Raw genomic sequence first — 72,089 nt, forward strand, 5'->3', positions numbered from 1 at the left:
CTGACGACTTGAACCATCCTGGGATCTGGTTCATGAGTTAGGGGAGGATTGAGCAAGATATTCATATTCTGTTGTGGTGTTAAAGATTCAATGTTAGATTACGAAACTACCGGGGAAGCTGATCGCTGTAACAGAAGATTGGCCATCTGACCGAGTCCCAACTCTAACCCAGAGCCACCGAGACAAGTGGCGGGAGCATCGTTTCCAAGTGTCTCTTGGATGCTTACTTGGTGAGGTGCTCTGCTGTCTTTGAATTGCTGGAAGTGGATTTCATTCTTAAGATTTCCACAACATTCTTGTGTCATGGAAATAATTTGAAACTGTTGCAAATCAGTGCAAAAGTATGTTCGACAAAGATGTAAGCTGTACTCAATAATGTAAAGTAACAGCAGTAACGTACAACAGTTACACAAGAAGGACCGAGGACACGTCTTTCAGTTGACTGGGGAACAGCTTGAAATACCCCCAGACTGCCTGCAGTAGGTTTCTGGAGAGATGGAAGAGTGGGTCTCTTTACAAAGGAGCTGCCATTCGATACAGAGAAGGAGATGGAATGATGGCTGGGCGGATCTGGACGTCAGAATAACAGGAAGCCTATAAAAACTTCTGGCAACTGGTGTTACCTTCCAAATGAAAGATGTCTCTGGGAGGAGGTGGACAACTGGTTGGATCCATGGATGTTTCAGCAGCATTTTCACTCACCAAGCCAGAGTTTTCCACCAGATGGGCCTGCATCCTTCACCATCACAACCAGGAGCCTCCACTGCGGCAAATGTTCTTATCATCGCCGACACTAACAGACACAGCGGGCCAGACAGAAGATTTATTTTCTTTACTCAGCGCAGAGAGAAATATTCCAGGGTGCGACATCCTTCTCGACTCGCTGCACTCCATCACTGGGCTCACGCGTCACGCCAGATACTATCCATGCCGCACCACTTCCCCGGGTCCATCAACTACTGCTGGCTTTTGCCTCAGATGTGAGACGGCACTGTGTCTCCTCCGACAGCTGTGAAATATTGGACCACAGTGGCTGTTTTCTTTGTTGGCTATTCTTTAAGGCTTGGGACAGATGTAGAACCCACATGTGGACCGTACAAAAGATGGTGTTGATAAAGCTTGTCCAGAACGTTTGGATCATGGGTGGACAGACGAACACACATTTCTCATCTAGTGCTTCGCAACCGCAAAGACGACCTCATATTTCATCACTTCCTCCTCCTTCTGTACTGCTGGCTGTCACCCAGGAATTTTAAATGGCCCCCTTCCTTTTTCTTTCTGTAGTAAAGATTGGAAGTCATGGGTGCTGGAATGAGCGCCCCCTTCTGCTCTCTCTTATGTTGCAAATTAAGTCAGACACCAGACTGCAGGTGTATCAGTTATTTTCACACCACAGAGAAGTGTAAGTCCAAGGCGCCTCATCCCCACCATCATGCCATCCAGGTCAAGTCCCTCTTTCCAGCGCATCAAGTGAATCCACACCTCCTCTTTGCTCCCTGGCTGTTTTGTATCGTGCACCATGACATGCACTGCAAACTTTCAGTAGGTCATTGTTGTGCTGATATTTTTGGTGGCTGAGATGCCGCTATGTTTACAATCTTTTCTCATGTCTTGCTGACACATCCCTACACACATGCCCCCGGCTAAAATATGCATAAATATAGGAATAATTGACTGATCTGAGAGCGGTTTTGAGGTGAAAATGAGAGGCCGTCACGCGCATAGCCTGCGTCTTTAACTTTATTTCAGAGGTTAAAGTGTCCCTGGTTTGTTCTTTTTATGAAACCATAAATTTCAAGATCTTGTATTGGACAAATTTGCCTTCATTCCCTCCGATTTTCACCATGCTGCTCTGTGTGAGTGTGTGTGAACTGTTGTGTGCTGTGGGTTTGTTGAAGCTCATCAAATACGCTGGAAATTTGAAAGGCAGAAATTTAAAACTTTAGTTCATATGTGATCAGAGTAAAAGGATTAACAATGTTTTTCAAAAACACTTTACCGAAAGGTCCCATCTGGAATGTGTTATTACTACAATGATAAGACATCATAGTGCATTTTATAAGGCATCATAGAAGATGGTATGAATGTTCAGAATCACAAATGCCAACTTACAAGATTTACTAAGTATTAAAAGGTTCACAATTTGAAAGAATACTATTATCTTATGTCCAATAATATCATTGGTTTAAGGGTTAAATAGAAAGTACACAACTAGCTAAAAAAGGAACGTGTTTCAGGGAAATGAGAGCAATAATTTTGTGAGACAATTTTATTGTTTTGCATGTGTTTTTTCGGAGATGACTATACTTTTCTTGTTCAAATGACCATATGAAACTAAATCCTACTTATGATCATCCTTAACTACATTCATACTTTACATTTAGCCTCTTTATTGAGTTTCCAACCAAGAATCTGGACCTAAAACTGCCCATGTGGCACTTTCACACCATATTGCACTGGAGTTTTAAACGTCTTACATAAGTCAGAGAAGTCGCAGGAGGGCGCCGCTTTAAGAAGACATCTTTATGATGTAAGCATTGATGAGGCCGGCCTCTTGTCCAGCGCTGCAGGCTGTTTCAGTGCGGTCACATCAATGTTAAAAGCATCAGTGGGACAGATGACGCTGATGTCATCACTTTGATAAATGGTACTTGTGGCACTGCATCAAGCTGATCGTGTATATATTTTGCCTCCAGCACTTGGAGAACTTCCCCCAAACTTTATCCCACAGTAATGCTGATGTCTATTTAAAATGGCCCACATTTCCTCTGGGCAAGCAGTACTTGACTTTTTTTTGCTGATAATTCAATATGGAAAAGTGTTAGCTGTTTCTAGTATAATCCCATGTTGCTATTAGCACGTTGTCCAGACAACAAATCTTGAAATATGAGAGTGGAAATTGAAAAGACGTGACTCACAATGATGCAGCAAAAACACCCTAAATATGGAAGTGTTTTCACCATCCATCATTTCTCTGCACCGCACAGCTGTCAGTCACTTCCCCTTCTCTGGCTTTTAGGTTTCTACACTCATTCCGAGTTGGTTGTAGCTGTCACTCACCTGGAATGGTCAGAAAGTCAAAATTTGGCCTTTAAAGAGGTTGCAGACAAAAGCCCTTGTCATTTCCAGGTTGCTGTTTTTTGGGCCATGTTCGGCAAAATTTATCACTCCCATGTCGTCATTCATTTTGTATTACGATGGCCGCTTTAAATGTCAAACTTGTTTCCAAATTATTGTTTGAAAAAGATGGATTTTACTGGAGCATGGTGAAAACAGTGCAAACCCAAGCCCACAGCAGCAGTGTTTAATCAATGACTCTTAAATTAAACATAAATCTTGACCACAACTTGTTAGTTTAAGTGCTTAACCAGCGACAGCCTCCTTGTCTAGCGCATAAATGCACAGCGCTACTTTTAAATGCACTGCTGGAAAAAAGAGATTTCTTAAAAAGCATCCTTAAATCTTCACTTCCTTTGGCACATTAATAGAGGCCAATATTCATTTAAAGGATCCCACAGGAAGCCGTTGAGCAACAACTTCAATAAATAAGTTGTGCTGCAGGCGAGCATAAATCTGGAGTGTGTTTTCTTGGGCGTGAGACAATTTAGACTGTGACAAGACTGAGCATTAATAAGTTGTCAGGGTGTTTTCGGGGAAATGAAAGGTTGATCTTCAGGTCAGTTTGATTCAAAATAAACTAGGAAGTGAGACAAAGTGCCGATTCATGAGACGTGACACAAAGAAACAGACTTGTTCATCTGTGCTGGTGGAATAATGATGCCAGCTTGACATGAAACTCTCCACTTCACAGTGACTGTTAGCCTTTTAATCTCTGTACTGGACCATGGTCCTCACCTTAAGGGAGTCCCAGGTCACACAGATCCTAGATAGAAGTGGTGGATTTTCCAACAATGAAACATTAGTTTCCCCTTTACACATCTGCCTCAAAACGGTGAGAAATAGTGCGACAAATAATTCATTTTTGCTGTGTAATGTCAGGCCATATATTACACACACTTGCTTCATTACTGTTAGACGGATAGATTAAGGACTCAGTCCGGATGGCCCCAGCTTTTAGGAATCAGCAACGACACTCTAATGGTAATAGGTCGAGAAGGGAACCATAAAATTCTCATCCCGGCCCACTGTGTTATAATTAGATTGACTCTAATGGTCCAACAAAGTGCCACCATAATTGGGATAATGGCTGTGGGACGAAGTGGCGAGAAAAACACCATCTATTATTTTGTTTGCGACAACTGCAAACAATGTGTGGATGGAAGTGGTTGTTCTGCAACGTATGCGTTTCTTTTGATGGTCAGACAGTCACGACGGGACGTGAGTGGTGGGTTTATGTTGCACAACTGTGTGGGTTTTCTGTTACTGACCTCTCCATCACCAGACACTCACTCTGTCTCTACGCTGCCTCCTCAGATTCAATCTATTGAGGCAAAGTGGGAGGGGATTCGTAGCACTACAAAATGCCCCGAGCGTGGCGATGCTTCCTACTCAGAGCCACTCACAGCACCCTCCTAGCAAACGTGCAATGCTGGTTCTGCTCTTGAGGAACGCTACAGTTTGTCTGGAGGACCCTGTTTGAATCTCAGTATATCAAGTATGGCTCCGACAGTGCCACGGCTTAGGGCTGATGCAGGTGGCCTGACTGGAGGGAGGGTAGTCCATGGCATCCAAATGAACGGTGGGACACGTTGTTCTCTGTGGGATCTTTCCTGAGAGACCAAAAAAAAAGCTATGAGAGACCTCCTCGAAGATTGTGGGTGTGGCTCCAGAGCAACACCATGAGGGTAGTGTAACTATGACACCCCTTTTTTTGCCCCATCATGATTCAGAGCTTAAAAGGGTTGGTGCCCATCTGGGGACCCAGCACCCACAAACTGGCGTGATGGGAATTACCTCCGACCTGTCCCTGAGCCAACCAGTGGTTTTGTGCCTTCTCAGTGGAGCCTTGCTCAAAGTAAAATTTGGCACTTGCACAACTCCTTTTTTGGATCCGATGTTGAGAGTTTTGAGTTTCCATTCATTAGCCTTAGCTTTGTGCTTTAACCTCCTCACCAGGATGAGTAGATCAACCCTGTCATTTTGTGTAGTATGAGTCGGAGGTCCTGGTTATTGGTCATGGATATTTATTGGCATGAGTTTTGCCCACTGTGTCGTGACAGTTGGTCGCACTAGGTTTCTCTGATATTTTGTCAAGAGTTTGTTTTAGCTAGCTCAAGCCTAGTCTAGTTAGAGTTTCAGATATGTCCTATTCTGGGTGGTTTCAAAGTGCCGACAGTTAAGTCATTCCATTTTCAAAATTCTGGGGAGAGCACTGTCTTTACAGTGTGGGTGAGGCATTAGTGGGGTCTCATGAGACTGGAGCTAGTCCCTATTTGGAGCAGGTAGCGAGGGACACTCTGGTCAGGCAGTCGCCAGTCCATCACCGGACACATATAGACAGACAACCACTCAAGCCTACATTCACCAATTCACCCCTCGTATGCTTTCACACTGTTGGGGGGAAACTGGAGTGCACAATAAACATCTTTGTTTATGTAAGCAGCCTCGACACTTTGTTTCCACCGTCAAGTAAAGGCGGTGAATTTATTGAAGCTAAACATTCATCTCGAGGAAACTTGCTGACGCTCTTGACCTTTGAACCAATCACCATGCGTCTGACAGCTCGGGAACATAAATCTCTACTGGTGCCGTTGACAAAACGCCCACAGTGGAAAACGCTTGACAAGCTCCACGGCTGTCGCAGGTGAAGTTCATCTCAATCCACCCACATCTGAAACCGCCCCGGTTAAACCCAGATGCTGATTGCGGTGAACGCCTTGAAGTTATTTTCAAAGAGAGAACAAGGTCTCTGGAAGTTTTTTTTTTCTTTTCCACGACGTGCAAAGTGAAGAAAGGGAAGCCTCATTGTCTGTGTGGAGCCTGACGGGGAGGAACGCACGAGTGTGCTGACTGGTTCGTGGGGTCCGTGAGGAGTGATGATTGCAACAACTTTTCTGTTGCTCTAATGAAAAACTGTAGCGTTCCGAAAGATCAAAAGTGTCCTCAAAATAACAGAAGGGAAACTTTTATCCCGACGCAATGGCCTTTGAAGTGGGTGAAAGCAGTAGATTGCAATTCATGAAAGAAGCCAGTCTTCTTAGTTAACTGGATCACAGCGGCACAGATGAAATCCTGCCGTTCTCCAACAGAACAAAAGCCAACGCACCTGTGAACAACAAGATCAATGTTGTTCTGGAAACATGTTGCTCTTTTGATTCTATTGATGTGCACCAGTCAGGGCTAATTGGACTGCTTTGTGTCTGATATTTCATCGCCTTCTGGTATGTTTGTCCCGTTTAAGCTCCACAATGCATTAACAGGCATCTTACTTCAAGTTCAAGTGCTGCTGAAGCTGCTCTCTAGACTGCGGGAATCACTTGTGCTTGACTGCTGTCAAGTTGTCGCTTCTGATTACGGGTGCTTTCCACTTGTTCCCGGAACTCGGACGTCCCCAGTTGTGCCCCCTGGTTATGTCATTGGATGTTGGATTTTTAGTTGGAAATTTTAGCATGGGTTCGCCGTGATTTGATGGCGACATGTTTGTTTAAACTTTATAAAGGCCATTATTGCCACCCTGACCAAGGGGTATTGGGGTAGAGTATAATGCTGCCACTGTCAGTGAAACACCTGGCTGAGCAGTGGAGATGTCCAACTGAATGTGGAGACAAAGAGGCGACAACTTTTATGCGACGCTGTAAGATTTATTCTGCCAGTGAGCCTGTGGTGGACTCTTCGATTAGTATCACCTGACATGTTAAAAAAATCCCAGAGAGAAACTTCATTTGTTGACCATACATGACCAAGCAGTCCATAACAGAAAATAGTGGAACTTCAAATGCACAGCTGACCACAAAATATAACTTTGAATAGACTCATCGAATAGAACATTGATAGATAGCACACCATTTCTGCGTCTTACACTTTACACTACTCTCTGACAGCATAGTTGGCACTGTCAGCTAGCCGCGCATAAATCACGTCTATAGCTAAAATATTCTACGAAACTACCATATTATGAACGTTACATTTTATCAAACATATTCATCACTCTAATCCCTTGTTTTGGGACACATGCAGACTTAATGGTGGAGACAAAGAGGCGACAACTTTTAGCCGATGCTGCCAGATTTATTCTCTATGGGCTGTTGGCTATCTCACTAGCGCCATGCACCGGCTGCTGACCGTTTCAAACATCAGCACACCATGCAACAATGAACAATGAGCAAAATAAAAAATGTGTCTGTTCTTATCTACTTTTTCTTTAAACTTTAGTTATTTTTAACACGCTGTGTTTTAACTTTACACATAAGTTCATCATTAAATCAGAAACATGATAGATAATTCTGGAAAACTTTTATTTTCTCAAGTCAGAATCCATGTTGAATTTTTCGGAATTACTTGGTTATAATTGTCATAAACACACTATGATCACTTTGTGTTATTGCGGGACTCAAAATGAAGAGACCTGAACTGCATCGTTCTCAGTGGTTTCATGGGGACACTGATTTTCCCTGATAGGACTCGTGTTAATGGGAAACAACGTGAAAAGATGCATTTTAGAACCACAACAGCGATGGTCATATTAGAACAGAAACCTTGCAGAAAAACAGTGAGACACCACGAGCCGAGTGGAAGCGCCCGTCTTGTTAATACTCTTAAAAACATGAACCAAAACTGTGTTAACAAGCCTCTCTGGGCAGTTGGCTGCTGTTGTGTGGATTGACATTTGGGCGTGAGCTGTGTGCAAACACTTCTGTAATAAAACATTGAAAATGTTTTATAACAGCAATGATGCGGCTGGAATAACCTTTGCTTGAGGAATCACTGAGCTCATGAGGAGCCTGGAGATTTGCCATTTTGGACCCCAATCTCAGCCTTATTCCGATAGCTCAACTTTAATGGAATGTCATCATGGGTACATCAGGAACCACAACACATTAGTGTCAGAGAGAGTCATCAGGACGTCAGCCATCTTCTCAGCCACTTATGGTGCTCTTACTGAGCCTCCGTGATTGGACCTTGTCATCCAAGGGATGTAAAGTTATGGCTGAATTTGACAGTAGATAAAAGCTTTTTCAAATCCTATCAGCTCTGTTTGACCTGATCCAGTGAGTGCCACAAAGAGGAGCCGCTACACTACATGAAGATGTGCTGTAGGAGGTTGAGAATTTTGACTCACTTTATCTTTTGAATGTCTGAGTAACCTTCACCTGTGTCATGAGCTTTTTGACAGAGAGTGAAAGATACATTTGTTTTCTCCTTTAGAGATAAGGTGAAGTGCCCTGGCATATCCAGGACGCCACTCTGCTGACGTGTTACTGCTCTGTTACTGTTACTATCCTGGGAATATGGATGGATGTGAGTCAGCTTGCTTCAACTTCAGCGTTGCATGGTGACGCACTAGACTTTCATACCCGCGTCATGTAATAGAAAGACAGAGGTTTGGCTTGGGTTAGCCATGGGACGGTGCTCCTTTCACTCCAAATGTAACGTGTCGGTTGCTATTTAAAGCGCCTCAAACTGCCATGAAAATGTGTTGAAGATACGGCAATCTAAGACACAAAACTCACAGTGTATTGACTCAAAATGAGTCCTTAAAATGCCAATTTCAATTTTACAGTCATTTTTGACAATGAAAAATGGAGTCATAAAAAAATAAAACTCACTGAAACAAATTTCCAGATTGTTTGTGACTTCACGCTGGGAGCACCGCATGGAAGAATCCTCTGCTGAGTTGATAGTTAGATTTCGAAAACCAAGTATAGAGGTGGCAAATAATCATTAGCTATTGTTGCTGATGGAGTGCAAGAATAACCACCCACCAGCAACTTAGAACAAGCACAGCGTTGGAATAAATATAGATGTTGGCATCGCTCCAATTGCACGACTGGTGTGAACAGGTTTGGAGTGGGAGCACCATTTGCCTCTTGCCCACTTATGGAGTGATTTGCTTCCTGAATTCATGAATCACATTCTGTAAAAGCTGGAGAGGAAATCCAGTTCTGGCTCGCTGTCTGCTGGTCTAATCGAGCAGCAAGCACTGACCGCAGGATGAACCCTCGGTTTACAACCTTTGCCCCAGAGATGAAGGCTTCAGGAGGTTTCTCTTCCACTGTGGTCCGTGGTAATAGACAAATGTCCAGTGGAGCGAAGTGTGATGAAGTCATGTTTCATTTCCTCTTAAATGGAGCTGTGGAGGAGTTGCGTGGAGTTGTACGATGCCCAGACGGAAGCCTGCTGTTCAATGAAGAGATTCTTTCAGAAAGCTTGTGGATGCGCCATCGTGCTTGAGCCTTCTAATAACAGTAGCACATTGTGTTCTGTACTGTAGTTCTATGAAGTTAAAGAGGAGATTAAACCTGCTCAAAAGGGTTGGGGCCACAATACATGGAGACTATCATGAATGTCCATCAAGCACGAGACAGAAGAAAAATAACTCAGTGTTCTAAAACAGGTAAATTTTTCTTTTTTTGTTGCCAGAACTGGTCCAAAAACGTATTTTTTTTGTCTGTGGGCTAAATAATTTGTTCTCTCTTTGTAGAATAAATCTAACATGAAACTAGATAAATACATTATTGAGATGTTTTTTTGCTCAATACATTTCCAATAAATCGGATTGTTTCAACACAGAACCACACAAAACTAAAACACTAAGAAGGAATTTGAATATACTGGTCATGTCATTTCCCCTAGGTGGCAGTAGATGTAAGACAAAGGGCGTGTTGGCAGAGCAGCACTGCAACAATGCAGACTCAGATGAAGGAATAAGACAGAATGAATTAGGAGGGAGGTGCGCAGTGGACAGAGCTGTGAACAAAGATTTGGCCTCTGTTCCTGATGAAATGTGTTCTGACTTCAGAGATTTACTCCCTCGCACGCACGCACGCACACACACACTCAGGGTCTCGGTGTTGACATTGAGAAAGCACATGCTCGCAGAATGTCGCAGACTGCGTTTGAAAAACTGCTGTCTTACTCTACTGTTGCAGAGTAATCCCTGCAGTCTGGTGGGAGCTCCATCAAGTCGAGCCTGCAGGGACACGTGGACTTAGTAGACGACGATCGCACATTCGCTGCTCTGGTTGAGGAAGGTTGAGAAACTTAAAATAATCATCTTTATTGTATCATCCATCCATCGTCTTCTGCTTGACCTGACTAGCGAGTCAGGTCGCTGAGGCAGCAGCAGTAGTTAAGAAGTCCAAACTTTGGTACGGGGGCTGACACAGGGCTCCTCCAGGTTCTACACGCCCCAAAACATCTTACCTCTATTTTGTGACCCACTTGTGACCACAGGTAAACAGAGAGCTTCGCCTTTTGGCTCAGCTCTTTCACACCACGACAGTCCAAAACAGAATCCCTGCACCATCCCATGGGGATTATACTTCATCCAGGGAAGGAGCTGTAGCAGCCCGGATCTTTTTCCTAGGAGGAGCTGGTCCTCATCCAAGAAATGATACTTATAGAATTGTGAAAATAGCCTGCTGAATCAGTAATGGCATTAACAGAGGTGAAAGAATGGCTGCTCAAACACAATAACGCTTTATGTGACAAACTTTCAAATGGTAAACATGAAGCGTTTTGCCCTAAAACATTACTCCTGATCTTTTAAATCTGAGAGAAAGTCACTCCTCTGGAGTTGAGGGCTAGTGGCGTTGTTGATTCAAACATTAAAGGGCAAAACTGATGTAGCAAAAATTGTTTCGGCCATGTACATGAAAGCTGCTCTCGTCCATCTTTGTAGTGGCTCCAGCTGCGGGAAGGGCTGCAGGCTCAAACTGGGTAACTGTCGGCATGAGTCAGTTTCCTGCAGGAGACGTCATTTTGAGGTTACACCCTAGAATTACCGAAGCGTTCTCACTGGGTTTGATCTCTGCCAATGCTTGGAATGAGCTGACCCCCTGCCAGCACTGAGATAGATGCATAGCTTCTTTGTATCTGTGGGTTTCTGGCTGTGAAATAGGAGGACGGATGTGAACCACCCTAAGGAACAACTCAGCCAGACCCCTATAGAGAGTAGTTGCAAACTTAGCAGTGGAAAACAAGCATGCATGCTGTGATCAAGTGTTGGGGGCCAAGGGAGACACTGTTCTGAGTCAGAGCAGAAATCCTCTCGTGAGTTTAGTTTCTCTCATATTCTCAAAGTTCGGCTGATGTGTTTTGGTTTGATTGCTCCAGTTCTAGCGGTTCTTTGGGGGAACGTTAGCATCTATACAAGCTCTTAGTGTGTGGAGTTTGTATGTTGTGTCTGAAATTTTACGACTGCGGTTGCCATAGGGACGGACAGTTTAGAGGAGCAGTTTACGACTACACCTCTAAACTGCAAGCTTGACCAGTGAGGCCGTGGGTCTGGGCAGAGTGAGAGGGTTGGAGTGCGATTCTGCACAACAGGGTGGCCGGTTTTTCATACGCTTTCCAGTGCGCCAGGAACCTAGTGTTTTGTTTTGTTCACACGTGGTCGCAGTTTAGGAGCTTATTTTTGCCTGACAAAGTATGCACAACACATAGAAACCTTTCACCAAAAAATGTTTACATCCTCAATCGAAATTTTCTATTTTTGTGCTGATAATATTTTCTTCAATTGTGTATTAAATAATTTATCCTTTCATAAATACATCTAAACATGGGAGTAATTTGTTTGAATGTTGAATTTGTATATGCTGTTTTTTTTTTGTCGCATGCTTATTTTGTCGATCAAGGGTCGACACGAGACTAAGGTCACAGCAATAAATTTGTTTATATCATATTGTACTACATTATCTGATTTTTTCCCCTTAAAATGGTGGACTGCTTAACTTGCTGTATCGCAGTGTATCTTATTACTGTTCCCGTATCGGGATATGGATCATATTGCAAGATACCTGGCAATACACAGCCCTAGTTAGAGGGAGAAGCCCCTGGCTGCAGCCTGGAGAATGGGGCGGAGCTCAACGTTGAGGTACGCCCACGTCGAGCTCCGCCCACATTGAGCTCCGCCCACGTTGAGCTCGAGGATCCTGCCCACTTAAGTGACTCAACGTTGAGTTCAGGCCGTCTTCAACGTTAACACATGCCCATCGACCATTGTGCTTGCGTCTGTAACAGGCCACAAAACTTCAGCCAAGTGTTCCATAACACTGGAAATATGAGAGACTTCTTTAAAGCGGACCTTTGAATATGCTTGTAACATATTACCTTATCGTATTATATTATATTGTTGTGACGCAACAGGTCTAACAGTTCATTACCCTATGTTAAATCTGTAATTTCATTCATCTCTTTATCAATATTTCGAGTGTAATGTTAACTGAGCATAATATCAATGAGTTAGCCTGGCAAACATGTTTATACGTTACATTTTATATTGCATATGGTTTTGTCATTTTAGATTTCTAGTTTAATAACATTCAGATGAAATACGTCATGATGATGTAGAAACAAGAAATTTATTTGTCAGAATAAATGATGTTTTTTAAAAGTCTGATATGTATTGCACACTGTAACAAAAGTAAAAATGTTTTCAATGTGATGATTCTGTCTGCTTATGTTGTTGTCCATATAGAGATACATAACAATTTGGAGATTGGGTGTGATCCCAAAGAAACAAGAAACAAGCAGCTCAGGACTTTTTCTGGGCCGATTCTGCACCTATAAAGAGGCTCATTATACAGTTGACAATCATATTAAGGGCCAGTCTACCGTGAACTGCAAAGGTACTGCACATATTTGTGGATTTGCCCATTTTTGCACATTAGAATTTAAGTCTAACTAACTTGTTAACTTTACTGTTCTCTCTTTGAAAGTCTTTGCTTCATTTGAAATGAATGAATGAGAGGCTCACAATAAAAACAAATTGCATTTGTGTGTTGTCTTGATTGTTATCTTCTCCGGTATTTTGTGCGAACTGCGTACACAATTTAAATGTGTCTATTAGTATTAATACACATCTGCACAGCGAAACCACATGCTCCGTCATTTGAGTGACACAAAAGTCTTATTTCAGATCAGACTGAAGTGTCTGTTTTGTCCACTTGTCATTTTCATGTAAATTGAGAAGATTCGAGATGCTGATAAAATAACGTGCAGTTGTTAAAATGTACCACGGGATGGTGCCATAGAGACAGTCTACGTTACGTTCCTACCTTAGTTGCTTAATTTTTAATTATCATTTTACAGATGAAAATGGCTCTCCTCAAGTATACAATTAGTGATGATGAGTGAAGATAATTTTTTTTAAATTCTTTTTTTCGTTTTTTTTATGCAGTTGGCAGAATGCTTGAACGCAACGTGGGAGGAGCTCAACGTGGGCGTACCTCAACATTGAGCTTCGCCCCGTTCTCCTGGTATCTTGGTTGGAGGTGGGCTGAAGTTGCTTGGTGGTGGTGTTCACTCTCTGAGTGCCTTTATGAATGTACTGTGTTTGTGGTAATACCTTCTCATAGTAAGGTAGTGTGGCCGAGTGGTCTAAGGCGCTGGATTTAGGCTCCAGTCTCTGTTGAGGCGTGGGTTCAAATCCCACCACTGCCATGTCATTTAGAAGCTCTCTGGGTATCTATAATAAGATACTACTGAGAGCGTTGCTTTGTATTAACGTTAAAATAACGTCAAACTTCACAATTTAGCTAATGTGCAAGCTACGGGCCCGAGTTATAAGATTGTGACGAGACTCTGTGTTGGCTGATGTGGACAGCCGCGTCGCAATAAAGAGAAATGCTACCTATAAAACCATTATGAATAAACATATGGAGTGAGTGTATTGGTCCTGTCAGGGGGCAGCGTCGGAGTTTGATGGACATGATAAACTGGTGGGATGTGAGCTGGCCAGTGGAGGCGACAGAGAATAATGCTGCCTTTGATTTCTGGCCTTTCGGAGCAGTTTAGAAACCATTGAGTAACTTTTTATAAAATTGCTTGTGAGGCTGTGGCTTTGTGAATCATCTGTGCTCTTGGCAACGACAACTAAATGACTTTTGTAGTTTCTGTGTGAATAATCCAGTGGCATTTGTCATAAAAAGTACAACAATGATTCAGAAAATATACCTCTTGGAAGATTCACTTCCGCCTTTGCTTATTGAGGTGATGCTGAAATCGCCTGTGAATTGTGGTGTCAGACAATAAACTAAAACACACTGTTGCTCCGGCACACAAACTCTGACATTAGTCCAAGCATCAGAACAGTAATTGGACTGATGGACGACCGCTTCTCTGATTCCACGATGTTGCTCCTAGGAAGAACTCAATATTTTGATTGAGCAGCTACTGACTAATACATTTTACATTACACAGACAGATCAATACTTCGATTTGATCCACCTCCCCTCCACTCCGCTCCGCACATTCTTAGAATCCCTGGACTGAATGCGCTCCTGGTAAATCGAACATGACGACTTGACAGTTTACCTATGAGCCCCCTCAGTGCGCTGAGGACCATGCGCATCAGTCCGGGGGGAAATAAAAAAAAAAGAGTGTGTACACAAACGTGTCGTTTTTAAATGTAACCGTCAAACCTGTTTGTCAATGACTGACAGCAAAGAAGCTGCAAATTGATACCAAATTGAGTGCCTCCGCCGGAACATTCTCTGAGGCTTCCAACTGTTGATGACAGCTTTAAACATTTTTCACACCTTGACATTTGCCAAGAAAAGTCTTTTATCATCGCCGACTAACAGATTCTTTCGCCCGGTTATTTCAGTGCGCCCACAGTTCAGAGTCACACTTAGTGATGGGAGGATGCGGCATCATGAAACAGTATTGCAGGGTCTTCATTGACTTAGTTGTTCAAGTCCCAACATTTTATGGCAGACAGTGCGTCCCGGTTGCCCTCTGAAAGTCAGGACACTGTTTGGGTAGATGAAACCTCAGCTACGCATCACTAGTCACTCTGTATTCTCTGATCTGTTCTAATTCATCCAAACACATGTTTTTCATGTGCTCATCTATCGACGACTGCGAGTGACATAGGTGTAGAGTTACAAACATTCTATTCCAAGTCATTTCCTTAGTCGTTGTAAAGCACTATGACACAGCTATGGCGGCTCCTTTGCAGTACATTTAAACTACGGCCAGATCTGCTGTTCAAACCTACGATTTTCAACATATTTGATTTTGATGTACCTGTGCTGGGTCACTCACATTACCTGTTCAATTTTGACATCAGGATTTGCCCATGTGCACGCTGAGAAAAGGGACTGCATGAAATCTGTTGGGTGTCCGTAACCCCCCCAGAGGAGGAAGTTTGCTGAATGATCACACAGTGTTGAGAGCACCCATGCTTGAACTGAATGTCAGAGGGCCGAATCTGCCCCCTTAAGTCTTTTTATGAGGCCCTTAAGAGCTTGACTCAACATTACAACTACTAAGGAAAAACAAAACCAACGTGTAACCTCCACAGGTTGTTTTCAATGACATTGTTTGTCTGTCTGTGTTCAATATAAATTGAAAAGTTATGGACCTATTTGATGAAATATTCTCAATTTATGTGAAATGAGACAAGGAACAAATGATTTGAGTCCGGATCCAGGACTTAAAAAAAGGATTCTCTTACATTGGGAGAACATTTTAGGTATTTGTGCCAAATTGGCATTTGGATCCAGGATTCATTTTTCTTCTTGACAGATGTTTAGTCATTGGGAGCTGCTTGGTGGAGGTTTGTGCTCTTTGCTTTTCCTATTTGAAGAGTGGCTCTTGATGTCAAGACCCGCAGAGACCCCCAAAAACTGATGCCTGTCTTCTTTTCCTCAAAACATTCTCTCTCCTAAGGCTGAACATATCAGCGATTGCCAAGTGGACTTTTCATCCCAGGGTGGTGCAGTAGCGTCTCACATCTCACGTTGATGTACTGGGATTTTCACTTGAATCAAATGTTTCCCCTCCCTCTCATTGTTGGACATTCTGGGGGGATCCTGTCAGCGACTTCAAGGAATGCTGCTGGATCTCAATTGAAAGCCTAATGTAGACCAACGTAGAACACTGACTTCTACGTCACCCTGGGACGCCATAGTCCACTGGACAACCATCCATATGTGACGCCTTACGAAGAAGAACCTGTGGCTTTCTCCTGGACGTGTGCTGTTTTTACATAGCCAGCACTCGCAGTTAAGAATGGGGCGTTGAGTTTCACTCTCCTGTTTTTTTACATCTCAAAATGGAACCGTGAAACAGACAAGAACATGCACATAATCCTAAGCACCCATCAAAGTTTGCGGCGAAATGAGTGGGGTAGCTCGTAGGTAGGACCAACCGCTGGAGCATTGAGGGCAGGGCCGTACCCGCCAAGATGGTAATATATGGTTATACAGGCCATTGGATGTAGGAACTATGGTTGGATTACTGAGAGACAAGGATGACTATAAAAGAATGAAAAGTCGAATTTGACAAATCTTGCAAGTGTTACACGCGGTGTTGCATGCTAGCCTTTTTTTTCGGATGTTCATTTTCAGTGTGGCGCCTGTGATTGACTGTTCCCCCTGGGATGGTTGGAGATGAGATGAAAAAGTCAAATGGGTAAATAACATTGATTTGCCGTAGCAATTTCTCTCAATACAGTACTGTGGGGTGTTGGTCTCTGTGGTAGAGGAGTCGATAGTTGCATTAGAGCTGTGCGGGAGTGACATTACGGTGAAACTAGTGGTGAGCGAGAGAGAAGGTCAAGAAGCGAGAGATGTTCCTGAGATGCCAGCAGACACGACAGTTAAGATAAACAGCAGGGGACAACTAGGATGAGTCCGGCCCTCGCACCAATCAATCATGTGTCCAGCCAAACAAGTCCAATCACAATGACTCTCCATCAACATCATGGGTGTTCGGATCTAAACAGGAGTGATTACGCTTGTTATATACAGGGTTTTACTGTCACATTAAAACCAAATTATGGTCTCCACCTTTGAGAATTTTAGAAAAATGATTGCATTTTAGTGAATAAAAGAATTCAAACGTTGTCCACTGTGCACCTGGAATGAAAGTCTGTACGGGATAACAACAAATATTTCTGCTCTCAGCACAAGGGAAGATAAAGAATTGGAATTTTCTCACGATTAAATCTCACTGTACGTCTTGATTAAAAGGGAAGATCTCATGGGTCATTCTTTCCCAGCATCCAACACGAGTGAAACTTATTGTTCCTAACTCTAAATTATTCAGAGTAGCTTTCCAAGCAGCCAGGGAAGTTTTCTTGAAACACATTAGTCTGTTCTGCAGTTATGATGTTCGCAAACGGACGTTCAGAGTGGCAAAGGACGAGACCCAGATAAATAGAGGAAGGCCGACACGAAACTTAGCACTAAAACAGTGTCTTGCATAAAAGTGTTGACGGTGGATACGGGATGGCAAGTTATTGTACATGCCGCTAGAGAGTTTAGTGAAAAATACTGGACAGTTTGAGGCTGTCTGAGCGTTGAACCGCTTGTAATTTCATCTGTCCGATGTGGCGTTTCTAGTTATACATGATGCATGTTCTGCGGCCAGTCTTGACGCTGGACCCCATTTTCTAAACTTGTCAGAAGTGATGTCATGTATCCACGCATGTTTTTAAGATTTTTTCTGCAATGAACTGCACTACTGCATGTTGGCGAGTGAAAAAAATCCCAACATATTTATACATTTATTATACATCAATTGTTTAGGTTAAATAATATTCCCTTTGTCTAAGATTTTCAGTATTTTTCAGCTGATGATGCTTTGCATATTGTCCCTTTGCTGCCAAGTTGTAGCCTCTCTTTCTGAACCTGCTGCAGGCAGACAGATTTGCGGCCAATGACAATATTCAATAATGATTATATTGATGAAAAAAGTTAGTTTTCCTTTCGAGTGAAATGTACTTGCTCTGGTTGATGACAGGCCTGTAGAAGTTTCATCACACCAGAGTTTTGGGACCATGTCTTTCTATTAATCTTTAACAGACTGTCTAGGTCACGGGGCGTGTTCCTCTATCAGTGTGTTTCCTTGAGCTCGAGCAGAAGGAGCTGAGCTCAGTTGGGAGCTTCAATCTACCTACAAACATGGACACCAGCCGTCAGAGCAGAGGAGAGCTGCTGACAGGTCAGTGACTTTCTAACTATTCTCACATAAAGAGTGTGAATGGATGAATCTGGAGTCTGATCACAAGGTGTGGTCAGAACGTGAATGGATGAAGGTTAAGATTCTACTTCATTGTTAGACAAAGTGCTGACAATGTGTTATTTAATTGAATAGAAGATGAAAACATGAAAACAGCACAAAATAAAGTCGAGTGATGGTGTAAAATAGTGATGTGCATTCAGGGTTATGATGCTCATAACTGTGATCAGCAGTCAGAACAGGAGTGTGGACTCTGGATCTCTGACCCTGACTGTGTTGTATCGTACATATCTATCTTTTGATTGATACAATAAAAAGTGTAATAAAGACCTGTCAAGTAGATCAGATGTCATGTGAGGAACAGCAGCAGATAGCTATCTTATCTGTAGGAGACTGTACTGTCTGTTGAACTAAGGTGGCATCAAACACTTCGCACAGGTAGATGGAGAATGAAGAAAAAGCAGTCCGTATTCAAGTTCACTCTTTATATGGAAGGGAATATTCCTGTCAATGAGTGTGTGTGTTTTTGTTTTTAGACGCACACACTTTCAGATTCAGTCCGTTGTCTCCAAACGCATTCGCGATTCATTTAAGGACCATGCCAGTGTGGGAATTTACAAGTGCAACAATTCTTAAAGGAACAGTAGAACCTTTTGCACATTATCTCTAGCCAGTCAGGATCAGTGATAAACACATGAACGTCCTTCTGAAAATAGATGTAAACTGTGTAAACAGTTTCTGAAGCCAGACTGATACACACCCATGGCTTTGAGTGGATTTGATTGTCCTAAATGTGATGACCAAAGTTGAGTTGTTGACAAGAAGCACCAGTGATGATGCTGTTGTGTTTGTGTGAAGCTGTAGATGGAGAGAAGGACGCTCCTCCCACTCAGGCCCATCTGACGGAGGACCATGACCGCCTGACCGGAGCTCAGAGGTGAGAAGATCAGTTCTCCTGCGTGATATCCAACTTGTTGAAGTCTTTTTCACACTGCAACTTGTGTGTTCAGATCAAAGCAACTCACACTAGCTGCTGCTGGACGAGAACATGGTCCTGGACCTGCTCTCAGCTGTGAGTCTCTGAAGAGTGACGAGTCATTGGGAAGAACAATTGACTTTAGAGGTCAACAGGAGTTTGAAGATGAGCGGTAAGAATGTACATGTTTTTTCAAAATAAATATCTACTCACAGGACCATCGCCTCAGCATCATCCGTGCTGTGCAAAAGGCTTTTTTTTTTTTTTAAACTGATCACCGAACAGAAATTGTCTTGATCCCAACACACTGCAAAAGCTGACTTTTCTTCCCCTCACTTGAATGTACACAAGCGCACCACTGCTCATGTTTTTACTGTATTTCCCAAGCATAGGCTATGCTTTTATCCCCCCTGCTTTACATTGATGCCCGTTGACTCAGCTGGCACTGTGTTGACACAGTCTCAATACAGTCAGGATTATGTACCACACAATCCATGAGGTGTCATCTACCTATCACCAAGCCAGACAACAGAGTGTTGATCAGAGCTGTGTCTCTTCCAGGACCTATCAGGTGAAACAAGGAGACTCTGAGCTCAGCTGTGTGTCTCTGAAGAGTTACAGGTCCAAGGATCTTCCTCCTGATATCCGAGGTGGACATGAGTCTTCAGAAGAGAGGTGAGGTTTTCAGTGCCTCTGTGATTCCCCTGATGTGACTGTTGGGTCTGTGCAAAACTCTCTCAGGCTCTTTCTGTTTAGACTGAAGCCCTCAGAAATATGTCATTATATAGCATTATAAAATATTAAAAATAATAATATAATAATAGCAACGGATAACTGCAGCTGTCAGACAAACAGGTGGTGTTGGACTCATGAGGAAATTAAATCATGACTGTCGTGTGTGACATATCACATCTGTTTCATTTGGTTTTCCTCTGGTAGTAGATTATTCTACTTCAGGTGGGCTGCACATGGAAGAGTCAAAGTCTGAGTCTTCACCATTGTCATATCACTCATGTCCTTGTAAACACAGAAGCAGAGCTTATTTACTACCTGGTGTTCTTCACAGGGAGGATCAGCAGCATCAGGCAGATCTGGACTCCACTCTTCAGGTACGTTCAAGTGTTAGCTCCTGCTGCTAACTCCTCCAGCTGCTCACTGAGTCTCATGAGACTGAGACCTCTACAGTGAACAGACAACATCACAGTTTCAACAGGTCCAGGTCAGACTAGGACTAAGATCTGTCTCCCCTCAGGATGTCAGGACCTCTGGAGGTCAGCAGGTTTCCTCTGTGTCACATGATCAGCTCACATGTTTGTGTTTCAGCTGCTTGAGAAGACTGTCATGACCATAGTGAAGAAGGAAGTGAAGAGAGTCCAAAGGTTCCTCAGTCCAAATGACCCGAAATACCTGGATGATGTGGAAGAGTTGAAGGTGAAGTGTGAAGAAGAGCAGATGAGGAGCAGCAGAGAAGCTTTCATGCAGTTCATCATGAACCTTCTGACGAGCATGAAGGAGGAGGAGCTTGCTGATATTCTGTGGTGCAGTAAGAGGATTTGAACCTTCAACCTGCTGATTCTGAAGCCTTCAATCTAAAATCATTTCTTGAGCTGATGAGAAGAATGACCTGAAGATCGATCTGCTTCTCCTTCCAGAATTTTGTGACCATGTGACTCATCTCTTCTCTTCATTCAGGAAATCTTGCCGCTGAGTGTTCAGGACGACTGAGGAAGAAGCTGCAGACGAAGTTCCACAGCGTGTCTGAGGGGGTCGCTAAAGCGGGAAACTGTGTCCCTCTGAATCAGATCTACACAGAGCTCTACATCACTGAGGGGGAAACAGACCAGGTCAACCAGGAGCACGAGGTCCGACAGATCGAAACAGCAACCAGGAAGCAGACCAGACCAGAAACCACCATCAGACAAGAAGACCTCTTTAAAACCTCTCCTGAGAGAGAGCGACCAATCAGGAGCCTGCTGACGAAGGGCGTGGCTGGCATTGGGAAGACCCTCCTGACACAAAAGCTGACTCTGGACTGGGCTGAAGACCAAGCCCACAAGACCTTCCAGCTTGTGTTTCCTTTCACCGTCAGGGAGCTGAACCTGCTGAAAGAGAAGAAGTTGAGTTTGCTGGAACTTGTTCATCTTTTCTTTCCTGAAGCCAAAGAATCAGGATTCAGCAGCTTTGAAGGAGTCCAGGTTCTGTTCATCTTGGACGGTCTGGACGAGTGTCGACTCCCTCTGGACTTCAACAGTCGGATCTTGACAGAAGCTACGGAGTCCACCTCAGTAGACGTCCTGCTGACCAACCTCATCAAGGGGAATCTGCTTCCCTCAGCTCACCTCTGGATCACCACACGACCTGCAGCAGCCAATCAGATCCCTCCTGAGTGTGTGGACATGGTAACAGAGGTCAGAGGGTTCACTGACCTCCAGAAGGAGGAGTACTTCAGGAAGAGGTTCAGAGATGAGGAGATGACCACCATCATCTCTCACATCAGGAGCTCACGAAGCCTCTACATCATGTGCCACATCCCCATCTTCTGCTGGATCACTGCCACAGTTCTGGAGGACATGTTGAAGAGCAGAGAGACCGCAGAGCTGCCCAAGACCCTGACTGAGATGTACATCCACTTCCTGGTGGTCCAGGCCAAAGTCAAGAAGCTCAAGTACCATGGAGGAGCTGGGACAGACACAGTTTGGGATCCTGAGAGCAGGAACGTGATTGAGTCTCTGGGAAAACTGGCTTTTGAGCAGCTGCAGAGAGGAAACTTGATCTTCTATGAATCAGACCTCACAGAGTGTGGCATCGACGTCACAGCTGCTGCAGTTTACTCAGGAGTCTTCACACAGATCTTCAGAGAGGAGAGAGGACTGTACCAGGACAAGGTCTTCTGCTTCATCCACCTGAGTCTTCAGGAGTTTCTGGCTGCGCTTCATGTCCACCTGGAGTTCTTTAACTCAGGAGTCAATCAGCTTGAGTCACGACGTACATCTTCACGGTTTAGAAACAAACATAAACAGTTCTACCATCGAGCAATGAATGAGGCTGTAGAAAGTCCAAATGGACATCTGGACTTGTTCCTGCGCTTCCTCCTGGGTCTTTCTCTGCAGACCAGCCAGAGTCTCTTTAAGGGTTTGTTACCACAGACAGGAAGTAGCTCCTGGAGCCATCAGGACACAGCAGAGCTCATCAAGAAGAAGATAAGTGAGAATGTGTCTCCAGGGAGAATCATCAACCTGTTCCACTGTCTGAGTGAAGTGAAGGACACTTCTCTCGTGGCAGAAGTGCAGCAGCAGCTGAGATCAGGACGGCTCTCGACAAATCAGTTCTCTCCTGCTCAGTGGTCCACCCTGGCCTTCATCTTACTGTCCTCAGAGGAAGACCTGGACGTGTTCGACCTGAAGAAATACTCTGCTTCAGAGAAGGATCTCGGCAGGCTGCTGCCTGTGGTCCAAGCATCAAGACGAGTTCTGTCTCTGTCAGAGAGGAGTGGTTCCCTTCTGTCCTCAGTCCTCAGCTCTCCGTCCTCTAGTCTGACACAACTGGAACTGAGTATCAATAACCTGAAGGATGTAGGAGTGGAGCTGCTGTCTGCTGGACTGAAGAGTCCACACTGTCGCCTGGAGACTCTCAGGTCAGAACATCTCCTCTCTTGTGTTTGGCTACACAGGTGGACGGTCCTTCTGCTCTGATGGTTTTCTAAAACATCGTTCCTCCATTCCAGTCTATCTCGTTGTGACATCTCTGAGCGAGGCTGTGCTTCTCTGGCCTCAGCTCTGACCTCAAACCCCTCCCATCTGAGACAGCTGGACCTGAGCTTCAATCATGCAGGAGGACCAGGACTTGAGCTGCTGTCTGCAGAACTGAAGAGTCTCAGGTATGGACAGATCAGTACAACACACTGACTGAGCTCCAAAGATATTCAGGCTTGTGATCCAGAAGCAGACATACAGTAGAGGATGTGTGTGTGTGACGCTGCTCAGACTCTTCATCTGAACTGAGCACATGAATCCAAACACATGACGTGTTCTCCTGCTGGACACCCGTGGAAGCACCAAGGAGACAGTAGAGGCTGCAGCTGTTCAGAGATGCATCTGTGTTGTCCACTTAGCAGCAGGAAATAATAGTCCTAAAACATCTCAACTCACATGGATCTGCTCTCATCCCTCCGTTTCTTCCTACAGGCTGGATCACTGTGGACCTCAGTGGTTAAAGTAGCATCTTGACCAAGAGGTGTGAGTCTATCTTGTTGTTTCATGAGAACTCCTCGACTCTGTCAGCTTCAGGTGGAGCAGTAGTGATTTTAGTGACATCATGTGACCCTTCTATATGCTGCCGGAACTTCTCTCCAACAAGTCCAGCAGTGGCCAGCAGAAGCTGGTTGTCCATTCACACTCCTCAGTCTTTGACTCCAGAGTCGCATGAGATTTCAAGATCATCATCTTCTCACTGGAGTCTGAAGGTCTCAATGCAGCATCTCACCTGGATGATGGTGAGTTGGAGACGACCATGGCAGCATGACGCTTGACCTCAACAGCATGAAAAGTGCTGACACAGCAGCTCTGCAGGTCTTTCTGCTTGGAGCTCTCAATGTGGACCTAATGATAGGAACTAGATCAATGCTGGGGAGTGACAGTTGCAGAATCAAGTGAAAGCTCCGATTCCATGTCGAGTCTTTCAGTTCAAGTGTCATGACCTTTCTCACAATCATCATCACCTTCCTTAAACTGGACTGATGTTAACTACAGTCAACTCCTCAAGATTATTTTGGGATGCTACAGACCTTCTGGTTCTTCTTTTGACAACTGATGACCCCGACTCAGAACGCTGACCTGTCACAGTTTGGACCTGGGCGCTCATGCTCTCCACTATAGTTCATGTTCAGAAACAGAGCAGCCTTCCCTGGCTTGCTGGGACAATACCTGTCTCTTAAAGAGAAGATCTGTTCTTCCACCATGATCACGACTTCTGGACCCAGATGCTGCACGTCCACGGCTCCTACTCCAACAAGACTGAGGATCAGAATTACCTCAACCATCCCGGCGGATTTGTGTCCTCAAGCGACGCTCAGAGCACCTGGGATTAGGACTCAGAAATTGTCCTGGTTCCGGTTCCTCTTCATAAGTTTCATCACACATTCTCAAACCAGTCTGCCCTTCTACTTGACTGTGGACAAACTGCATTTGTTTTTACAGTGATTTTGTTGAGATCTTTGCTTGCTTGTGTTTGAGAGAGTCACAAGAGGGCGCTATAATGTGCTTTGCATGGCAACAATAGTGTAGAGTTTCTGTGACTTCGATTCAAAGAGTGATATACAGAGCTTGGTTTGTGTTGATGATGACGGTTAAACAACTGATGATCTGTGATGTTTTTATTTAATGTTTTTTTCATTTACAGTAAAAATGAACAACAAAAAAAACGTCTGTTGCAGCACACTGTTGATATTTGGAATGCAATATATCCACACAACTGAAGCTTCTCTCTCACTCACTTCCTCTATCAAACTGATCAGAGAAAGTGTCATGATCTGTGTAATGTTTGTCAATGTGAACTTCTCAAACTGCGCAGACAGTCTGTTGCACTACTTCTCAATTGCGGTGGGGAGAGTGAGAGACAACTCGTGTTGCAGTTTCAGTTCATCGCTCCTCCTCCAACTTCCTTCTCTGCCCACGCACCCGTCCGTCCAGGCTTCTCGTAAGTTGTTCATGAAAGTTACTCATAAAAGCGTTATACGTACAGACATGTTATTATAAAATGTTCGGTTTCTGCCGCTTGTTTACATTATCTCCAATGTTTCTTCCTGCTGACTTTTTTTTTAGATGAGCCGTTTATTTTTTTTGTCTTTTCTTCAGTATTTGAACATTTAAAGTGTCCGGTTATTGTTTATGCGATATACCTGATATCATTCAAGAATTCTGGCTGTTTGCGCGTCGTCTGGTGTCAATGTTTTATGTCCAATTTTTGTATGTCCGACTTTCACTTTCACTTTCAGCAATGGAGAAAGCGGTGTCACTGCCCTATTTGCTTCTTCATCCCGTTTTGCTTCCAGGGCTCAGTTTTATGACGTCATTTCCTGTCCGCATGCGCACATTGGAATTTCAAGACGTAAATTCCTGTCCACATGCGCACGTGGGTGTAGCTGCTTGACACATAAATTAGAATAAAATTAGCAACGTCATTGCGCCACGCCTCACTACACACTCGTATTTCATCAAGAGAAGCAGAATTTGAATTACTAAAGTACTATGCCGACACATTAACTGTATTTTAACCTTATTTTATATATATCACATTTGACCTGTATTCAACAATTCGGATATTTTAACAAGATTTCAGATAAAATAATTGGATCTTTCTGTGCAATTTGCACACAGTTTTCTATCTTGCCTACGATGTTTTGTATATAAAATAAGTTTAGTCATTTATAAATAATGTTGGTGTGTTTTCATGTTTTGTTAATAAAATGTAATCCTCAGAAAAGTTGTGATTCAATGAAAAAGACGTTTGTCCTGTTGTTTATTTGGTTGCAATAAACCAAATTAACCACTGAGACCTCGTAGGCAAGATAGAAAACTGCATGCAAATTGCACAGAAAGATCCAATTATTTTATCTGAAATCTGTGACAATCAGTGATGTTTGTAAAATGACCACTAGGTGTCGATAGAGAAAAAGAAATAAACAAGAAGAAGGACTAACAGGCTATAAGATGAACAAATAAACAAGGTGACCATCACAAAAGTTTCCTTTGGACGATTCATCAAACAAAACAAAATCTTGTTAAAATATCCGAATTGTTGAATACAAGTCAAATGTAGTGATATATATAAAATAAGGTTAAAATACAGGCGTAGTACTTTAGTAATTCAAATTCTGCTTCTCTTGATGAAATACGAGTGTGTAGTGAGGCGTGGCGTAATGACGTTGCTAATTTTATTCTAATTTATGTGTCAAGCAGCTACACCCATGTGCGCATGTGGACAGGAAATAACGTCTTGAAATACCAATGTGCGCATGCGGACAGGAAATGACGTCATAAAACTGAGCCCTGGAAGCAAAACGGGATGAAGAAGCAAATAGCGCACAGCGCGGTGCAACACGGGAGGAAACCGCAGTGCGATACCTCGGACCGACCTCGGCCGTTCATGATAAATCCAATGCGTGCACAGAACGTTTATGATGGGGATGCCTTCTCGCATTGAAGTTCAAGTTCAAGGAGCATTGCTTTTATTCTCGCCAGAGGGTGCAGTCAGTGAAACTGATATGCAGTCTCAAAATGGACCTCTCCATGAACACACCCAGGAAGTGGTCTACTTTCAGTCTACATGAATCTCATTGATGCCAACATCGGGGTTCACTCAAAAACAGCACAATGGAGTCATTTACATTGCGCTCATATCCGCAAGTTCAAAGGGTGTTCATGGAGAAGTCTACTTTCAGTTTATAACGGTTTCATCGATGCACAAAACCATGTTCGTCATAAACAATTTATACACGTACTGGAGAATGTGTGTCACACTGTTAATGCGTACGACTTGAGAACCCGGTTTGTGGTCACATTTTCATTCAGTGACAGTTACTCAACATTACTGTAAGTATTTGACCGTTTAATGACAGTTTGAATAAAAAATAGACCACGCCGAACTGGATTTTTCAACTTTGTAAGTACCATTGTAAGAAGACAAATAACTGTGATGCTGAATCCAAACTACTGTACTACACATTTACAATAATAATCTTTCAGTCCTTCACCTTCACCTTCTTCTACCGCTTATCCGGGGTTGGATCGCGGAGGCAGTGTTTGAAGCAGGGAAGCCCAAACTTCCCGGTCCGCACAAACCTCCTCCAGCTCTTCCCGGGGGATCCCGAGGCGTTCCCAGGCCAGACCTGAGACATAATCTCTCCAGCGAGTCCTGGGTCTTCCCCGGGGTCTCCTCCCGGTACGACATGCCCGGAACACCTCCCCAGGGAGGCGTCCAAGGGGCATCCGGATCAGATGCCTGAGCCACCTCAGCTGGCTCCACCCCGAGCTCCTCCCAGATGACCGAACTCCTCACCCTATCTCTAAGGGTGCGCCCAGCCACCCTGCGGAGGAAACTCATCTCATCCGCTTGTATCCGCGATCTCATCCTTTCGGTCATGACCCAAAGCTCGTGACCATAGGTGAGGGTGGGGGCGTAGATCGATCGGTAAATCGAGAGCTTCGTCTTGTGACTCAGCTCCCTCTTCACCACAACTGTCCGAAACAGCGACCGCATCACTGCTGCCACTGCACCAACCCGTCTATCAATCTCATGCTCCCCTTTTCCCTCACTCGAGACCAAGACCCCGAGATACTTAAACGCCACCACTTGGGGCAAGAACTCTCCACCGACCCGGAGACAGCAAACCACCTTATTCCGGAACCCAACTCCTGGAACCCAACTCCTCGAGAAAGGCTGGATCTTTCACTCCTGGAGTTTTAATATTCAGTTTTTCCTAACAGTTTCTAAGAGCAATATCCAAGCATATTTAGATAGGCTGGGTTGGACTGAGCAGCCTGGTGGTCTCTCTTTCACTGAAAGTTACATCATTGATGTGACCCTTGCTCACATTGAAAAACAGGAACAGAAACATTGAGTCTTGAGAATGCATGTGTCGCTTCGTCTTTTACAGGTTGCACTGTCTCGCTCACTTCGTGTGTTCCTCTATCAGTGTGTTTCCTTGAGTTTGAGCAGAAGGAGCTGAGCTCAGCTGGGAGCTTCACATACAAACATGGACACAAGTCGTCAGAGCGGAGCAGAGCTGCTGACAGGTCAGTGACCTTCTGCCTAGTCACACATCAAGAGTGTGAATGGATGAATCTGGAGTCTGATCACAAGGTGAATGGATGAATGGCAGGAGTCGACTTCTTCCTTGTCGATGGAACATCCAATTGATTGTGTTAATTGATTGAAATGAAAGAAGAGAGTTAAAAAAAAAGTCAAGTGAAGTGGATATGGAATCAGAAAATAATTGAAGCTCCTCTGGTATCAATTCAATCGAAATTCGTGACCCTCGTGACGGTAACAAACAGTGGAGTAGCCTAAACAGGGCTGTGGACAGGTATGTAAAACACAAGAATTTAGTTCCTAGATGTGTTGTTTGTAGTGGAACAGTGATCCAAACCCTTGAATCCTTTATATAACAATAATAACAATTCTTCCAATCCGCCCACACATACACTCTTTTGAAGTGCAGCAGTCTTGTTCGATGTGCTTCCTTTTACACTCCAGCTTCTGTGAAAGTTTCTCTGCTGTGATGAATCCAGGCTATCACACACTCATGGTTTCAGATGGGTCGTCCTCAAAGCCACGTGTGTTCAGAGGTTCAGCATGAAGTTGTGTTTAGACTGAGGTCACTGAGAAAGACCAGCAGAGTCTTTTGTCCACAGTCCACATGATACTGACATCCATGTAGACCACCACAAGTGAGGCGCTCTTCTGGACACACCCCCTCTCATTTCTGCTGCGGCTGATTTGAATGTGATGACCAAAGTTGAGTTGTTGACAAGAAGCACCAGTGATGATGCTGTTGTGTTTGTGTGAAGGTGTGGATGGAGAGGAGGAAGCGCCTACCTCTCAGGCCCATCTGACTGAGGACCATGACAGCCTGACCGGAGCTCAGAGGTGAGAAGATCAGTTCTCCTGTGAGATCTCCAGATACGTGAAGTCATTTTCACACTGCAATTTGTGTGTTCAGAAAGCAACTCACATCAGCGGCTGCTGGACAAGAACTTGGTCCTGGACCTGCTCCCAGCCGTCAGTCTCTGAAGAGTGACGTGTCAATGGGAAGAGGAATTAACTTCAGAGGTCAACAGGAGGGTGTTGATGACAGGTAAGGCTGTACAACAGAGGACAACTGGTAGTCGGATAGAAAACAGAGTGAAGTGTTGATCAGAGCTGTGTCTCTTCCAGGAACTATCAGGTGAAACCAGGAGACTCTGAGCTCAGCTGTGTGTCTCTGGAGAGTTACATGTCCAAGGATCTTCCTCCTGATATCCAAGGTGGACATGAGTCTTCAGAAGAGAGGTGAGGTTTTCAGTGCCTCTGTGATTCCCCTGATATGACTGTTGGGTCTGTGCAAAGCTGAGATATTCACCAGCCTCATCAAAGTTGACATGTCAGCACGAGCAACAATAATGGAACTGCTCCTGTTGGACTTGTGAAAAAATGAAGCAGTGACTGAATTGTATGTTCACATCTGTTTAATCCTGAATCAAGAATTTATCCAGAGGTAGATTATTCTATTCTGGAGATCAGCCAGTTCAGTTCAGATCAATAATGTTGTTGAACGTATAGTGAGTCTGGTGTTCTTCACAGGGAGGATCAGCAGCATCAGACAGATCTGGACTCCACTCTTCAGGTACGTTCAAGTGTTAGCTCCTGCTGCTAACTCCTCCAGCTGCTCACTGAGTCTCATGAGACTGAGACCTCTACTGTGACCAGACAACATCACAGTTTCAACAGGTCCAGGTCAGACTAGGACTAAGATCTGTCTCCCCTCAGGTGTCAGGACCTCTGGAGGTCAGCAGGTTTCCTCTGTGTCACATGATCAGCTCACATCTTTGTGTTTCAGCTGCTTGAGAAGACTGTCATAACCATAGTGAAGAAGGAAGTGAAGAGAGTCCAAAGGTTCCTCAGTCCAAATGACCCGAGATACCTGGATGATGTGGAAGAGTTGAAGGTGAAGTGTGAAGAAGAGCAGATGAGGAGCAGCAGAGAAGCTTTCATGCAGTTCATCATGAACCTTCTGACGAGCATGAAGGAGGAGGAGCTTGCTGATGTTCTGTGGCACAGTAAGAGGATTTGAACCTTCAACCTGCTGATTCTGAAACCTTCAATCTAAAATCATTTCTAGAGCTGATGAGAAGAATGACCTGAAGATTGATCTGCTTCTCTTTGTAGAATTGTTTGATTATATGACGTCTCTCTTCATTCAGGAAGTTGTGCTGCAAAGTGTGCAGGACGACTGAAGAGGAGGCTGCAGACGAAGTTCCACAGCGTGTCTGAGGGGGTCGCTAAAGCAGGAAACTCTGTCCCTCTGAATCAGATCTACACAGAGCTCTACATCACTGAGGGGGAAACAGACCAGGTCAACCAGGAGCACGAGGTCCGACAGATCGAAACAGCAACCAGGAAGCAGACCAGACCAGAAACCACCATCAAACAAGAAGACCTCTTTAAAACCTCTCCTGAGAGAGAGCGACCAATCAGGAGCCTGCTGACGAAGGGCGTGGCTGGCATTGGGAAGACCCTCCTGACACAGAAGCTGACTCTGGACTGGGCTGAAGACCAAGCCCACAAGAACTTCCAGCTTGTGTTTCCTTTCACCTTCAGGGAGCTGAACCTGCTGAAAGAGAAGAAGTTGAGTTTGCTGGAACTTGTTCATCTTTTCTTTCCTGAAGCCAAAGAATCAGGATTCAGCAGCTTTGAAGGAGTCCAGGTTCTGTTCATCTTGGACGGTCTGGACGAGTGTCGACTCCCTCTGGACTTCAACAGTCGGATCTTGACAGAAGCTACGGAGTCCACCTCAGTAGACGTCCTGCTGACCAACCTCATCAAGGGGAAGCTGCTTCCATCGGCTCACCTCTGGATCACCACACGACCTGCAGCAGCCAATCAGATCCCTCCTGAGTGTGTGGACATGGTAACAGAGGTCAGAGGGTTCACTGACCTCCAGAAGGAGGAGTACTTCAGGAAGAGGTTCAGAGATGAGGAGATGACCACCATCATCTCTCACATCAGGAGCTCACGAAGCCTCTACATCATGTGCCACATCCCCATCTTCTGCTGGATCACTGCCACAGTTCTGGAGGACATGTTGAAGAGCAGAGAGACCGCAGAGCTGCCCAAGACCCTGACTGAGATGTACATCCACTTCCTGGTGGTCCAGGCCAAAGTCAAGAAGCTCAAGTACCATGGAGGAGCTGGGACAGACACAGTTTGGGATCCTGAGAGCAGGAACGTGATTGAGTCTCTGGGAAAACTGGCTTTTGAGCAGCTGCAGAGAGGAAACTTGATCTTCTATGAATCAGACCTCACAGAGTGTGGCATCGACGTCACAGCTGCTGCAGTTTACTCAGGAGTCTTCACACAGATCTTCAGAGAGGAGAGAGGACTGTACCAGGACAAGGTCTTCTGCTTCATCCACCTGAGTCTTCAGGAGTTCCTAGCTGCGCTTCATGTCCACCTGGAGTTCTTTAACTCTGGAGTCAATCTGCTCGAGTCACAACAAACATATTCGCTGTTGAGAAGATTCAGAAACAGACAGTTCTATCAGAGTGCGATGACTGAAGCTATCAAAAGTCCAAATGGACATCTGGACTTGTTCCTGCGCTTCCTCCTGGGTCTTTCTCTGCAGACCAGCCAGAGTCTCCTTCCAGGTTTGTTGCGACAGACAGGAAGTAGCTCCTGGAGCCATCAGGACACAGCAGAGCTCATCAAGAAGAAGATAAGTGAGAACGAGTCTCCAGAGAGAATCATCAACCTGTTCCACTGTCTGAGTGAAGTGAAGGACACTTCCCTAGTGGCGGAGGTGCAGCAGCAGCTGAGATCAGGACGGCTCTCAAATCAGTTCTCTCCTGCTCAGTGGTCCACCCTGGCCTTCATCTTACTGTCCTCAGAGGAAGACCTGGATGTGTTTGACCTTAAGAAATACTCTGCTTCAGAGAAGGCTCTTGTGAGGCTGCTGCTGGTGGTCCAAGCTTCAAAACAAGTTCTGTAAGTGAATCTAACACTGAAACCCATTTCGGGTCTACAAGGTTACACTACTCCGTGTTTTCAAATTTTTCTTGACCTCAGTACTATAGTGTGTCTGTAGAACAAATGAGCACTGGGCTCATTGTCTGATCTCACAGGTGAGTGCTGGACCACAGTGATACAGATCATCTATTCTCTTGTGGGCTGGACCCAACATTATACACAAAACATGTGTTGTTAGTTGTTATGTGTATGTTGAACACAGGGTGCTTTGTTTGGTGAGGGTAAGCCAGTAGCTGGAGAACATGGGTGATGCCCTGCAGCTGATAGCAGCACCTTGTAACGTTGAGGTCATCATGACCTGTGCGGAAGACTGAAGACTGTAGATGATTCAAATATATTTGTGTCACTTGTTGATGACAATCGTATCTTTCACAGGTTGAGCTCATGTCATCTGTCAGAGAGGAGTGGTTCCCTTCTGTCCTCAGTCCTCAGCTCTCCGTCCTCTAGTTTGACAGAACTGGACCTGAGCTTCAACGACCTGCAGGATCCAGGAGTGGAGCTGCTGTCTGCTGGACTGAAGAGTCCACACTGTCGCCTGGAGACTCTCAGGTCAGAACATCTCCCTTCAGTTCTGTTCTCCTGGATTTCTAGAACAATAGTCCAGAGCAGGAATTAAGAACAGGGCTGACATGAACACATTCACTTATTCATGTCTCAAACATCAGCCTGACTCAGTAGTTTGTATGGAGGTTCTTTATCTTCTAATGAACCTTTTACTGCACTCCATTAGAGAGGGAGCTGAATATCGAGTCTGCTCTTGAACAGCAGACCACACCTCCAACGTTTGTCTTACTATTTCATCATGTTTGTGTGGTCTTCATGTGGTTGATGACGCTCGTCTCTTTCATAGGCTGTGCTCATGTCATCTGTCAGAGAGGAGTGGTTCCCTTCTGTCCTCAGTCCTCAACTTTCTGTCCTCTAGTCTGACACAACTGGACCTGAGCTCCAACGACCTGCAGGATGCAGGAGTGGAGATGCTGTCTGTTGGACTGGAAAGTCCATACTGTCACCTGGAGACTCTCAGGTCAGAACACATCAGCTCTGCAGCTTCAGCCTTAAAGTTTTGTCATCACTTCACCACATCCAACGTCACATGTTCATGCTCATCACAGACAAGAAGAACAAACACAAGAACCTGGAGATACTATGGAGATAGCTAGATCCTACACTTCATCCGCAGTGGTCTTCTGAATGTCAAGAGTTCAGTGTGTCCTCACATTAAGTGTTTCGTCAAGATTGAAGATTGTAGATGATTGAAAAAGACAAGTCTCTCTGGTTGAGGACACTCGTCTCTTTCACAGGCTCATCTCATGTCATCTGTCAGAGAGAAGTGGTTCCCTTCTGTCCTCAGTCCTCAACTCTCCGTCCTCTCGTCTGACACAACTGGACCTGAGCTACAACAACCTGAAGGATCCAGGAGTGGAGCTGCTGTCTGCTGGACTGAAGAGTCCACACTGTCATCTGGAGACTCTCAGGTCAGAACATCTCCCTTCAGTTCTGCTCTCCTGGTTTTCTAGAAAAGCAGTTTACAGCAGGAATTAAGATCAGAGCTGCCAACTGTCACGCAAAGGAGACGTGTCTCACGCTCTCACAGATTTGTAGCCAAGTTGAATTTTAAATTCACTCTCTCTTTGTCTCTTGACTAACTGAGGAAACTCGAGAGTACTTGCTTCAGCAAACTGTTCCTTCGTATGGACTCTGTAATCTGGCTTCTTCTGTAGCAGGGCAAGTAGCTTTTCATCCAGCCTTTAGTGGCCTCTCTGGTCCCACATCCATCCAGTTTTGAGACGAATATATCACGTGTCAAATGCTTTTTTGAAAAAAATGTAGAACTATTCACATCGCACACTTTTTTTTTTGGTCAACTGCTGCTGTTATGCCATTGATTAGACACATCAATGCCATGCTGGTTGATCTCCCACTCCTGAACCCAAACCGTTCAGTGTTCATGAGATTATTTTTTGCCACTTTGGAGAATTGATGTAAAAGTGCTTCAAATATTCCAACAATGATGCGATGATGATCTTCTGCATGCGTTCACTGTGTCCTCACATATAGTCTTCTCAAAAATGCTAAACCTCACTAGTTGACAGCAATTGTCTGGTTCACAGACTGAGAGAGTGTCACCTGTCAGAGAGAAGTGGACAACCTCTGTCCTCAGTCCTCAGATCCCCATCCTCTAGTCTGACTCACCTGGATCTGAGCCTCAACAACCTGTTTGATCCAGGAGTGGAGCTGCTGTCTGCTGGACTGAAGAGTCCACACTGTCAGCTGGAGACTCTCAGGTCAGAACATCTCCTCTCTTCAGTTCTGCTCCACCACTGGATGGTCCTTCTGATGGTTTTCTAAAACACAGTTCCTCCTTCATTACAGTCTGATGCAGTGTAACATCTCTGAGAGAGGCTGTTCTGCTCTGGCCTCGGCTCTGACCTCAAACCCCTCCCGTCTGAGGGAGCTGGACCTGAGGTACAACCATCCAGGAGGACCAGGACTGGACCTGCTGTCTGCAGAACTGGAGAGTCAAGACTGGAAGCTGGAGCTTCTCAGGTATGGACTGAGCTCCAAAGATATTCAGGCTTGTGATCCAGAAGCAGACATACAGTAGAGGATGTGTGTGTGTGACGCTGCTCAGACTCTTCATCTGAACTGAGCACATGAATCCAAACACATCACGTGTTCTCCTGCTGGACACCTGTGGAAGCACCAAGGAGACAGTAGAGACTGAGCAGCTGTTCAGAGATGCATCTGTGTTGTCCACTTTGCAGCAGGAAATAATAGTCCTAAAACATCTCAACTCACTTGGATCTGCTCTCATCCCTCTTTCTGTTCCTCCAGGCTGGAGTACTGTGGACCTCAGTGGCTGAAGAAGTGTAAGTCTGCATCTTATTGCTTCATGAGAACTCCTCGACTGTCAGCTTCAGGTGGAGCAGTCGTGATCTTAGTGGAATCATGTGACCCTTCAATCTGCTGCTGGAACTTCTCTCCAACAAGTCCAGGTCACTGCCCAGAACACTGGTCACCAACATGGTGTCTCAGTGCAGCATCCCACCTGGATGATGGTGAGGTGGAGATGACCAAGGCAATGTGATGCTTGACCTCAACAGCATGAAAAGTGCTGACGCAGCAGTTCTTTCAGTCTTGCAGTTGAAAATAAGTGTCATGTGACTCTTGTGACTCATGGCACTTATCTTTCTCTTGTGACTCCATCAGTCATCATCATCTCGTTCCCTAAACTAGACTGATGTTAGCTACAGTCAGATCTTCAAGATTATTCTGGGATGCTGCCGACCTCCTGCTTCTTCTCTTGACGACTGTTGACCACGACACAAAACGCTGACCCATCACTAGTTGGACCTGGGAGCTCATGCTCTCCACTATACTTCATGTCAACTTACAGAGCAGCCTTCCCTGGCTTGCTGGGACAATACCAGTCTCTTGAAGAGAAGCTCTGTTCTTCCACGTTCACCACATGTGTCTTCTTCTCTCAGACTTCCCTCCGCTCCTAGTGGACCCAGTCGCATCACATCGGCGCCTCCTACTCCAACATCACGGGGCATCAGGATAATCTGGACCACCCGGGCAGATTTTGGTCCTCAGGTGACGGGCAGTTCCTGGAATTAGGACTTGGTCCCTGGTTCTTCGGAGTGCGCGTGTATCACTCTCTGTTCTTCTATGAAATGCTTGATGCCCCCTTCCTTTGGTTGAGTAGCATGCATTCAACCCACATTCTCAGACCAGTCCTTGTTCTTCACCGTGGACAAGTGACATGACAGTCTTGAACCATAAGCTGATCTGTTTATTTCAGTAAACCTTAAATATGTGACTGAATGACGTCCACTGCATCTGTGTGATGACACTGATGTTTTGCTTGTGTGCTTGAGAGAGAGAGACTAGAGGGCGCTACAATTTTATTGGCAACGATATTGTGACGTCATAAGACGTGTTGAATGACACACAGTTTCAAATGAATAAGACAACAGGCGCCGTGCCTGAGCAGTCACCAGGCAGAAGAACTGCGACGCATTCCTGAGTGAGGAGGGAAACAAAAGAAACATCAATATAGAGTGGAAGCCTTTTCTCACAGCAGATTAGACGCGTTATCGCAACGCGGTGCCGCTGCTTTAACTTTTTGTGCAGAGACGACAAAAGGCTCATGTCAGAGAGAAGTTCACACCAGGTATTTTCGTAACTCGGGAAACAAAACGTTATCCATATAGTTTCACAGACTTAATGAGATGTCTGTCACAAGCTGAAAACTTTTCTTGTTTGTATCCGTTCATCGGACGTTATCTACTGCTACCACAAGTGATATTTGAGTGGGAAACTTGTCTGAGTGGCCGGTATCTCCACAGTCCCCGTGTCATGCTAAAGAACGGTTCCGTAAGATGGGCCGTGGTCTTGTTCCCTGTCACCCTCGATTAGTTTCTCAGTGAATCTCAGCATCTGCTGGCACTGAGTAGATCATCATGTTCTTGCCTTCCAAGCTTGCGCCTCTCTGCTCAGCCTTAGCCAATGCTTTCTTCATTTCTTCAACTTGTTTCACGTGGTTCCATTGCTTTCACTCCGAACCTTTAATTCCAGGATTTCAATCTCATTTGTCTTTCTTTTGTGACTCTTCCAGATCGGCAGTTTCCTTGTTATTGACTCTTAACTTGATCTTTCCTTGTCGCCATATTTGATTCTATTCTTTGCAAAAGGTCTTGTGATGAGCACATTTTTATTTTTAGCGATGTACTTTGTACTTATCTTACGGGTAGTGTGGCCGAGCGGTCTAAGGCGCTGGATTTAGGCTCCAGTCTCTGTTGAGGCGTGGGTTCAAATCCCACCACTGCCATGTGTTTTTCACAGCCCCTTTGATCATTGTCAAGAATGATACTTGAAAATGTTGTATTTCTAAATGGCCTTTGGAAGTATGACTGAGAGAATTACTATTTGAGTCATGGGTTCATTTCCTTTTCCGACAATAGGTACAATAAACACCTCTCTCGCTGTGTTTGTCTGTCCGATCTCTGACTTTGACGATTGCATGCTAGCATGCCACTCTTGACACGTGCAAGTTTAAGCTGCTGATGATATGCATGTAATTCTCTTGCATGTGATTAATATTTGGCTCAAACATGACCCTGCACCTTCCTCTCCACAAACAGCAATTAAAGAACATGTCAAAAAAACATCCCATAATGATGAGGGTAGTGTGATGCTTGAGGGCGTCTTCGCCTCCTAAATTGATATGATTCATTAAAAAATGTTTTTGCATTGAAAGAACAATTATGTTTACACACACACACACACACAAATATATAAATATAAATATACAGTGGTACCTCGGTTCTCGACCACAATCCGTTCCAGACGGCCGTTCGAGAAGCGAATTCTGAATGGATTTTTCCCATTACAATGAATGGAAAAAGAAACAATGCGTTCCAAGCCTTAAAAAAAGGCTTTTGAAGGAGTGAATGTAGAGTGTCTGCTGCAGGTGCGCTGTTCCTCTATGTGTGTGGCCGCTGCATGTGGGAGGGGTTGCTGAGTGAGTGACGTCTCTCCAGAAGTGAAGAGGTGCCCGGTGCGTGTCCAGCTCTGAATGTGCGCTTCTGTGCAGTTTGGCTGTGACAAAGTCATAAACCAAGTAACGCTCTGTCCCAGACTCGCCTCATCCCTGTCCCAGCTCCAGCCCACAACAGGACATCAAACCCTGGAGTGAGCTCTCCAGCCTTGGAGGTGTGGAGAGCGAGCACCTCCCCTGTGACACTCTACCACAGTCCAGTGCGGAGACAGGAAAGGTTTTACACCTCAATATGAAGAAAAAACAGTCAGTAAATGTAGCTAACGGGACACGTCTGCATACAGAGGCTGCGTTATACACAATAACAAAGTGCGTTGTGGGTCAGCTGATCGGCCCGTGTACTTTATGGTTTTTCAGGCTTTTTTCGGGGGTATTTGAGTTCTGGATTTTCGTTCGAAATCAGAAGCTAAAAAATCTCGATATTTACGTTTGAACTCCGATTTGTTCGAATTCTGGGACGTCCGAGGTACCACTGTATAAATCTAAATAAATATAGATAAATAAATAGCTTTGTAATAGCTTTATATATATATATATATATATATATATATATATATATATATATATATATATATATATACACACACACACATATATATATATATATATATATATATACAAAGTCCCATGTCTTATTTACATACAGTATGAGAACGAAAACACACCTGATCAATGGTAGCTTGGCTGGGTTGTCCGAAGCACACTCTCTTGAGCTTTAGGTTCAAATCCCTTCACTGCCAGTATCTGAATTTGGTCTCAAACTACATAACATTAAAATAGTGGTTAAACTGCAGCTCTATGTATATCTTAGTTCCAGACTCGTTTCTTTGCAGTCTTCCATCATTTGTCCCGACGCCCTGCAACTTGAACTTCCAGTTAACCATCGGCAACAGGTGAATCACATCTGCTTCTGTCAAGTTTCACAAGCCTTCAAGTCGGACCAACTCACTCTTGAGCGAGACAGCTTTCAAACGAAATCCCAGATAGCCACAGAGCAGATTGAGCTGAATGGCCTACAGTGTGCAAAGTATGGTAGTGTGGCCAAGTGGTCTAAGCTGCTGGATTTAGTCTCTCTTCAGGCGTGGGTTCGAATCCTGCCACTGTCTTGTTGCATGGCATAAATGACGTAAAGCTGGCTCGTGGCAACAGTGTCTACTCAACACTGTTTCCTCAGTTTAGTCCTGTGAGATCTACTCTCTCAACTGTCGTTGAATGCTTTGGGATATAAAAAAAAAAAACAATTATCAACTTTAATCCGAAAATTTTAATGGACTGTCCTTTGATCTCTGATATGCTCAGTCTTCTGGTAGTGTGGCCAAGTGGTTGAGCTGTGGGTTCAAATCCCACTGCTGCCATTGTCTTGCTTTAAATATCTGAAAAGCGGAGTGTGAGGCTTTTCAGATGAAATGTAAAAATATGGAAATGGTGATCATTAAATTCAGAAAACAGTGTCTCCAAATTCCAAATGAACTTAACCTTTCTTGCGGTCAGTTTGATTCCTTCACACTGACCTCACCAGGGTCAGATGAACTCAGGCCTCACTTGGAACATGCCGGGACTAATGTCCAAAATGCTGTTTATTAGATTCCAACAGGTCCTCTCAAGATATCCGCCAAGATTCTCCTGCTCACTGTTTATCCACAGCTTTACATTATTCTGCGTTGCTCATGTTTATGGTTTAAAACTCGTAATTAAATGAATTAAAACCATTCATCTGATTGTTCCGCAGATGTGCTGGTAAACAATGCTCCTGCAAAATGAAAGCCAGTCAGACAAGTCTCTCTTCTCTCCGGTGGAGCTGGAATCAGTCGTGTTTTGGTTGCACACACACTCACATACACACATAATTGCTGTTGTTTCACACCTGCTGAACGTGCAGATAAAAGCATCAAGGGTGTTCAACACTCCACATCCTCAGATAAAAGAGCGCAGCCTGGATAGAAGGCAGCGCGGAGGATCACAGGCGGTTCAGTGTGGGGGTGTGGTGTTTTAAAACCCCACAAAAGAGTAGAATCACTGCTTCTTGCTCTCTATTGGAAACGTTACATGGTGGCGATATGATTAAAGGGAATGTCAGAGGTGTCAGTTCTGTTCTCCTGTTGCCTTGGAGTGTCTTCCCCAGTGCAGGGAAGGAAGTGTGTGGAGCCACAGCTTTGATCACGCAGATGATACACGACTGCAGGTAGAAGAATCACAGGAGGAATATGGGGATGAGCTCAGGAACTGCAGCGCAGGCAGACCTTCTTAGAGCTGCGGAGCTGAGAAGTCAAAGCTCCTGCAATTGTGACACCACCGCTGTGTTGCTGTTGCTCATATCATCGGTGTCAGAATTTGACTCAAAAACAGATGTTTTTTCCGTGAAAATACATGTTTGCTCTTCCCAAAATTGACAGATGAATTAATAATATACGGTAGTGATGGTGGATCATTGAATTAGTCGCTTTTTGGCTGATGATATGTTAGTGTGTTTTTATTGACCCTCTGTTCTTCCTCCTATCTGGAACTAGAAAAGCACTCAGAGATCGTAAACCTCCGTCAAAACAGGAATCAATATGCTAAAAATGGTCAAATATTCCTGGATCCAGATGGTGATCGGATCACTTCCAATCTCGAATCATTTGTTACTTTTTTGACTTCTCATATTTTCATGAATATTTCACAAAATTTAATCCCAATCCATCCATGGCTTTTCAAGTTAATTTGAGCACAGACAGACAGACAGACAGGACAACACACTCAAAAACATAAACCCCAATAAACAGAACGTCAGACACAGAAAAAAGCGGAAGGTTTCAAATGCATGTTTGCTCAAGAGTAAAGTAAAACCTTCCACATACCATATATATATATATATATATATATATATATATATATATATATATTTTTTTTTTTTTCTTTTTTCTCACCCGACCGGCTCATCTGCTGCATGAATGAGCCGTGTGACATTTTTCCGTCTCGTGGCTCGTGAACAATCTGGTAGGTTTCACACTCGATTGCCCCCCAGAGCATTCTCAGAGCCGGCCTGCTACGTAATTAAACCCTTGAGTGACAGAAAAACATTTTCTCGTCTAACAGCAAAAAAAAAAAAAAAAAAAAAGACACCGCAATCCAGTGCACGAAGAAAACTGACAGATGCCTCCTGATTTGCGACTAAATCCAGCTCCCAGCTGTTGGACTGGTTTTTGCCACGATCGTCACCACAGACCTCGGACGCTCTCAGCAGCAGAGTCTTTCTCTGTCGCTGTGCGAGTTCATGTTGAGGTTCATCTTTCAGTATCAATACTTCACCACTAGAATGGGTCCGAGGATATTGGAGTTTGTCAACGAAATGTCGAATTGAAGGACACAAGTTTTCTTCATGGACTCTGGAATGACTCTTCATATCTGCTGCGCTAAGCTGTGATGCTCTGCTTGAGCTTTTACTCCTTTCTCACAGTGCTAAACTGGTTTTGGAATGATTGACTCGGAGAAAGTCTTTCGCTCGACCACTGAAATTTAATTTCACTTCACATGTGTTGACCAGTAACAAGCAGACATTCTAACTTTAAGTTTTGTAGGAGACATTCGTTTTTTTGGGGAGTGTTTTTTTGTGTTTGTTTGTGGTTGCACTCTGATTTCTTCCCACAGTCCAAAAACATGCAGAGGTTGTCCATCTGTGTGTCATGTGATTGACTGGTGGCTTTTGCCCTGTGTAGCTGGGATTGACTCCAAGCCCTTCTGTAGTGATTTTTGGGGGAGGCTTCATGGAACAGTGTATATGAAGAGCTCAGTAGGTGGCGCTATTGGTTTTAAAATGATCTGAAGTTTCTCTAAAACCATTGTTCAAAGCCAAATATTATACAGCAGACAGTGGCACCTAGTGGCTTCTGAAAATTAGGACACTGTTTCATGAAGCCTCATGAACCCATCACTGCCCTCCTGGGAATATTATTCATTTTTTGACCATACAAGACAAAATATGTTCGTCAACCAGTCTTTTTCCCATCACGAATATGAGACGATGACGATACAGCACGAACACTGACGAATAAGAACAGGACTAAGACATTTTGCAAGAACTAAAAAGTAAAGAAAAGCTGGAATGCTGGGAGGAAACACGAGTGATGACTTCTCTACACTTCCTGACGCGTATTCAAGAGTCCAGAACCATCTGACACCAACAAAGAAAAGTATGAGTATTCACAAGTTGGATGAAAACTGGTGAGATCAGCAGGATTTTGTGGTCTCTCCACCCATGATGACTTGGCGAAAACCAACAAGGAAAAATTTCAGAAGCGATAAAGCTAATTTTCACGGCTGAATGAGCAGAAGGGTTAACTTTAATTAATATTTCAATGGAGAGATACCTTTTGTGGACGCGGCGGACGAAGACGGATGAGCTCCACAAACTCCCGGCTCAACAGAAGAGGGTTGTTGAATGAGGCTAATATGGGTGGTGAGCAAACGTGACTGGGGCCTGGAGCTTTAAGGAGAACTCCAGGAGATGAATGAGAGGTGCTGCGCCGGCCCCTTTTATAACTTTCTATCCCTGAGACATGGACTTGGCCACACTTTTTGGGTGTAATTCAACTTTTTTATTGAGTTGGAATTGATATTATAATCCTCTCGGCCGTTTTCCTGTTTGGAGGACTTTATTAAATCCGCCACATCGGGGTTTAGATCCACTTCAAACCGCCAGATACTGTTAAAAGTCTGCATTTATAATTTGTGCGTTTTCAGAGATGCCTGAAACTGACGTCTCACTGCATCTTAATGTTCCAGCAGCAAAAGTAATAAGATTATGCACCTGTCGAGTTTGAGTCATTCGCTTCCCACCACTTTTTATGGGGTAGCTGGAGGCTGGAATGTGTCCCAGCCAGCCAGGTGCAGACCGAACTCAACAAATGTGGCTGAGGCGTCGTCTGAGAAAGTACTGCCAGTGAAACTTCTTCCTGCCCCTGACACACGGTGACTCAGGTATTGTGTGCTTAAAGAAATGGACGACCGACCCGCAGCAGCAGCAGCAAGTCATTTGTCACGGATGACGGAGTAAACGGGTTGGTCCTAATGAATATTTTAATTGCACCGTAACCTTTTTGAACTCATGGCTTCTGACTTCTTCTCCTGCCAGAAGCCTCGGCAACAGTATCAGTCCTGGTCAGTAAACACTTGGGATTTAATTTTGACAAACGCGATCCTCTTTCTGAACACTTCACTCAGGTTTTCTACCTGAATTTTCTCGCCCGCAGTCAAAGGACACATTCAGCGACATCAGGAGCCTGTTTTATTCCTACGGTGTTGCTTTCGCCGCGACTCAGTTCGCTACAGTGATGCGAGATGGGAATCATTCAAATACACACGCGCTGAAAAGCGGCGCTTTAACAGTGGAAATATTTTACGTGGATAACATCTGACGTTTGGCTGAGAGTGTCATCAATCCTTTATGTCATTGTTTTCTCTTCGGTGTTTGCAAAATAAACATCTTAGCTCAATACATACGAATTGCTCGACAGCAGTTTCGTGTTATATGATGATACACTTGATGCTATGTGTTGCCTCCGTGACTCATTTGGAACTACTTCAACTGGCTTTTCTCAAAGTGCAGGGGGAGAGGTTCTACGTTGAGCTTCTCCTGGATGGACAAGCTTCTCACCACCAGCACAGCAAACTTAAGATCCGACTACAGGTATTCAGACGAGCCAATTTCCTCCACACCAGATCCAGGCTGGATCCACCAGACGGATGTCAGGAGCAGAGTCGGCTGCTATCTAGAATGTGAAGGTCATATTCGACCGGATCTGGGCAGGATGTGGCACGCGTCCGGCAAACAGATCCATGCTGGAAATGGCCTGGATCCATAACAGATCCTGGAACACACCCAGTCTATTCCCAGGGCAGATACATTTTGCTATCAGGGTTATTTCCAACGCTTTTCGGTCACTTCTTGAAGCTTACGACTGATAGTAAGGTTTCATGAAACACTTTCATTTTCAGAACCCGCTCAACAACACTCAGAAGGCTCAGAAATGGATTTAAACAACTGTTAGAATTAAACCTCACATCAAGAGCGCCACCTACTGCTGAGGCAGTTATCCGCATTTCCTTATCCTGATCCTGAGAGCAACTTTTTATTTCCGTTTTAGGCTTTATTTGATCTAGAGGCACGGGCCAGTGAGAGGGAGGATGTTTTGTCATTGCCAGTCCAAAGTGACGATGCCCACAACACACACACACCCTCTGCTGTGGGTTTTTATCTCTGTCTGCTCCAGGGATCAAAACCAGCCACGGCCGATGTTTTATTTATGCTTTCTCACTATAATTTATGACCTACTGTCACAGAGCCTGACTCCAATAAATAAAGGTAACGTCAGTGTTGTTGGAGGTGGGGGGGTGTGTGGTGGGGCAGGGCGGGTCACTTCCTGTCAACTTCTTTATCATGGAGAGAAACGTCCACCTGAGTAATTAATGAGGTTGAAGACTCAGTACAGCAAGCGTGTGCGTGTTCAGAGGTCTCCGAGGTCACAGGTGAAATTTGGCTTTTAAAATTCTGAAAACACAATGTGAAGGCGATTTGATGGACGGAAGGTTTGTACTTGACTAAAGATAAAGTTCGATGCAAGTTAATGTGGCCATTAAACCATTGGAGTTCAGGAGAAGAGGCCAATGTTCTGAGGTGATGGAGTGGATCTCAGCGGACGTGGAGGAGGAGGAGGAGGAGAGCTCACCGGAGAGCAGTGTTCAAAACCACAAATATATTTTATTATACTTTCAGCCAGAGGTCAGTTGCAACACAAAGAGGCTTGGCATTTCAGCTGGTTCAGCCCACCCACTGGACCAGCTGTTCCGGAGCGTATGGCAGCATCGATCCATCCTCCTGACGTCAATATTTCTAACTCTTCACATGAACCACAAGCGCTACACTGCGGCGGAAACTCGCCTTTATAAAGTCAGAGCTCATGTGGAACTGGACGAGTGATTATCAACATGCGATTGTGTTGTAGCAAAAGTAAACAGTTTATGTCCGCAAAACAAAGATTGTTCATCGCTATGTGATGTGCTGAGGCCGCCTCTTGCCCCGTGCAGCTGGGATTGGTTCCAGCCTCGGTAACCCCATTAACAAGGAAAACATCATGAGGCTTCATATAACAGTGTCTCCCAAAATGGTTAAAAACGGTAGGTTTCATTTTAAAAGTAAACCTTGCAAAGAGTGATGGGTCGATGAGGTATGACAAAAAAAAAAATAAAAACAGCATCCTAACTTTCAGAGGCCACTAGCTCTTGGTGTGGAAATGATGTTGAATGTCATTGAATGAGTTCAAGTTCAAACATTTTACAGCAGACAGCACCAGCTGTTGACCACTGAAAATCAGGATACTGTTTCATGAAACCTCATCAACCCATCTATCTCTCTACGAAATGTTGCTGGCCAACCATCAAAGGTGGACAAATGAATCCGTCAGGATTTTGTTGTACATTCGTCATAACATTCCAAGTCCTGTAGCCTCTCTGTGACTCGGCTCTGGATATTCCGCACTGACGTCTGTGTGCCAGCACATATATATTGCATCAAAGTGGCGCTGCTCTCTGTGTGCAAATGCACTGTGAAGCACTTGGCAAGTGTTTTGATTTGCATGTTTCATTTCTTATTTCTTTAATACTGAGACGCTTTTGTCGAGTTAAAATCCAGGACAGTCGATGAGTGGGCTCTTCCTTAAAGAAGTCGCTGAGGGCCGATGTTGCAGCTCCAGTCAGTCCCTCCAGTCACGAGCAGCACGTCCTTGTTTACGGCCGCCTCACGGAGCCGTTCACTCAGGAACAGCAGTGTGGCTGTTACGTAAGGGTTCAAGCGCTGCTCACGAAGTGATCAAACCGCGTGGTTAATGAGGTTCGACGGTATCAGAAGTACATGGAAAGTACATCTGCTCATTGATGTACAGTCAGGGATTGTCAGCGCTGCTCTTCTGTCAAGAGGAAGTTGGATAGATTAAAACACATCAGTTTCGAGTCGTGACGGGCGACTGATGAAATAGAACTAACTGAATCTCACTCCTGCGATGAGACTGCGTGTGATGAAAAGGTTTGCCTCCCCGATGGAGCGGCGCTGGGTCCGGAGGGGGATCCAAGCTCCGGCTTCGCAGATAAACAATCGGGGGGAAATCTGAGTCACAATGTTAAGCAATGCAAAGTGACTGCCGCTGCCTGAAAGATTCCTGGTGATCATTCTTTCAATGGCAGTTACCTTGTGAAAGTTAGTGTGTTCTTTAAAGACATTTGTCAGTTGAATGTCGCTCTAAGTTTCTGTGGCTCATCTGTGCCAGCTTCAGTCGCTCTGCTACTTTGCCCTCCGACTTTATTCATCACAGTATCAGTTGCTTCTCTGTAGAACCTCAAGGGAAATGTTGCACCAAATTTGGCTGGCAGCTCGACAGTCAACTGGATTAGAAAGTTTTGGTTCTGAAGCTACGATCAATCTGCTGGATCGCGACTCGGAATCTAGGGTGAATCCTGCATTTGTAACACACTCCTCAGAGAGTCTTGTGTTGTGTTGTCATTTTTCCAGTTGTCCGTCAGCCGTTCTGTCCGTGTATAAACGGACACTAAACGGTAGCGATCGGTTGATGAGGCTTCATGAAACAGTATCCTGATTGAGCTCAGCAGATGGATATAAAATGATGTGATGTGAAAACGAAGTGGCTCAAAGCCACTATACAAAGTGTATACTAGCTGAGGTTTCATGAAACGCTGTCTGCCGTAAAATGTTGGGATTTCGACAACTAACACAATGAAGCCTCACATCATTTCTAAACCAAGAGCGCCATCTAGTGGCTTCTGAAAATTAGGACACCGTTTCATCAGCCTTGCAACACTGTTTCATAATACCTCATCCACCCTTGACTGCTAAACGCAATTTGCCGATACACCCGAGACATCGTTGGTCTTGGCGTCTTAGGTGGCTCTGAAAAAGTTTGCCACCCTACTGAGGTCAGGTTGAAATCCATGTCTTTGTGGCCGCTCGGTTCTCCCCGGCACCAGTCCCCATATACTCCCACTCGGCATGGGTCACCATAAAATCAGAGCTTTGACTAGCTATTGTGCCGCCGTGTCAGTCAACCTGAGCTGAGACATGTTCTTAAAACACTTTGAAGCTGAGTCCTTGTCGCATCCCTCGCCTCTGTATCTCAGCCTGGCAATTTGTCGCATGTTACAGTATGAAAGCTACAAAGATTTTCTGCAACACATTCTCACTCCCAAGGCTTCAAATATTGAATGTTTTAAGTGGAGTGACACAGATGTCAGCCTTCACTTGTAACGTTCAGTTAACCGACACGCTCTGCCTGCTGCGACATGTCCGGGCCTGAGATCTGTGCACCATGTGAAAAGAAAACTGTAAAAGAATCATCATTTTCGATGCTTATATAAACTAGATAATGTAACTTGCTATACTGTAGTGTGACAAGAACTTTTGCTCCCGATCAGCTGCACGTTTCCCTGAACCCTTTCTTTATGGTGTGTATATTACATAATTCATTCATAGTAGACTCTTGAAAAGACAGTCTTCTTGAAGTACATCGTAACCATAGTATTATACCACCTCTTCATGACCTATATACCTCTAGGACCCAGAGACGTGCAGGTCGGATCAGAGCCGACCCTTCTCACCCTGGACATGGACTGTTTGTTCCTCTTCCCTCTGGCAGGAGGCTACGGTCCATCCAGACCAGAACCTCCCGTCACAGGAACAGCTTCTTTCCCTCGGCCGTCAGACTGTTAAATTCATGAACAGCCTTGTTGTTATGTTATTCTATTTATTTTATTTTATTTATTTATTTATTTATTTTTATTTATTTATTTTTTATTTTTTGTTGCACTTTATTCCAAGGCACTTTCCTAGTCAGTGGGCTCCCCACTGACCATGGCAATAAATTTGATTCTGATTCTGATTCTGATATAGTTTGTGTCTTGAGGTTGAACATAACCAGCTGAGCTCCAAAGACCAGAATTGAAAGTTGCTCCTCTGGAACGAAGCTCTCAGGCCGCTGATGCAATGTAAAATTCTGTTTGCCCCGAAAGTTCTGGATTCAAAAAGAAACGTGACATTAAAAAAGGTGACTTTGACTCAACCCCATGTCTCTGATTTGGAGTTCAAGACAACAGCGTCTCCGCGATTGATGCCACTCAGATGAAAGGAGAAGAACTTTAAAGGAGCGTGCTAATCTTAAACTGGAATAAGATCACTGGGTTCGGCTTTAATAAGGAATCTTTTGAGAAACGGAATACATATCTTGGTTTTTATTAGAGGGTTTTCAAATTCTCTTTTGCTTCCAGTCACCAGCCCTGTGGATCACAAAGCCCAAAACTTCCCCTGTTTTACAGTTTTAATCTGAGAAACATCGTTGACATGTTTGGGTTTTCTAGTCTCTCTGAAGTGCATCTCACTCAATGGATGAGCTTGTCCACAGATCAGTAGCCTGGTTTCCAACCTTCTGCTACATCAGTGTGATCAAGTTGTTGCAGCTTTAGCAGGTTGTTTGCGGAGATGGTTGCAGGCAGGGCTCTCAGCAAGGTCTTCTCAACAGTATTGAAGGGTTGGTGAGGTTTCATGAAACAGTGTCCTGATGTTCAGTGGCCACCAAATGGCACTGTCTGCTGTAAAATGTTTGGTCTTGAACAACTCAATTCAATGAAACCTCACATCATTTCTAAACCAAGAGCGCCATCTAGTGGCCCCTGAAAATCCCTAGAATACTGTTTCATGATACTTCATCTACCTATCACAAGTGAATGCTGTTGAATTCAGCCCAGAGGACGCGGTGAACTTTAATAAACCCAACTTATGTCTGTGAAGAAGAATGTTAAAACATGCTTGTTCTCTGGCCTTTTGAATGCGCATGTGTACGTGAGCCTGAACTGATTAAAGAAAGTGTCAGAAACAACCCGTCACACTCCGCTAATCGATGATAGTTGTGTGTGTTTGAGGAAGAGACGCAGTTCCATGCCCATCGGCAGCAGCCTCAGATCTGAGCAGGAAGAGAGCGGTATAAAATTCACAAAGTTTGAGAGCGAAGGTCTTGAGCTCCTCTAATGGTGGGAAAGTCTTTTCAAGTTTGACAGAAAAGCTTATTAAAAGTAGACATCATATGTTTGAAAAGAATACGTTGATAGCAATAGAGTAGAAAGGGTTTTGGTTCTGGCTTCTGAGATCTTTTTTTTAGCCTCATCTTCCTCACATTCTTTTATTACATCAGTGCAGAGGTGGATCACAGAACAAGTGAGAGGGAGGTTGTCAGGTTCTCGGCTAAAGCTGGACTCCCCACTCGCTTCACTCGGACTCGGGTGTCAGGATGGACCACTCCATCCGAGTGGTTCCCTGCCAGGTGAAGAGACTTCAGCACTGAGAGCTTGTTGAACTCAACTTGCTTGACTTGATTCTATGGGCAGCGAAACATCGAGGCCAATCTTCGCAACACCTGCTCATGCTGACAGTGGTAATGGGTCTGTGGATTTTTACAGCCAGCAAGGGCAAGGTTTGGGCCATCGTGTAAGTACTAGATGAAGTGGCACATCACGTCATATATTCTTTATTCCACTTCAAATGGCGATAGAAACAATGGCATCATTTAGGTTAGTTTGTTCGCAAGTTGGAGACTTATTTGCGGCACAAATCCAAGGATTTTTGGAGCAGAGTGGGATGTCTGGGTTGCTGAAAATGGACCGGACCTAGCGTGACAAGAAAAAGGATAGACTGAGGTGCCACATGCCCCCACCTTCTTTTCAAATGTATTAGCTCTTCATTTGATTATAACACCTTTGAAATGTTTGTATGGTGAAGAAGTAGGTCCTCGTAAGAAAGAAAGTCTCTGCGTGCAGAGATCCCTCAGAGAGCAGATGAAAAGCTTTAAAAGCCAGAACAAACAAATATTGTATGGTGTTTGCGACGCATTGTTCCTGCCGTTGCTATATAGAGAAGTTGCGCGCACAAACACAGCGGGGTAATGTGCGACTATCAAAGAGACCACGCAGACTGTGCACAAGAACATCACAGCAGTTAGCCACTTTACTTTCTGCTTTCTACCCCTCTTTCATCCCTCCACAACACGAGAACAAAACACACACAGAGGCACGCACAGATTTCTTGATCTGCCGAGCATTTCTGAGATCAGTCATTTGCATTTATGACTCCATTCCTGACAGATGAAATGCCTCATTTCGTATGCAGGAATGCACAAATTAAGTTGAACCCAGAAGATAACCCTGCCTTCACTCACAACAGCAACGGCTCGCCAGCTAGCTCTTGATCTGAAATCACATTATGCTGATGTAAGACGCAGTCTGACACAAAATGTGTGTATGTTTGTACGACATTTTTAAGGAAGAACACCACTTTGATAAGTGAATTTCAATGTCAAACTGACAAAAATATGTCTTTTAGTGGTCAATTTTCTTCATCAGTAATGACCCTTGTTCTCTGTCACCGTCTTCTTTCCTTCTGTTGTCGATCACAAGGTTCTTCATCGATTAATCCTCCAGAGGAACCAAATTCACGCCACATCTGATGCCTTTTTGTGTAAATAAAATGCAGCCACCAATCATGTAACCCGAAATAAACCGTTTGGACCACAGTTAAAGGACGGAACTGTCGTGTTCAAGACGCGGAGCGGGACACAAGTGCAGTAATGGAAGAATTACAGGAGGCAGACAGCGGGTAGAATACAATAGTTTAATTTCACTGGACACAAAGGCGTGACCGAACCGGGTGAACGAAACAAGCAGTCTGTAAAAAGAGAGAACAAACACAATGGACAATAAAACACAAACTTACTACACTGGTCGTCAACATGAGTGCACGAGCGGTGAAAGGCAAGAACTAAGAGAAAACCAGGAAGCCACTCAGAGCAAACAGAACAAGAGGATGAAACACAAACTCAGAATACCAGGGTTTCAGAAAGAGGCATCAAAAGTAAAGTAACGAAGGAAAGAGAGCAAGGGAGGAGAGACAATTTGCCATAGGTTCAAAAGGAGTCGATCTGGCAAACGTCGCTGGAGTCCAGGGGCTTTTAAGCTCTTGACGCTGACTAGATAATGCACTCCAGCCGTGTGCCATTGAACAGGAAGGAAGAGAGGAAACACAAAACGGGGATTACAGAAACCAAAATAAAAATGAGTCATGACAGGAGCCTTCTGTCCAATCTCTGCCTTCATTTCCTCCGTATTTCTATTTCCACAAAGCTTATGGATACAGGCCAAATGGAGCAGTACCGCCAGAAACCATGGGGGGCAGTGTTGCTGTTACTGCCCAATGCGTAGCTCTAATGAGACACGAAGAAGACATAACAATGGTTGAGATTCTCCGTCCTCCAGTGGAAATATATTTAACAGCCTCACCGACCTCCTTCATTTTGGAGATTATTGGGGCGCACCCCATTTTTGATCCTCATGTGTCGGGTCTCTGACAGACAAAAAAATTGGCCTAGGATTCTGAAAATCTTTATGTGTCCAGCCCCTTTTAACTGTGGGAGCTTCAGTATAAAGATGAACGTAGCCAATGGTTTTTTTGGTGTGGCGGAGTCATGAAAGTGCGTCTGACATTATATGAATATGTACGTTAATGTGTCCTTTTCCATTTTAAGGTAAACTTGGTTTACCATAAACAAAAAGCAAACACACAAAAACACAGACAAAAAGAGATCCAACAGAAGGAAGTAAAGCATCAGGAAGCAAAAGCATGTGACTGTCTCTCCTCGACTTCAATGGTCAGACGCACCGTGGACAGCATGCGATAGCAGCCCTCGCCTCTCTGACTGGTGAAGGCCGATGACAATTTCCCCTCATTTCCATTATTTATCCTCCTTCTCTGATCACAGTGACGCTCCTCTCACCATTCCCTCCTCATTTGCTGTTTCTGTCACTTTCGTCTGATCTCCTCCGAATCCTTCCCTCCCCCTCCCCCGAGGCCAATTGTGAATTCACTGAGCAGGACTGAACTTCCAAAATCTTCTGTACTTTCTTACGACTTCACCATCCCACTCGGTATGCCGTCCTTCTCTTAACAATCCTCAGTTGGCCAGAAGAAGGATCAAACAAAGTCATATAAGTACACTGCAGACCAGCCATGTCAAACTCAAGCCTGAGGGCCGTGGGGTCGCTCCTCCATCATTTCATAAGGAGCTGCTGGTAAAAAAAAACCTCTGTCCCAAATCTTAAAAACTAAAAACTAGGGATGCTCCGATCAGGGTTTTTGCTGCGGATCACCGATACCGATCAGCCAGAGTGTAGTGTGTACCAATCGCATGGATTGACAATGAATTTCTGAAAGATGTTCTGTGTTCATAACGTGAAAACAATAAACTATTAAGTTATTTAAATTCAGCCATGTTTTTATATACCTCTTCAAGGAGGAAAAAAAATAGAAAAACCTTGCAGAATGTAGGTACTATTTTGTCAAAAGGACAACTGAAAAGCATTCGACGTTAGATGTTGCCGTTTGGGTGCATCAGAACAGAGAGGAGTCATGGGGTCTAACCCAAGTCTGATCCGGTGAGTGAAGAACTGAAGAGAAGACGTCATTGACAGTTTGTTTTTAAGTACATTAAGGATGCCCCAATTGATCGGCTGATCTCAGCGCATCGTTGAATGCTGATCAGAAAATCCGATCACATATGACAAGCCGGTGCTCTGATGAAAAATTAAGAATGAGGTTGTGATGTGTCCGCACCTCCCTCCTTCCCTACTCACTGCTCAGTCAGCAGCAGCATGTCTACTGTGGAGGTTTAAGTCTGTCATTTAAAGTTTTTGAATCCTGCCGCTTATGCACGGGAAAATGCCCTGCAGGGAAACACGTGAAAATATTAATACAATATTTTAAACACCAGCACTTGACTGAGCACAGAGAGTTTTCCAGGCTCATGAAAGTGAGACCACTGGTTCCTCAGCAGCAGGCTGTTAGCGCAGCTACCGCTTATCAACACGCGTCGATCGCAACGCAAAGCAAATTGCCCAAGAAATAATTCTTAGTCTCACCTAGCTAGATGACCAGACTTCTAAGACGGAATCAGCCGTTCTTTTGACACCTTAATCTGAAAGTTTTGCAAGCGTCCGGAGTGGCAAAAGAGGTGGAAGACAGCAGCTTCCCACTGAGTGCTCTCCTTCTCTCTCTGAGCCCTGCAACAAGCAAGATCCTCCGCTCCAGTGTGTCTGTTTTTCTCTTTTATTTTATCCATTCAGGGAGTTTATGACTCGTATTTCCCTTCAAGTCCTTATCTGTTTTCTGCACTTTGGTGGCATTTGAGTGATCATGATGTAGACAGAGCAGATAAGGTCAGTGAGTCCGTCAAAAACATAACAAATTGAGTGTGATGGCTGTGGTTTTGGCCTTTTATTCCACAGTAAAAGTCATAATCTTGGTCTTGTGCAGAGCTGATATTGTGGGAAGACGCTTCTGTTTTGTATCAATAAGCAATCGGGTCAAGCAGGGAAACCTGCGGAGCCTTGAATCCATGAGAAGACGGTCCAACTCTGGCATCTCTGCTGAGCAGAACCATTCTCTCCTGATGTGCTAGAAATGAATGGACATGTCGTCCAAGATGTTTGAGGTCGACGAATGTGCATTGATCAACTTAATGATTCGCTAACTGACGACAATCACTGCTGAAAATCTGCGCTATTGATTCCACTTCCAACTGAGAACGTCAGCAATCACAGGAGCGATTTCTGGAACGGAGCAAGCGTCGGCAGTTTGAAATAATTCCACTTTTATAAGGACCAAACAAGAATTTCAGAGGAGAATCTTTGTTTTAAACGTGTCTAATACTTGCGGATGAAAACAGAGAAATGGATTCATTTGTTGCTCAACTTTTCCTCAAATGTCAAACTCGATATAATCGGCAGGAGAAACGGAACCTCCACTCTTTATATAAGCGATTGTCTCCGTTGCAAATATCTGTCTGTTTGTTTATGTGAGTGAGTGTGAGGATGTGTCAGTGAGCCACAGTGATGATGGATGAGGGGATTTTTTTCACATGAAATCTGATCAGTGAACTGTCACTCATCCTCTCTGACCTGGCCTCAACCCACTCCTGCTGTTCTCAACCACCTTATTGTTGATTTCCCAAATACAGTGTTAAATACGCTTCACACTTCAAAGCTCTCTTTTCCTCCTCAACTCTTTCCCCTTCTCTTCTAATGGCTCTTGACCTGCACAACCTTCTTTAAGCTGTTTGATGAGCGCTCAACACCTCCCTGTCAGCCAATAAACAAACAGCAGGGTAATTTATCACCATTAACCTAAAATGGTTTGTTAGTACTGACAAGAAGCTCAATAAAGTTTGCCCCTTAACTTAGCGACAGATGTTTGCCATCCACTCTCAAGTACTGATGGGTAGAAGACACAGTCGTGAAGGGCTGATGAGGCTTCATGAAACAGTGTCCTGATTCTCAGAGGCCACCAGGTGGCGCTGTCTGCTGTAAAATGTTTCAGAATGAGAATCTGCTTTATTGCCAGTGTCAGGCAACTAGGGAAGAGCTTTGGTACATCGAGCAATAATGAAAAAAGAAGAAAAAAAAGAGGAAAAAAATCAAATGATGGAGCCATACATACATCTAAACAACAAAATATTGTTTATTTTGCCTCAGTTTGACAATAGCACAATAAATCACAATGGTGTCTATATTCAAGTTTTTATATCACCTTGTTTAAACTGAAGCTCTTTTAATGTCTTGAAAATATTTGTATAAGAATTTAAATTTTATAAGAATTTCACGTCCATTCAGAGTAGTGGAAACCCTGGCCATTGTGTAGTGAAACACATCCCTGAACAAAAGCAAACAGATGCTTTTGTTTGCTTTTGTTCAGGGATTCCTCCATGTTTGTTGTTGTTGTTATCATCCTAGCTGCCACCTGTCTTGTGCATCAGTGTGATCAGTGGACCAGGAACTCCTGCACTTACAAAGGTTCTGTGTTGTCTAGAGAGCATATATATATATATATATATATATAGATTCATTACCATTTTTATTCCAGGCCTATTTGTGATTGGACTTTATTTTTATTTATTTTATTTACTTCTTTTTTTACTTGTTTTTTTCCCTTTTTGCAGGCATTACACTTCACATTTAATGTTTAGCTATATGATATACTTTTGATATATTATACTTATGTCTTGTCACTTGAAATACATTGAACTGTCGAATAAATATATATTTTTTTCACACCTATAAAACTAAGATTATTGAAATGAAAGGTTTTTTTTTTTCCGTCGAATAAAGTTTTTTGGGCTGACTGCTCCTCACAGCAGTCACGGTATATAATGTGACCCCTAAGAAAGTTTATTTTCCCTCCACTGGAGCCAAGCAGGAATCTAGTATCAAAACTCTACTGACCCCAGATCAAAAAGGGTCAGAAGTAGACATTAAATGAGTCAGTAATACAGCGACAGAGCAATGATAAAAAGAAGTTACCAACAGTCCACTTACTTAAGACCATGAGAGGAAGTCATAATTCACCTAATAAAAAGCTTGGAAAACAAAACCTGCAGGTAAGAAAAAAAACCTCTCTGGACCTCTCCAGTTCAGCGTGCTGAATATTTAATAGAGGTTAGGCATTGCAATAACAAAGAAGCTATCCATTGCATCCATTTTCTCTCAGCAATCTCTTCTATTGAACCTGGCTGGCTCCTGTTACTGAAAGTCAATCTTATTACAGCGACGAAAAGGTGTTGAGGGAAGGATTAGAGATACGATTGTTTTTGGCATCGGACATGAAAAAGCTGCTTTCAGACTGTCTGGAGCAAGAATTCAGCCATTTTCCTGGAAGCACAGGTGAACCTTAAATGTAGGGAAAAAAGGCTAAACCATTAATCTTCCAGGGACGTCTCAGCCCTGCGTGTCCTCATCCAAATTCCAACCTTTATTTAGAACGACATTAAATGCCATGGGAGGTGAAACATTTGATTCTCCATGGAAGACATTGGACGCCAAATCCTCCTGTCAGTTTTTTTCCGAACATAGTTCCCCTGCGACAAGGCATCCAATTTTGGCTGCTACAACACTCAAATCTCGGAAGAATAAACGCCTTCTCCACCAGCATACGCCACCTTCATGACGTGGGCTGCAGTTTGGGTTCATGGAGAGCTCTGCGCAATAAGTTATGGTTTGGTTTTTCAGTTGGGTTAGGCCCCATTCGTGCTCCCTTTACATACGTAGGAAAACGTAACAGTCCTTTTCAAATGTTACCCTCACTGATCCACATGCTTCCATGCTCCTTTAGGTTAGTATTGATGTTCACCAATATATCCACTAGGGGGCAGCCCACAGGCCAATGTTTATGACAACAACAAACTCCCAAACAAACATGGCGACTGTTGAAGAAGAATTGATCATGTACCTCTTGCACAAAAGAGGAAAACATTAAATTGATCGCGACTGGAGGATGAAGAATTTCCGCCATTGGTTTGTCTTCTTTAGGTCTCATTGGAGCTACATATCAGGAAGTGACAGCAACACTGCCCCCCTTGGTTTCTGGTGGTACTGCTCCGTTTTGTCTGTATCCACAAGCTTTGTGTAAGCATGCAAAAATACAAAGGAAATGAAGGCAGCGCACGGACAGAAGGCTTCGTCCGGATCCAGATCTGTTCGGAATGTTGAGCATAAATGGGCCTTTAGACTCCATTGACAACATGACACGTGTTCGATATCCAAGGAGTGAGAATGGGGTGGAGGAGATGTCACATGCTTGCCTGACATTTCATGCATTGCCTTTTCACAGAACACCGATGCTCATCTTCCACATTCTGATGAAGAAAATGGAAGAGCTGTGTGTCAGAATTACAAGATGGCTATGACATGCAGATCCTTTAATCCAGATTTACAGCCCTGTCTTTGTCTCACGGAACTGCAGCCACTGTATATTTCATCGGCCCCCGACTTTCTTTTCAGAAAATAAACTTAGGTTGGCGACAACACCGGATCCTATATATTAATAAAGCCGGATCTTCGGGTGCGACTGGCGTCAGTCGAGTGAAACGTCACCTAACAATGGCAAAGGGAAAAGACGGAGAGCGATAGAAGAGCGATAAAACACCAAGAAGAATGGGAGCAGAGGGGAGACAAAGAGCAAGAGCTGCAAGTGTGCGTCTGAAGATTAATCGCTCATCATTCAGAAAAGAGTGAGACACATTTTGGCTCCTAATCTACACAAGGGTGGCTCGTTAATCACCGTGGCAACAGATGAGACAATGGACATCGATATGACATTGAGCTTGAGAGCGTTCGCTCGCCGGAGCCAAATTGTGTTTTATTACTCGGGACACCAGCCAAGTGCCACACCGAATTACTCCAGTCGTTTAATAGAATATCAGCAGGCATAAATCCCGGGGTCCGGGTCGAGGGATCAGTCCTCCCAATATGACGAGTAACACGGTCTGGCTTTGATTACTCAGCAGTTTTGGAGCTGTGGCGGGTTCTGGGGAACATTTGAGTTGACTTTGAAACATGGCGTCTCCACTGGGTTGTGTAAAAGGGAGTGTACTTTAGGAGAGAAGAGTGAATGATTTTGAGATATGTCTGAAGTCAGGGTTGTGAAACACAGTAGCGGCGGGGTCCCCAGGAGGTCCACCCACCTCCTTCCTCTTCACACCTGTCCTCATTTGTCGCACCCGCGAACCTCATTGGTTGTCTCCCCCTGGCAGCTCCAACACTGTCCCTCCGCTGCGGGGCTCCAAACCATCCGGCCCCCCTTAACTCTGTCTCTTAACCTTTCCCTCAAACAGAACAGGAACAAGAGGATGCTATGAAGAAAAGACCAGGACACTGACTTTCCAGGATTCAGTCGGGGCTCCAGAGACATTCTTTGTTGAGGAGAGCACGTCCTTGTCTTGGATAAGTTTAGGGGTGAAATCCACTGCATGCAGTCCCAAAAGAGAAAACGGGCCAATGTCATTCGGCGGCCACAGAGGAGCGTGTGGACACAGAGACAAAGGAGCGCAGAAGAATAGCCGCGCTTCCATTCAGCTTGATGCGGAGGGTCAAGGGTCAAGGCCTCAATTGTTCCCCAGCAAACATCATCAAAATATGTAACGCTCAAAGCTTCTTTTCAAGGAAACTACGAAAATTATTTTGTTGGTTTAGAGCCAATAACATACCTATTTTCAGTTCAAATGATTAAATATGAAGACCTTGGCCTCCACTTCTTCTTTGGCCATTTCTGTTAAGGGCTGTCCACCTGAAGCTTCTTTGTTTCTTCCTCAATTTTCAACCATTTATCCAAGTTCAAGGGTAACAGTGGGTTGGACCAACCTCTCAGGTTTGTGTTTTGTATTCCATTTTTCATTCATCATATTCCTTCTTTTACTGAAAAGTGAAGTCTAAATGAGATTTATTGTGCACTGATGTCATATTTTTCCTCTCAAATTATTTTTCTCACTGTAGATCACACCTTCTGTCTTCATTTTGCTCATCTTTAGTTATTTAAAGTACTCTCTCCTGTCAATATTCCAAAAGACAGAACTAAAAAGTCTATAACTGAACTGAAATTTCACTTCTGAAATATTAAAATCTCGGGGAGATAATAAAAAAGTGCAGTCCTGCCTTGATATGACGTGATTCCAATTGGTTCATTATTTCATTTTGTATCTATTTTGTCCATAATGTTCATGATAAATAATAGATATTGAAAGATCTTTTTATGTGGAGAATATCCTGGAGACAGAACTTTGGGTTGTGAGGTATTTTTTTCCATATCATATATTTATTATTTATTTCGAGGGACAAAAACAATACTGTTTAAAGGGGCATTAAAACAGTCTAATTTAACCTTTAATTTTTTATAGATATGGGCTTGGAAAAACTTAAACATAGACCTGAAAGATACAGTTGGTAAAGAATGAGTCCCAGCTACTCGGGGTAAGAGCCCATCACAGGGCAGGTATAAACACTAATACATACGCTCCCATACAATTTAGAGTCATGAAACATCCTTATGAGCAATAGCCTTAGTGTGTTTGAAGAGCCTTAAGACACAGGCCTTGCCAGTCAGACTGGGCGACGCCAGCTCTGCTCTCAGCGGCGACAGTGACTGCGCGGTGTAACCGGTGTTTGGGCAGCTGTGATTCCAAGATTGCCGGCTCTTAACTCTGTCGTCTGGTTAAACAAATGGTTGCCGTCGACCGGTGGATTCATCCAGACGCCATCACATCTCAGGCGGTCCGCACACCTTCTTCTGTCTCCTCGCCAGCCTGTCTGATCCCAGCCATCATGCAGGTAGATGGTGCTGGCTGGGTTTCGCCGTGAAACATCCGGGTCCCTCTGGACCGGAGCGAACATATGCCGCGTCCCGCTGCAATCGAGATGATTGATGAGAATACAAAAAGGCAAAGCCGTCATTTATTTATGAATCGCTGCTCGCCGGTGACTGAACAGATGCCTCGCTCAGGTGCGGAACACCGATGTTCCTGTTTTGATCGAGCTACAAACTTTTGTCGGCTCCTCTGTGTGTTTCTATTTAACCGTGTCTGAGCGGGAATTGTGTTTGGAGGTGGTGTTGGTGTTGTGTTTTACTCTTGCTTTCAGTCCCACAGGAACCCTCCGCCTCTCTCAGTCAGGTAACCCAAACCATGTCTCCAATTTCACACGTTGCTCGACGTGGCCCCGAGGCTTCCAGGGTGTGGAGAAACGCAGGAAACAACAGGAGGATTGCAAACATTGCTGTGAGATATCCTCAAACTAACTACATGTCTGACTCAGAAAATGTTTGAAAAATCTCACAATGCTGACGTGGCGGTTATAGTTTCAAAGACGTTTTGCAAAAACTAGGATCTTGAGTGATATTCTTGGCAGAAATCAAAGGCGCCTGGGGGACACTTTTGTCACTGCAGCAGCCCCAAACCTCTCGATACGTTTGTGAAAGATTTATTTTCTTGTGTTGTTCCGAAATGTATTGTTTAATTATATTTTGTCATATTTTTCCAACGTTTTTTTTCCTTTTAAATGTTGTAATCTAACATATTCATTCACTTATTTACTCAACTGGTTATACTTTTTACAATTTAGTCCTCCCAAAAACATCACCCTTTCAATGTATTGTTGAACTTATATTCCCTTTTTAATTTAAAAAATATTATTTCTCTCTCCCTCAGTAACTACTTGTATTTCTTTTATTATAAGTTCAGAAGCTTGTGTCTCCTTGCTCCTTTAACTACCCCAATCCTTCAAGATTTGCTCCTATTGATTTTCATTCGCGACCGTTTGACGCTCTTCTGCTGCATTCCAAGCAGCCACTTGCTAAACGCCACCAGTCACAGTAGTCATCTCGTCCATGCTCACACTCTGGGATTAGATGGAGAGGCCAGACTCGCCTCAAATCGTACCCTCCACCCTTATTCCAAGGCACTGATGACGACTTTTCGGCTCCATTGTGAGCGAGAGGTTGTAGGTGTTTCCCTGGTCCAACCGCTCTCACGGCTGTGTGTAACCTCTTCAGTTCAGTTCTAAAAACTCAACTTTGTCTTATCAGGAAAGTTATTTTTGCAAAGACGAATGGCCTTGTTTCTGGATGAGCCTTTATGACACAGTATTGAAGGGTTGGTGAGGCTTCATGAAACAGTGTCGTGATTTTCTGAAGCCACCAGATGGCGCTGTCTGCCGTAAAATGTTTGGACTTGAACAACTCATTCAAAGAAACTTCATATCACTTCTAAACCAACATCGCCATCCAGTGGAAAACAGGACACTGTTTCATGATACCTTGTCTACTTATCACTACTACTATTGGTAAAATATGTCAGATACCAAGTCAATGGAAATGAGTTATGGAAAATGGAAAGTGGATGGATACACCTCTTGTCTTTCAACTCTAGTTTCTGACACTGCAATATGTTTGATAGCTGATAAATACAGCACAAGCCGTCCCTCTATTGTGGGACTGGATTAAGTGGGTTAGCACACACAGGTCAGTGTCTAGTGACCTCGCACAGCCAGGAATGATTCTGGGTGTTGAGAAATAAACAGCAAAAATCTTTAGATTTTTGATGTCATGAAACACTACAAAAACAGCAGCGAAAAAAAAAAAGCAGCAATAACAACAAAACTTGACTGTATTAATGTTGCATTTAGCGCTCTCTTTATCTCCTCATCTATGATGCAAAATAATAATAATAATACATTTAGACAGCACCCATATGGTGCTGGGCAACAAGTAAGAGCAAAGCAACTGGGTGGCAGTGTTGAGACGTTGATAAAAAACAAACAAACAAAAAGAAACCCAATAAATAATAATAATGAAATGAATGTGCTTCTCTAGTGCTGTAAATATTTTATTAGATAATAGTCAATAGAGATTTGGCTCACAGTTTGGGAGCCAAGAGTGATGGTGGGTCCAAACCTGTTTAGAACCAAAGGCCAAAACAGTCATGCATATTCACGCCAGTGTGACTTCAAAATCAAACGCAAATCCTTCTGCGCCTTTAGCTCACTGCACTGACAGCAAAGATGTTCAAAGTGTGTGGACATCAATACCACGAAGATGGAAGATGCTTATTTATTTGTTTTTGTTCAACAATTTCACACAAACACTGGTAATGAAAGGGCCATTTCTAACCCCAAACCCTGGAGGGCAAGAGCAGTGATGTTGTTTAATCTGTGGGATGATGGGAGAAGTTAAATACTCTTCATGCAAAGCAGAAAACTCCTTCAAATTGTTTTGTTATTCAGTTGTAAATTATTCAATCTTGCCTTCGGACATAGCAGGAAAGCAGCAAGAGCGTGAGATTATGCATAACTGGGCAAAAAATAATCGTTTCTGGTGAAGAGCAACTTTAATTGCACTAATAAAACACACAGTATTGGACTGAGGGTGGATTTGTGGGAGCGAAAGAAAGATGAAGGGAAGCAAAAGATTCTGTTTTATAGTGTTATTTACACTTGATATCTCTGCGTCTGGTCTGATGAAACGGCTGTCCAGTAGGTGGCAGTGATTCTCTGCAGGACGCAGAAGCTCAAGATGGAAAGCTGTGACAAGTACATTCAATTATTATTGATGTATTTTGGAAATGTTTGCTTTTTTTGGCTGGTTTCCTTGATCTGTTTCAGAGATGAAACGGTGGGAAGGAACACAGAGCTGCACCATAGTTCCTGATGCTTTGACTTTGTCCCAAAGATGTTCAGGCTCTGACCCACGCAGAGGTTTGGACCTTAAATCATGCTACACAGAAGCTTCAGTTTCTGAAGACACCTTCAGTCAGTTGTCTCTGCGGGTTTTGCCTGTCAAATCCAAGGCCAGCGGGCCACATCCGGCCCACAATGGAGCCGCGTGTGGTCTGTGACCTGCTGTAAAAAGTGACTTGCTGACAACTGTCTTGGTAGTGATGGGTAGAAACAGTATTGCAGGATTGATGAAACAGTGTCGTAATTGTCAGATGCCACTAGGTGGCGCTACCTCTATAATCAAACAGTAGTGATGGTTACATGAGGTTTCATGGTTCCTCATGTACCCATCACTACTTACATGTCTCCAATTGATATTGTAAATTTCATGTCATCTTTCCAAGCATTATTTTTATTTCCAGATTTCAAGCATTATTTTTACTTCCAGACTGTGGATTTTTTAGTTTCTTTTTTGTTCTTTTCATTCATTCTTCCTTTTTTCTTTTCTTTTTGTGAACTATGTTTACATTTAACCACATGGATTTTTGTTTCTATTTTTCTTTTTCTTTCTTTCTTTCCTTCCTTCCTTCCTTCTCTCTCTCTTTCTTTCTTTCTTTCACTCCATAAACCATTTTTATTTTTCCCCACATAGATTTTCTTATATTTTTAATGGATTTTTAAAATGTATTTTTTTTATTTACTTAGTTTTTTTATTTTTTAATTACATTTCTTTCTTTCTTTCTACCTTCCTTTTTTCTGTCCTTCTTTCTTACTTTTGTTCATGCTTTCTCCCTCACAAACTATTTTTATATTTCCCCCGACATGCTTCGCCTATAGCTACCAACTCCTCAAGCTATTTTTGTGCACATTTTCCCCTCTTACTACCCCCTTTCCCCCCACATCCTTTCTGTAAAGAGCTTTTTTCCAAGCCTCTGCTGTAAAAAGTGACTTGGTGACAACTGTCTTGGTAGTGACGGGTAGAAAGAGTATTGCAGGGTTGATGAAACAGTGTCCTAATTTTCAAAGGCCACTAGATGGCGCTATTTGTTTAAAAAGGATGTGAGGTTTCATTGAATGAGTTGTTCAAGTCCAAACATTTGCTGAGCGTTACGCACATCTGGGGCCAAGCAGATGCTGTCAAAGGGCCTCATTAAGCCCCTGGACCTCGCATTGCACCTGGAATATCCAGTAAACCAAGATGCCTCAACTTCCAGTCACTCAGTGAGACACTTCACTTGAGAATCCTTCTCCCTGATGCTCCCCTCCTGTTGACGTCGCCTTATTAAAACTGAAGTCAATTAAAACGAATTGTTCCCTGTCGCTGAAGTTTGCACCACACACAGCACGACAATATCAAAGTAGTGAACACTGGGTTCATCCTGCCAGAGGGAGTTTCTGACCGTGAAAGTTGTGTAGTTAAAGAGGCTGGGACGCTCCTGAACACTGACGCTGTCTGCACTTTGGTCTTTAAGACGTCGTGACCTGATGAGTTGAATCGATTCACTGTGGCTCCTCTGACATTTCCAGGCCTCTGATCCTCTGTGAGCCACGTTGATCTGTTGTCATCGAGGAGGCAGCAGATGGGAGGCTCGCCCTCCGCCTGAAATGATCTGAGGGACGATTTGTTTCCCAGCACCGGCCCACTTAAAAGATGCACATGTCCTAATCCGCCTGAGTTCAACAACATTTACTTCCATAACAAGGGGCCACGTAACACTGAGAGTGCTTATAGCGCCCCCTAGCCGCGGCAAAGACGTTTAAAGGCTTGGTTTTACTGAAGTCACTGAGTTAAACTAAGGTTCTGGCACTGGGGAAAATCTCTAAATACAAGTAGTAGTGATGGGTAGATGAGGTTTCATGGTACCTCACCTACCCATCACTACTTACTGGTATCCAATTGATATTGTATGTTTCACGTCATGTTCCCAAGCATTATTTTTATTTCCCCTTTAATTTTTTCAAGACAGTGGATTTTTTAGTTTCTATTCTTTTCATTCATTCTTTATTTTATCTTTTCTTTCTCCCCATAAACAAATTTTATACTTAACCATTTTTTTGTTTCTATTCTATTCTATGGAATATGAAGTGAAATTCTATTCTATTCTATTCATTTTTCTTTCCTTCTTTCTTACTTTCTTTCACCACATAAACCATTTTTGCTTTTATTTTGGCCCACATGGATTTTCTTAGTTTTCATTTATTTTCATTCATTCTATCTTCCTTTTTTCTTTTGTCTTTCTTTCTTTCTTTCATTCTTGCTTTCTCCCCTTCCAACTGTTTTTATATTTTCCTCCCATGTTTCTCCTATAGCGACCCACTCCTCAAGCTATTTTTGTCCACATTTCCCCCCTCATCCTTTCTGTAAAGAGCCTTTTTCCATTTCCATTCCATTTATAGAAATGTATATTTTTACATTTAAAAATAAAAGGAAAAAAGGTTCTCATTTGAGTCATGTCACCCCTTATTTTCATCATGTAGCGTTACTTATTCAGTATCTTTACTTGGTTTATTTGTATTTAAACATGGAATGTTGAGAAGTGAGTGGCTCAAACAAGACATTTTCAAGGAACCTCATATTCATGATCCAACCTTGTTGAATTCAGTGTGTAACTCAGTAGAGAAATGTGCCCTGGTTTACACAAGGTCAGAATCCCACTGATGTCTGACACACAGAATCAGAAGTTCACTTCATGTTGACAACTTCAGAAGGTCGACAGAACAAAGCTCTTCGAGCATCTCAACTTCTGCCAAGTTAAAACACAGAGGGGAGCAGATAATGAACACGGCCCAGTCTCATCAACAAGATCAAAACGCTGCTGCCCTTTCGGCGAGAAATGATGGCCCAGATGCACCAAGTCATTTCAGCAAACCACAATGGCGAATGAGCTCTTCGGTCAGCACGGGAGGAAAACTGGAGGATGACACCTGGGATGACGCTCACTGTACATCAGCCGTTCGCAGAGAAATGTCACGCAATTAAAAGTGTGATTCCTTTTGCTGAGTCGGCCTCCACAGTCCTCCAGGAGTGATTGACAGCTGCCAGCTCGCTGCATCGCGGCGGCCCCCTCACCTCCTCACTTTACCCCGTCCTTCCGACTGGCGCTGAGCCTCACGGCGGCTTGGCAGGTTCTGTCACACCATGTTATTGCACTGTTCAGTTTGATTACAGATCATGATCTCGGGACACACAAGTGTCGCAGGAAGTAGGTCAGCGACTTAGAAGCCATTTAAGGGAGCTGGAAGGAACCATTGCCACGCTCAGTTCCCTAAAATGCGCTCACCACTGTTGCACACTGGGGGAGCTGCAGGTTGGGAGATGTCACGGAGCTACATGTCTAACTGTTGCACCATAGTATAGTAAAGTGTGGCCCACACCATGATGCCATTGTTCTGCTGGTAAAAAGCAGTATTTTGCAGCTCATTTAAAAAAAAAAAAAAAATGTAGTTAAAGTTGTGGTTGTGTCAGTTTTCAGCCTAAAAAAGTGCAAAGAGCGCAGACAAAATTAAAATAAAAAAAATGATGATTAAATAAGTCTATCTTTTAACATGATGTTCAGTGAGTAGTTTCCAGACTGACAGCGTGTAGTGAGCGCTCTTTTAGTTACGGAGCTCCTCACAGGGGGGCGGAGCCTGATGGATGTTTGGATGGGCAGAGTTTGAGAGGTAGTGTTGGGGAATGTTTGTGTGTGACTGACTGAAGTTGTTCAGCGGCTCATTCATGCAGCCAATGACAACAGGAGCTGCTGATATGTTCCACAGTATTGGGATGTAGAGTGTCAGAAATAGATGAAGATGTCAGGAAGATGGATCTGGTGGTCAGCCATGTTTGTTTACGTCCGCCCCGTATAGTGTTCATGTGACGCTGCTAGTTAGCTCAGCTTTTTAGTTCTGTCCATTCGCACACTTATGAATGGATTCAGAATCGTTTTCGTGCGGATTGCAACCCTTGGCGGCCATATTTGTGAGTGTTTGGTGTCGCACATGATTTCCCAACAAGGAAATGCTGCGCATGCCGCGTAGAGGGGTGTGTGAAAGGAGACTCAAGTGATTGAAGGGATTGGTGGGAAAGTCGCAGACGGAACATTGCAGCGCCTCACAGAACTCGCAGGGACTTGTTGAAAAAGGCCATTTACATGGAAAATTCCATAATGCACTGAAACAGTTAAAGCTCCCACACAAACACATGAAGGAAAGAGTTAACAAGTTGTCACGTAATCTTTTCTATGGACATGAAAACAATGTGGAACGAACAACATATTTTGTCACCAGTGCTGCATGACACGGCACATATATATATACAGTTGTGTACGTTGTTTGTGCACTCAGTTTGTTGTCTCGCAGCAGGAATATTGATTGTAAACTTTTTATGTTGCTTTGAATTGTTGAATTAAATCCAGCCAATTATCTTCAGGTGCCCGACCCGTGCCGCATGTGGCAGTCACTCCGCTGCACTTTTAATTGGAAAGACAAATCGGAGCGCGCAGGGAGACGGTCACTCGCCTCCCAAATGAGTGTCATGGCTCAGAGAAACACGTTTGAGGTACGAGAGGAGCACATTAGAGCCCAAGGTTGACAGAATGAGTAATAAGAGGAGACATGTTTGCTGCAGAATAACAACCAAATAGGATTTAAAGTACCTGGTTACGTAGCGACTGCACGCTCCAGCAGACGCAACGGAGAGTGGGCTGATGTATATTTCAAGCTTCCCACGTCGCCTGCTGACACTTCACGTTGCTCCTCATTCATGCCGCTTCATTTTATGGTTCAAAACTGAATCTTTATTTCATGTTTTTTGAGGGCGCGATTATTAGCTTCCACTTCCACTGAAGCTAATAATGTGCTGCCTGTGTTAGACTCTTAGCACTTCTATTCATTTCAGGGGGAAAATGTTTATATTAGCATTTGTTTATCATGAATTATATTCCGTACATTTCCTCATAAGACAACAAATGCATTTTTTTGCATAGCATTGTTTTGTTGTAGCTTTAACTGGTGGTGGAGCGACAGTTCAACAAAAAACGACAGCGCAGTTCAGACAGTTCAGATCGTCTTGATGTCATGATTCTACCTGTTACTCATGTGCGGATCAATCCTGAAATATCTATACCTCCGATACCGGATCTTGATTCTCTAAAATCGATTCTCAAAACAAAATATTGATTCTTTCGATACTTAAGTAATTTGAGGTAATGTATATCCTTAACAGAAACACGATGAAAAGTAACTAAACTATTGAGATCCTGTCTGGACACGCAGTTTCTACTACTTTCCTTCCACCCGTTATGCATAAGCGCAGCCGAAGCACGCTGCTCCGCACCAGTCACAGTCAAGACTCGACCACGACCAGTGCTCCTGAATGGCTGACCGTAAGCGGAACCATGTGTGGAGCTACTTCAGCGCCACAAACAGCTAAGATGCCTTATGTGATGTCTGTCGAAAACTAATAAGATGTTGTGGCAACACAACAAACCTGGTGAAACACTTCAAACCACGCACTTCAGTACCATGCATCGATGAGGTCGAGGGGTGGAGTGGAGGAGGAGTGTTCAGCGTTCGCCTCAGGTGCACCATTTAAAGTACATCTTTTCCATTATACAGTGCAATGACAACAAAACAGCTTTGGTGAAAAATGTACTAGAAAAGATGAATGAAACACAAGTTTAGCTACCAAATATTATTATTAATAGTATTATTATTTTCAGTCAAACTTAAACTGTTAATAATTTATATCAATTTAACAGTGCAATTATTGCGGCATAATTTGTTTAAATATTTTACGATTTTACGATTACAATTTCATTTTGTAGTTGCCAGTATAATAATTATTTGTACCCCCTTTTTGTAGATTGTTGAACCGAATATGATTTAGTATTCAGTGCTGAGTAAGTCCCATAATTTGTTTTTCAGTGAGATACCTGGGAATTAAATAATTCATACACAATGAATAAATTGTTAAATAAATAAACAATAAACAATTTACTCATCTTTGTATTCTTGTGAAGCTATGTTTAGGTGTAGTCACATACATATAGGTATCAATATCGGTATCACCGATACCAGCCTGAACATTACTCAGTATCAGATCGGTGAGGAAATCGGTGGAATCGAACATCACTACTTCCTGTTCTCAACGGTATCTAAGAAGACATTCATGAAAACTAGCACCTCTGTAACCTACTATTATTGCCGTACAATTATTTATCCACACATTTGCATTTAGCTCAATATGACAGCAGGTGGCGACACCTGACACCAGTCAACTCTCATGCCATCGGATGTTGTGTTGTTATAGGTCTTCAGCTGGAGCTGACTCTCATGTGCCTGGCTCATTTTTGTGGCTCTTAAGTGAGAGTATGTAGTTGAGATGCCAGCGAGCAGGGTCCAAGATGCTGGTTTTGACTGAAGCATCATGACATGATAGATGACGCTACAGCGCTGACGGAAACCAGAATAGGATACTCATCTTTAGGACATTGATAAATGAACAACAGAACACCATCCAAAATCAAATATTTATCTTGGTTTTTCCTCAAATACCTTCAACTTACGAATCGGTCTGCGACCAGAGGTGGTCATTCAGTGTTGGGCTCCTACGTCATTATGGAATATGCACTGAAAGTGACTCACTAGCGCTATTTACGTTTGATTTTATGTCTGGTTGTTGTCAGAACCAACCTGTGGACTTAAGTTCAGTTCACTTTTCAGTAAAGTTCTGGAGAACAGTCACTGATGTTTCACATGTCTGAGGTCCATTTTCCAGCATCAGTTTGACCTGTAACTTGGGATCGTATGTAGCCAGCCCACCGTACTACAGATTCATACGTCATCACTGTTTACAAACTCTGGGCGGGTCTACGATGAACTTTTTTAAACATCTAATGGGAGGTGCAGAAGGCTCGCTCGGCTCACGGTGGCGTGGAGCCAGATCTACATGGCTGCAAGAGGAGTCAATCAACACTGGCGCTGAGGCGCAGGACGCTTCATTTGGGCCAACCGCGAATTTGTCGTTACACAACTGCAAAATCAGCTCAAATAAAACGTGGAAGCTGATACAACTGAATCTAATCAGATTTGAGCTACAAGACATAAACAAAACCAACACTTCGGCGGTTCAGGACGACAACAGCGCAGCAGCGCCTGAAGTCTGTACTCTGCATTCCCGTCTGCCGAAGTGCCTCCTGTGATTGATGAGGACACTTTGACCCTGCGTTGCCTTGTCAAAGCCCCACCAAGCCCTGAGCGGTGGAATGCTTCCTGCCTGCCTTTTGGTGTCTCAGCTATTTCCGATTCTCCTATCTCTTCCTCCTGCTGCGGGCTAAACTCCAGCTGAAGTGTGTGTGAATGTGTCACTTCTGCTCTCCGTCTCGCTGTGGTTGGGGGCAATGCTTCTCACTCATTTCAACTCTACCCTTTAATCCTTACTCTCATTCAAGTCAAGGGTCCACACTTGACGTGACCTTCTTTGTGACCTCGCTTGTGCCGCTTTGTTTATTCCACATCCCTGGGATGTTGCATGAAGTCAACATGGAGACGTGACTTTCAGTACGAGGCATCAGTGGAACTGAAGTGTTTACTCAAATGCTAAAGTTGGAAGGAGGATAAACACAGGAATTGCAACACAAGCTGTGTGTAAAAAAACAAACAAAAAAAAGAACAACAACTCCGCCGAGAGTATAATGGCAAATAGCCAACGCCTCGTAAGCTCATAATGTAAGATTAGATATTGATTCAAGCTCGGTGCTCAGCAAAGCACAATCATGGGACTCATGTATTTGTGCTGCTCTTCAGGGACACCATTATAATATCCATGTGAAGTGGTGTGTTGACTCCATCTCTACTGGGGAGGGTTCTAATAACTGTCTTTATTGACACGACGCGGGAGGCAAAAGCAACATAATATTACTGGACCAATACACAATGGAAAACGTATGGATTATGATGTTGTGCAGCATTAACAGGGACCAGTCGTGCACATATGTACTGACTGCTATTGGTAACTAGAGGGTTGATGTTCTCCTATCCTTTTAAAGGAGTTTCTCTTCATCATTTCAAAGTTTATGATCATACAAAGGCCGATAACAAAGTGCCCATCACAGTCCTATGAGTAACCGATTTTAAAGATATCAAAGTGAATTACTGTGTAACAACTTGGGACACTCAAGAGGAGCCACTGTACTGAGCAATAATAATGAGGCAGACGCAGGAACAACAAATGAGTACACACTTGAATATTTTGCACAGAATAATGACCCCAACTGACAGTAAATAAAGAAAATAATAGCACGCACACTGTTGCAGGCTAAATTGTCATAGAGCTATTGTAAGTTCACCTGCTTCCAAGTATCCTAGTTGTGTAATGGAAGTGTGTCGTGTGTAAATAAGTGTGTACATGGATCTGTTAAAGCAGGAAGCCTGTACTGAACCACAGACTCTTCCGTCCTTCCAACCCAAGCAAAATAACCTGACCCTTGCCCTCTATATATCAAGGTGCAGCAGGCCGATCTCGTCCTTCCCAGCAGCCTTTTCTTCTTGTTTGGACACTTCTTGGTTTTTCCCAGGTGAGCAGGGCTTTTCTCTTCCACTTAGCAGGCAGCTGCCCTCGCTCCTCTGGCTAAGATCAGAAGGGGCGGGCACAACAACTTTGCCCACGCTTTGCTTCTGAGCTGACAGGTTGAGTCCGCTGCAATAGGACAATGAACACTTGGTCGATGCAAAACAAATATACAAATCATTGACACTCTCCTTTCTCTTATTGAACTCATTTAGCAGTGTGGTCTTTTCCACCTGGCAACATATGGTATTACGTTGGGCTGGCGTTCACATGAGGCTTGGCGGGACTGAAGCTGTGGCACCGAATGGAGTCCGTGAAGTGCGACCTGCAGCGTCACTAAATATATATATATATATATATATATATATATATATATATATATATATATATATAGTGCGAGCTTTCATGTCTCTTGTTAAAAGTCCACTGTGAGTGAGAAGGTGTTGGTTTTTCTGAGCCAGGAAACTCCAGACTAGTGATGTGTAGATGAGGCTTCATGAAACCGTATTGCAGGGTTTATGAAACCGTGTTCTCATTTTTAGATGGCGCTCTTGGTTTAGAAATGATGTGAGGTTTCATTGAATGAGTTGTTCAAACATTTTGAAGCAGACAGCGCCATCTGGTGGCCTCTGAACATCAGGACACTGTTTCATGAAGCCTCATCAAACCATCACTGCCACTGACCTTATGACCTATACGAGTTGAGACATGCATATGGGGCTTGTGATGACGGTGTTGGGGTGTGGTGTAGCTCAGAGTGGCATGTGTGTAACTGCGTGGGCCAATGGGAGACTTTGTGTTGCGAGTCACATGAAAATATCTCGAGGACTTTGGTCTGACATGACTGTTCCATGCCGAGCGGATAGTCGGGTCTTCTAATGACACACATCTTTACTTGTGAGTCATCTCCTGGGAGCAGCAGGATGTTCTTGTCCCTGCCTCCTCAGGACACAACAATTCGATACATCATCAAAGTCAAGCCTTTATGCAACAGACGGGGTCCCGGAGGGCCCCGTAATTGTCCTTGCGCAGGAGAGAAGTTGATTTCTTCTCTCTGTTTGTTGCCGACATTAAGGACGCAGGCCAATCCGCACAAATTGGTCGGGCGCAGCAGGCTTCCTCGCTTCACTGCTGAAGGTGTTCCGATTGATCTGAAGACGTTTTCTGACACTTGCTAACTGGATTCTGTTCTCTACCTTTAGAGTTACTTAAACCCTTAACATCCAATATAAGCAAACATGGAGGGCAACTATTCACTACATCTGAAATTCATTGAAAAGTTTGCCACTTGACACACAGGTAGAGCAACAGTTTGCTAAAATGCTGAAAGGTTTTTGTTGACAGCTTGAAGGACTAGTTCAAACTTCCGACAGTATCTGCTGGAAGAAATTACATCATCGAGACGAGAGAGAGAAACTGTTAAAGTCTGGGCTGCAGTTGGAGAAGCCGTCTGTCTGTGTGACAATAAGAAGTCTCAAGTTCTGGGAAACTGTCTCACTCTGCAGTGAGCTCTGCCTGAGCGACAGAATTACAATGCTCTCAATTGTCACCACGACTCTTTACGCACCATTATTTCTGCTTGTTGACAGTGATTCTAATGCATTCTGAAGTCATCCAATATTTCAACACTCTGGGATGTGAACTGCTGGGAAAATGATTACTGAGAAGCAAGTCAGGTCCAAGTTGCACACAGATTTACCAAAAATATAAAGAGGAAACAAGATTTTTTCATACACAAAACATATATATATATATATAGCTATTGTCAGGTGACCCTGAGTTGAGGTAGATAAAGGTGAACATTGTGATACACAATTATGAGTTTATTTATATATGACCAGGTGCAGAACTCCATCCCCCAGACCAGGTGGATTGTTCAGTGGATGAACAACCATGTCACCCTGGGCTCCCACCTGATTATAGACACAGAAATTGTTGGGGTTTGGGACCAAAACCTACACCCCTTACGGCCCATGAGGACCGGTTTGGACACCCCTCTTCAAGGTGGCCCCATTGGT

General features: G+C 43.8%; 1 protein-coding gene and 2 non-coding genes across 3 annotated transcripts; all 3 read left to right on the forward strand.

The window, feature by feature from the left end:
• Window positions 1-13,481: 13,481 nt before the first annotated feature.
• On the forward strand, window positions 13,482-13,563 carry trnal-uag (transfer RNA leucine (anticodon UAG)). Its single transcript has one exon. It is a non-coding gene; the product is annotated as a tRNA-Leu (tRNA).
• Window positions 13,564-20,136: 6,573 nt separating this feature from the next.
• Window positions 20,137-36,837, forward strand: LOC128767059 (uncharacterized). Its single transcript, XM_053878758.1, has 19 exons — window positions 20,137-20,175; window positions 20,390-20,609; window positions 20,759-22,700; window positions 22,791-22,943; window positions 24,002-24,126; window positions 27,793-27,858; window positions 28,633-28,711; window positions 28,785-28,919; window positions 29,000-29,113; window positions 29,405-29,447; window positions 29,661-29,880; window positions 30,025-31,804; window positions 32,222-32,395; window positions 32,697-32,870; window positions 33,148-33,321; window positions 33,958-34,131; window positions 34,220-34,393; window positions 34,682-34,716; window positions 35,335-36,837. Exons 2-19 carry the CDS (start codon window positions 20,408-20,410, stop codon window positions 35,409-35,411), a joined length of 5,841 nt encoding a protein of 1,946 aa, XP_053734733.1. The 5' UTR covers window positions 20,137-20,175; window positions 20,390-20,407; the 3' UTR covers window positions 35,412-36,837.
• trnal-uag (transfer RNA leucine (anticodon UAG)) lies at window positions 36,599-36,680 on the forward strand. Its single transcript has one exon. It is a non-coding gene; the product is annotated as a tRNA-Leu (tRNA).
• Window positions 36,838-72,089: the final 35,252 nt, after the last annotated feature.

This window comes from Synchiropus splendidus, chromosome 11 (genome assembly GCF_027744825.2).
Source record: "Synchiropus splendidus isolate RoL2022-P1 chromosome 11, RoL_Sspl_1.0, whole genome shotgun sequence".
Taxonomy (NCBI): domain Eukaryota; kingdom Metazoa; phylum Chordata; class Actinopteri; order Syngnathiformes; family Callionymidae; genus Synchiropus; species Synchiropus splendidus.

What these genes read in the sequence shown, in the direction of transcription:
- LOC128767059 (XM_053878758.1), top strand. Translation starts at nt 20,408, where the DNA reads ATGACCATAGTGAAGAAGGAAGTGAAGAGAGTCCAAAGGTTCCTCAGT. An exon ending in TGCTGATATTCTGTGGTGCA is followed by an intron (nt 20,610 to 20,758) that starts GTAAGAGGATTT and finishes CTCTTCATTCAG; the next exon opens with GAAATCTTGCCGCTGAGTGT. An exon ending in TGGAAGCTGGAGCTTCTCAG is followed by an intron (nt 34,394 to 34,681) that starts GTATGGACTGAG and finishes CTGTTCCTCCAG; the next exon opens with GCTGGAGTACTGTGGACCTC.